This window comes from Calidris pugnax, unplaced genomic scaffold, assembly GCF_001431845.1.
Source record: "Calidris pugnax isolate Ruff unplaced genomic scaffold, ASM143184v1 scaffold440, whole genome shotgun sequence".
Classification (NCBI taxonomy): domain Eukaryota; kingdom Metazoa; phylum Chordata; class Aves; order Charadriiformes; family Scolopacidae; genus Calidris; species Calidris pugnax.
In genome coordinates, this window is record NW_015091165.1 from 28,633 (window position 1) to 96,830 (window position 68,198).

Genomic DNA, 68,198 nt, shown 5'->3' on the forward strand with positions numbered 1-68,198 from the left:
CAAGGAGGAGAATGGAGGATGTCCTGGTGTCCCCACGTAGGTGTGCAGGTCTTTCAGCAACCAGGCACTACCAGCAGGTCTCAGGTGACAGTTTCCCTTCTGGGCTGCACTCAAATCAGACAGATGATGTTGAAGCCATGCTGCTCATCAGTTCCTCAGAAGGGTCACTCAAGAGCTGCTTTGTTCTGTTCTGGGGGACACACACCACGCTGTGTGGTAATTAGGGCCTTTGGCAGGTTCTTAAAAGGTAAGGTTTTTATAGAAACCTGTTATAAGAGCTTTAAAGCCAGCTGAATTTATAGACATTTGTCCCTGTAGCTCTGTGCCCAGTAACCCCAGCCATAGAGCTCTTTCCCACCCAGTGTTACGGTGGCATGTTGATATTTGTCACTTGTTATTTACAGAGAAGGTGGTGGCATTTCAGGGGACACCAGGTCTCCTGCATTTAGCAGGCTTCGGCTAGAGGAGCAGTTCTTTCTTGCTGTACCACTTGATGGCACGCTTGCATTAGCACACTGCAGGCTGAAGGCAGGACAAATCAACAAGCAGATCCTGGCCAAAGTTGTTCCACTTAATTTGTTTGGCATCATGAATGCACCTGTTTAATTGATTAAAGGAATCTGACACTGTAGTGTTGAGTAGGAATAAGCAGGGCATACACAATAATTGCCCCAAGAAAGCCCTGTATTTTGCAATTTTAATCCCAGATATTGCCTGGATACTTTGCTACTTTTTCATTCTTTCAGTAAGTTTGGTAAGAAATTTGCCATTGCCTCACTGAGCCTTTTCTTCCAAGGGTGGCAAATTTTCCTTGCTCAGATTTTTTTTCTTCTCTCTGTCAGAAGGTTTGTAGCAAGTTTGCTCATCGCATGTGTTGCTAGACTGTAAATGGAAATTAATTTATATCCTCTGAGTAATAAAACCATAATCCAACTTTTTATCTAAGGAACATTCTCCAGTGGGCTACGTGAGGTTGATAAATGAAAATGAACTGTTATCACATACCCCATTTATCTCTAGGTGGTTATAAATACAACAGCAAATACTGCAGATGGTTACAGGCCACAGGTAGGAACAACTTGCTGGTTTGTTGGATTTTATGACTTCATGAAGAATGTATTAAAACATTTATTAGCTCTTTATATACAAAATCTTAATGGCAAATGTAAATGACTAGGATCTGAAGTTAAAATGTTTCAGAGCGGGAGCCTCACAAATAAGTGTCATGGGTAGGTAGCACCTGAGAGGTTTTGAAGCACACACCATCCTGACTTCCTCCATTACCCACTGAATTGCATTGGCAGCAATAACTGCAGCTTCAGGAAAAGTAACTGCTAAACAATGATAGCAGTAAAGCCCTACAGCCTTTCTCAATTAAATTAAGTGGAGATTTAGTCATTGAGTACTACTCCTGAAACTGGCTGAGCAGAATAAGAGCAACCGCCCGGGTGGGTTGGAGGATAGTTCAGGGCAGGAGAAAGACCACTGGCTTTGCTCTGTGACCATCCTTCTTGTGGCCCCCATCTGAGAAGTCAGTGGCCACCTCTGCCCTTTGTCTAGTGTTGGCACGGGGATAAAGGCAACAGATTGTAAATTGAATCATCATTGTAAAATGACATGATTTGCCTTTAGTGAAACCACTTTGGCTATCACCAGTCACCTCCTTATTTCCATATATCCAGCTGGGAGATGAAGGCTCATCTTCCTCAAGTTGGCTGCTTGGTGTCAGCTGGAGGAGATGCAAGGAGCCATGCAACTCAAACACCTCTTTGTGCTCTGTTTCCAGGCACCAACTTTGTTTTAAAAGCTGATTGCAGTTCAGGAAAACAAGCTTTTGTCACTTGCATTCACCCCCTCACATAAAAAGCTTCTACACACCTGGAAACGGGTAACAGCCCAGCATAATTGTACAAATTAAAAATGCTATTTTGTTTAGGAAGAATAATGCCCTTTTGAAAACTTGCTATTAGTTGAAAAAGTGATGTAATATCCATATAAGCTCTTTCAGACCAATGTCACCCCCGGACAAAGCATTTCTTCATCAATACGGTGCTAAAATTGCATCACTGCAAAAGTTCAGCAGCCTGCTTTCAAGAACTGAAGTCAGATAATGGTTATTTTTGCAAGACAAGTAGAAGCAAAGTCTGCTTGTGTCAATCAATATGAAAATGCAATTTAATTCGGAACAACAAACTCAATTTTTCTCCTAGAATCTAAGAGATCAGATATTAAGCTGAGTGTGCAGTATTTAGTTATTCGCACAACTTCACCTGGGAAAAGCATAGTTCAGATGGTTTTTGTTCTTCATAATTCCTTTCTGTTCTGCTCTACTGTTTGAAAGGAGGAGGCTTAAGAAGCTTCACAGTGGCAACAAAATCTTACTCCAATTCAGACTTTCTTTTGGTGACCAGGAGATGGAAGCAACGCTCCATCAGGCCATCTCATTAGCATCACTAAAGCACGCTCAACAAAAAGACGACGACAAAATCAGAGGTCCTTAAACCTTTCTGAAAAAAAAAAAAAAAAAGGAACTTTTCTCATCGGTTGCCTTCCCTAGAGAAGTAGCAGCACAAACTGCACAAGACCCTTCCTAAACCTGTCTTCTGCTCTTCAGAAATATGTACCCGTCCAAGTCTTTTTCAGCATCATCTTTCAGTCCCTCCCCAGGGAGGTCTCACAAAGTAACCCAAGCCTCTCCACTACAAACTAAGGGTCCTGTGCCTTCTTGTTGCCCTGCCCACGCATTCCCCAACTGCATTTTCTGGGCTCTCACACCACACCAGGACCTGCAAGGAGCATTAGGTTACCAACAGCAGAACAAGTCTTAGTACCAGTGGCGTGGACCCCTGCCCCAAAGGGTGCTCAGCCGGGCACTTATCCTGGGGGCAGGAGGAACAGGGTTTGTCCTCCTTTGAGGAGGACAAACTAGGATGCACAGGTCACCTGGCCACAACAACTTCACCCATGAAGGGCACACCACCAAACAGAGCAGGGTTGGTGGCAATAACAAGTCCCAGCAACAGGCCAACAACCATCAGACAAACAGACAGGGATAAAGCAAGTCCCAGGGCAAGCTAAGAAATCTGGCAAGCAAATGAGGTGGAGGCTGGAGGCACCAGGAGATGCTGATGAGGTTAATTAGAGCCTATTAGCACCTTCAAACCCTGCCAGCTGGCTCTCCTTCTCAGGCTGGTTTGAGTCAAGGATTGTACCACTGGTCCATGAGCCACAGCAGACACTATTGTCTCCAAAATTCAGACTGCATTTCCTCAGTTAAAAGAGTTCTTGCTTGTAATAAGTATTTCCATCAGGGTTCTGTCTCTCTCACCTCCTGACTGCTTTCTTGCCCTCACCCTTCCTGAAAGCTCCCAGCATGCAGCAAGGTCCTCCTGATGGTGACCATGGAGTCCTGTGTCCTGCCCAGGGCTGTTGCCCCGATGGCCGTGGACCGCGGTAGGAAGAATCATAGAATGGTTCAGGTTGGAAGGGACCTTAAAGATCATCAAGTTCCAACCCCCCTGCCCTGGGCAGGGACACTTCCCACCAGACCAGGTTGCTCAAAGCCCTCTCCAGCCTGGCCTTGAACCCCTCCAGGGGTGGGGCAGCCACAGCTTCTCTGGGCAACCTCTTCCCGTGTCTCACCACCCTCACAGCAAAGAATTTCTTTCTGGTATCTGATCTAAATCTCCCCTCTTCCAATTTAAAACCATTACCCCTTGTCCTGTCCCTGCACTCCCTGACAAAGAGTCCCTCCCCAGCTCTCCTGGAGCTCCCTTCAGATATTGGAAGGCTGCTCTGAGGTCTCCCTGGAACCTTCTCTTCTACAGGCTGAACAACCCCAGCTCTCTCAGCCTGTTTCCATAGGCGATGTACTCCATCCCTCTGATCACCTTCGTGGCCCTCCACTGGACCCGTTCCAACAGGTCCAAGACCTTTCTATGTTGAGGACTCCAAGAGTTGGACACAGAGCTCCAGGTGGGGTCTCACGAGCGCAGAGCAGAGGGGCAGAATCACCTCCCATGACCCGCTGGCCACACTTCTCTTGATGCAGCCCAGGATGGGGTTGTCTTTCTGGGCTGCCAGTGCATGTTGCCAGCTCACATTTTGCTTCTCATCCACGACCACTCCCAAGTCCTTCTCCTCAGAGCTGCTCTCCAGCCATTCTCCACCCAACCTGCATTTGTGCCTGGTGCAAGACCCTGCACTGAGTTCAGGGGGACGGGGCAGCCCTGTGGGGTGCAAAGCATCCCGCATTCCTGTCGAGGTCCATTGGCCTCTGCTTGCTAAACGGGTCTTGGCCAAACGAGGCTCAGCCCTTGGGCCCCACTGAGCTCCCAGGCTGCTGCAAAAAAAAGCAAAAACCCCACCGCTTCTTGCTCTGAAGATAGACCCGTACCTATTTTGGTTGCTGTCTGAGTGAAGGATGTCTTAGCCCTGCCCATATTTATTTGTAGGGCGTTTCACCAGCTGCCCCCAAGGTGATTCCACTTCCCTGGGGTGGCAAAGGACACCTCTGCGGCATGGAGAAAGACACTTGGGGTTTTCTGTCTCCCTCTGGATTAAAGGTTATTGTATTGGGGGCGGGGGGTGTGGAGATATTTTGGAGATGCTTCCTTGCTGGCGCTCAGAACAGTTTAGTCATAAATGTGTGTGTTGACAGGCTCCCGGCTGTGTGTGCTGGGGGGATTCTCACGTACGGGTCTTATGCCAGAGCAGGTATCACAGAATCACAGAATCTTCATGTTTGGAAGGGACCTTTGAGATCATCGAGTCCGACCATACACACACACAAAAAACCACACCAAAAAAACCCAACCTCACAATCTCGGGCACTAGGGCATGCCACCTCTACATGTTTCTTAAATCCCTCCAGGGATGGTGACTCCACCGCCTCCCTGGGCAGGCCCTTCCAGGGCCTGACCACCCTCTCAGCAAAGTCATTCTTCCTCACATCTCATCTAAACCTCCCCTGCCCCAACTTCAGACCATTTCCTCTGCTCCTGGCATGATTCCCTTGGGAGAAGAGGCCAACCCCCACCTCTCTACACCCTCCTGTCAGGGAGCTGTAGAGGGCAATGAGGTCTCCTCTCAGCCTCCTCTTCTCCAAACTAAACATGCCCAGTTCCCTCAGCCTCTCCTCGTGTGACTTGTTCTCCAGACCCCTCCCCAGCTTGGTGGCTCTCCTCTGGACACACTCCAGCTTCTGCTTTGTCTCTGTAGATAAAACAAGGTGCCAAGCTGCTGGGCCACCGGGCAGTCATTTGTTTATGCAAACGGTAAGATAAGTTGAGGTCTTCCACCCTTTTCCACAGGTCCCAAATTGTCTCCTTGCTTTTACTGGCTGCTCTGGTCACTCAGCCCCTGCCTGTCTGTCCCACCACTATTTACACCACGGCTCCAGGTGTTCAGAGAGGTTGGAAACCAAGTGCCATGGGGCTAGGGAGGCAGTGGGAGCCAGCGAGAGCCCCGCTGAACCCATCCCATGCAGCCCCCCGAGCTCCCAGACCTCGTCGGGGAGATGCCCGAGCCCCGGGCAGAGCGAGGAAGAAAAATGAGGTTATTGTCAGTGCCACATAGAGTGTGGTTTCATCCCCACCAACCCTGGCGGACAAACAAAGAACAAAAGGCAGCAGATGCCAAGGAGTAGGTTTGAGCCGCCCGCGGAGCCTTCCCTTTCTGGCTGGCGTGGCTGAGGAATGCTCGAAAAACCCAAGAGGCAAAGAGTGATAAGGGGCTGTTTATCTTTTTATTATAAATTTAGTATGAATGGACCAATGGAAAAGTCACAATGGAGTACCAAGAACATTTTATCAAAATTTTAGCAGCATTTAAACAGTAATAGATTCCCAACCTCCTCCGGGCACCCCTTGCCCTTCGCCTCCCACCCACGAAAACAGTAACTTTTCCCCCAAGTGTGTGCTTTTCCAAAGCCATGCAGGGGCCGTAGCGAGCCATTTCCCTCCCCCCCAATCCTGAGCTGCCATGAAAAAACGAAAACAACCAACAAACCTCATCCTAAATCCCATCTCACTCAACCTGCACCCACGCAGGACCAGGCTCTCGTCCTCAACTCCTCGGGGCTGTCAGCATGGTGGGAGGCTGGTGGGCTCTGGCATGGCATGGGATGGATGTGCTGGGGGGCAAAGGGTGGACCCCCAGCATCTCCTCCCACCCTTGCCGTGCTCCTCACACCAGCCCCTCTCGAGGGTGCCCTTCGGTACCTTCCACCAGCAAAACCAGGGCTGAGCCCATCTCCTACCCGCTGCTGCCCTTCGTGTCTGGAGGTCGGGGTGCCGTGCACCCCGCGGTCCCCGCTCCCGTTACCTGAGAGTGTGAGTTGTGGCTGGATGGACAGAGGGAAGGGGAGACCAGGGCGGCCCATTTCTCCCACCGGAATTGGAAAGCAGGACAACTGGGAAGCTGAGACTGGAAGGGGAAAGGTAGGAAGGTGAGCAGTGAGCCTACTTCAAATTCAACCCACCAAATGAAGTGGGTCTACTACCAGCTGATGCGGAGAGCTGTGGTCTGCCTAACAACAAGAACTAGCTTTTTTGTGTGTGCTTTTTGCTTTTTTTTTTTGTTTTTTGTTTTTTTTAAAGTTACATTAAGAGACATGAACAGCGCTATCCCGGCCTTGCTGGCAGGAGCTTGGTGAGAATGTTGAAGTAGAGGTTGGGAAAACACAACACATGCCCACACGTGTAGACGACAACGTAGCATCGGCGAGCTATTCCCCTGCTTCTTTGGTACTTCCTAAACTTTCTTATCCAAAATATATAATAAGGGAAATGCACCATTTTTAGAAGTTACCGTTTGTAAGTATTTAACGCAGCCATAACCAGCACGCTATGGTACACAGAGATCCGTATGATATGAACAAAAGTTATTTTATGAAAAGCACTTCTGCACATTTTATTTTGTTCCAGTATCTTAATAGCTTTTAAAAAAATTCATGTGTTACGCAGCCCTGTACCTCGCTTCTTCTTATATCAAATGGACAAGAAACATTTCCTAATCCATACTCTTCTTCAAAAGATTTTAAAAAAATTGCCACCAAAATGATACACTATGTACAAATTTTACTAAATATTAAATTCTAGGCAATTATTTTCACCCCACTGATAATATAACTTAGGTATTGTTACCTACTATATGCATATATATTTCTTTAATATATAAGAAATGGCACCACATCACCATGTCACCAATATGACACATCGTTATGTACAGCAGATAAGAAGTTAGATATGGAAGATGGATCCTCTCTGACTGGTGGAAGGCTTCTCCCCTCTGGCGGCGGCGGCAGCTCGGCCGTTTTCCCCCCCCTTTTTCCCCAGCGGAGGAGATCTCTTCAGACATAAGGCAGGATCCCGTACATCAGCAGGGCCATCACCCCGGCGCTGAACAAGCCGGCCACCGGCACAGTCACAAACCACGCCAGGAAGATGTTGCGGAAAAGGCGCCAGTCGACGGCTTTCTTGGAGCGGATCCAACCCACGGCCACCACGGAGCCCACCTTGGGAAGGCCAGGGGGGGGAAGAGAAAGGGAGAAGAGACCAAGGTGTGAGGGGTAGATGACAGCGCCCGCCACGTGCCCACGGGGCCACACCAATGCCAGTCAGCTGATACCGAGCCACGCTGAGATAAAGGAGCCCACCCCACCTCCCCGGGATGATGGTGAGGGGTCTGTTCTGGTGAGGTGGCAGGAGGGTGACACTTCCAGGGTGCTTTGACCTTTGTTTTAAAATTGATCTCCTGTTTTTCATGGGTCTCTGGCTCAGCCAAAGGAGAATAAATATGTTTGGGGGTTTTTCTCTGCCCTGTTGGTTCCTGGATCAGCCATGAGCGCAACCAAGGAAGCCCTCCACCTGCCCAGCACCTGACTCAACCTGTAGGGAAGAGGGCTAAGCGTCCACCAAGTCTGGCCAGACTGTGGACTCAGCCTTCAGGGAAGAGGGCAAGCGTCCACCAAGTCTGGCCAGACTGTAGTCTAAAGCATGAAAACACCAGGAAATTTGTTTTTAAGGCTCTGATGGAGGCTCTGATGGAGGATGTGGCACAAGGCAGGTGGGGAGGGCTAGTATGATTCATATGATTCCCATCCCACCTGCCTGTCCTCCTGCTGGTTTGGGATGTCCTGTCTCTTCGCCTGGCAACTTATAGCCTGGCAATACAGAGCTGACTCCAAACAGTGCCTATAGATTTCCATACTGCAGGCTATAAACAGGACAGCAAAGGCAATACAGGCAGCTGAGCCCACCCCATCACAGCGAGGGTAACTTGGCAGGGAGCAGACAGACAGCAGGAGGTTAGACCCAGGACGGCTGCCCTATATCCAAACTCATCAGGTCCAAGCCCTCCGAGGAAAACCAGCCCTCCTGGACCAGCCAGCCAAGCCAAGCTGAGCATCCAGAGCTAAAACCCTCCTTGTGGACAAAGAACATCAGCCTGATGCTATGGGCCACGCAAACTGCATGGACATCAAGAGGTCTGGCTTCAGGTGGGGAATGGATAAACCACCAAAATCCCCAGGGCAGCTGGGCAGGTCAGTGTTTTTGAAGACAAAACACACTGCGGCATGGACAAAGCTACAAGCTTCTCTTCCTTCAAATGTATTTTCAGTTAATAAGCTTGGGTTTAAACCCAGCATATTATTTTTTTAAGAAAGAACCAGACTGAGAAAAACATTCCCAGTGAAAAATGATGCAAAAACTTCAGAAACACGGCATTTTCCTTCTGCCCTGGAAGTGGCCCCCTGTGCCGTTATCAAAAATGTGTAAATCAGTGCAAGTCTATTCAAAAGCACACAGTAAAGCAGCAAGAAATGGGGGAGGAATATCCCGTTTTGAAGGAAAGGGAACTCCAAAACACAGCTGGGCTTGTGCTTCCTGAAATGCCATCCCTGCCTCCTCTCCCCTGCTTGTTTTCTTAAGGGGAGGATCAGTCCCTGCCTATAGATGAGAAGATGGGCTGCTTCCCACATGCGGAACCAGGAGAATGATAAATGCTGGGAGGACAGTGAAGCGGGGAGAGACACAACGGGGCTATCAAATCCTCAGCTTTTGTTCACACCTAGTTAACTTCTAACTCCTGCTTAACATTTCTTTTCAGGGAAAAGAGCTTTTTGTGGAAGACCCTAGGGAAATAAGACTCTCAAAAGCCCCTGTGAAAGAACAAGGGAAAGCTAAACTTGATATTCTAGAACTGAAAAGGCCTTGGTCTAAAGCTTGATCCAGTAAGGAAATCCGTTAGAAAAATATTTAATCTGAATACCCCTTGAGTGGACAATGGGCTATTCTGTATTTAGGAGGTATTAAGTGTAACTAGGAGGTGCCCAGGTGAGAGGAACCCCCCACTTCTGACTCTATCAAAGCATTAACCCAAGGACACAGCCTTTGGTTTCTCAGCAGCTCAGCTGTTGGGCTCTGCTGTACATCTGGCACGTTCCTTAGCATCCGTTTGTCCTGCTTGCAACAAGAAGTGTTGCTTCTCGAGTGAGCCTGCAGCCCACCCACCACGACCTCCCAGCCCTTCCCGAAATTTCAAAGGTATCAGCAATGATGGCATTGGTAATCTGTTTTGAACGTTATTAAAGTTTAGTCGATTAATAGTGATTTTGATGGACTAGAGGTTAGGAGAGTGGCTAAAATTTGGGTGTAGGAAGGCTACACCGCCTGCGGAATTTCGGATGAGGTCTACTTTGAGATTGGTTTGAAACCAGTGCAGTTTGCCTTCAGTATGCTCTGTTTAATGCATTACAGAAATGCTTTGGACTCTCTTGTTCCTGTGCAATGATGACGTACTATGATAACACATGGAGTATGATAATTCCATCATAGCAACACGGAGAATACTTTTCAAAACCCCCCCAAATCATAATAGCAAACCCCAGCTGACAGTGTGACCTCAGCAAAGTCATGGGTAAGATGCAGTATGATCAGTTGCCTACCTGGGCAGCAAAAAGGCAAGGTGATTCCCTCCCAGCAAAGCTGCTGGGCTGGAGATCTAGGACAGGGGTATGGGGTGGTGGCTGCCTCACGCAGCCCAAACCCTCTGATTTAGGACCGAATGCAATTCCTGATCCGTGAGGGCATGACAAACCTTTCTCAGAAGCTAATGCTTGTCTTCCTGCTACCAATCTCCAAGTTTGCCACCACATATGCTCCAAAAACTCAAAACTGCTGCTCAGAGCTTTCCTTCATAGTTGGTCTCCGTCCTCCATTACGGTCTATCGCTTCACCTCAAAAAGGTCTCCCTCCACCTCAGGTGTTTCACGCTGCTCCTTCTTGGCCATCGGTTGATCTAGTTGACCAACACCCCTTCGGAAAGGGCTCCCACTTCAGAAAATGCTATTCTGCTGTGGAGCAAATGTTGGGGAAAAAAAATAATTCCCACTCCCTCCACTAGGCTCACCTTGAACCCGCTTTCTTTTTGATTTCTAGGGGGAAATAGTTTTCCTCCTGATTTTTAAGAAAGTATTTCTGGCTCAATGGCTGACAGCACTCTCATCAGAGAGGCATCTTCCCAAGGAAAAAATGATATATAATGTTTGGGTTTTTTTATTCCTTCACCGAGCCTCCAAAGAAAACATCTGGTACAAGGGTTTGCTTTATCTCGTGTTGATCACTTCGGATCTTTCAACCCAGGATCTCATTTTGCTGAAACACAGAGTCAGTTATAATAATGTGAACATCCTGGAACAGTCTAATCCTATTGCGAAGGGAATCTTTCCATTAAGAACGATCCATCTAATGAGATATTGCAAACCACAGGGAGCAGACACAGACTAACCCCATTAACTGCTTTTATGGAAGTTGTTTTTTTTTTTTAAAGGAATTATTTCGCTCTGCAGTTAGAAAAGATCAAGCTTTTAACTGCATTGAGTCAATGAATACCTCCTAATGCCGCTCTCTCATTAGCTTATGGCTTCCAAGTCATTTTCTTTTTAAATTTGGTCTATTTATCTCCCCCAAAGTGCATTTTTCTCTTTTATGATGGTTGGCTAGAAGTGCTTTGGGCACGCAACCGGGCTAATCAAAGCTATATTATTCTCCCCCTTCAAATTCCTCATCACACGTTGGTTAGACCAGTCAGCTTAAAGGGAGGTGGTTTCAGGCGAGCATTTTTAGAAGTGGATCACATTGTTATTACTTTTCCCCTCCCTGCTTGAATCGGAGGCACCGGAGTTTGGCCAACGGCAGGAAATCTGAACGGCCTTTCAGAGCAGCTCAGCCTTGGCTGCTTCTCAAAGAGCTCTACAGCAGAAGAAAGACATGATTTTGCAACAGAGGAAGGCTTTCCGAAGAAACGGTTTTTCACTAGAAAAAGGCCAATTGAACCAACTTGGGGCGTTTTGCAGGATGTGTGGATTTCATTGACTCCTCTTTCACTGGAAACCAGGTCAATGTCACAGGGAAGGATGCCCGGCCTCTTGCCAGCCCGCCTGCCATGCCGTGGAGCAGTCAGCCCGGAAAACCTGCCTGCCCCAGCCCCAGCCAGAGCTTGGAAGGGCTTCAAGGTCCCCAGAGTGCAGTGGCAAATCTTACAGGATCTGCCTCTTGTGGTATCTCCCAAAGCAGAGGGGCTTTGCTACCCTGGGGTCTCTGATTGCAGAAGGGCTTCCCCATACCCTGCCAGAGGGTGAGGGACACAGCCAGCTCTGCACATCCAAGAGCTTGGGAGTCTGTAGGGAAGCAAAAAAAGATGGGATATCTGACTGGGGAATTTTCCCAGGGAACAGAATTCCAAATTTCCACTTTGTTCTGCCAGCAGTGTAAATGCCCACACGCTCCCTGCTGCCCAACGAGCTATATAAATGTCTTCTCACATGGTGTATCATATGACACAATTAAATTCTGCTCATTACCCAGCCTATATCTAGACTTCAAACTGATCTTTCTTTTTTTTTTTTAAAAAAAAAAAAAAAAAAAAAAAACCAACAACCTTACTCAAAAAATTAATGACCAGGGCCGGATTCTATATTATAATGCACAAAAGTGAGGACGAGTTGGTTTAAAAGAAGAAAGACATTAAAATATTAGCTTAATGACGCAGCAGTGGTTTTCATACGGGTGGCTCTAATACACATGTCACTGGGATCACACGAACTACGAGTCTACGTTATTTTAATATCTCTATATTAGTCCGATACGATCGCATGAGGGGGAAAGACACTCCAGACTTTTGTGCAACGACTCGTCACGCTGACTTTGCTTTAAGAGCGGCCCGTGTTGTTTGGCGATGGCGCGTCGCATACTGAAGGCAAACCTGCAGACAAGTTGGTATCTCTCTCGTATTTTGTTATGGTTTGTCCTAGTGATGTGATTTACTGATGCGATCACTGCAAACTCCAATACCTTGCAATGGGTGGAGCTTATTGGGATACCCACATTTGAGGCTACAAGTACCGTTAGCGCACACATTACTTCAATGCAAAATCCACTGTGAAGAAATAAAACAAACAAACAAAAACAAAAAAAGACAGATGGAAAAAAACCCGTAGTACAAGAGTTATATGCAGGAAATCCCATGCCATGCACTTATCAAGAAAGTGAAGTATAAATGATGGATGGTGTGCAGCCTCTGAACAAGGGAGAAACGCTGCCTGACCAGGTTCAAATGGTACCGCTGGGGGAAACCAGCTTCTTCCTTGCTTTAAAAATTGAGGTCACGTTTTTGTGAGCGAGCGCTGCTTCTCTTTCACCGCTTTTAACTTAACTGTGACGACTCCAATGTGGGGTTTTTTTTGCTTTTTTTTGGAAGCCTGATTGTTTTGCAGAGTCGCTGAGACGCGTTGAGGCGCCTCCTCCCAAACCCACCATCCTCCACCGAGCGGCTGCTTCCCCCTGGCCGTGCCATTATCCGCTGGCCCGAGCGGCAGGATTTTAAGATGAATAGTCCAGGCTGCCTTGTCTGCAGTCGCTGGGCGAAGGCATACCTTGCAGTGTGTAGTACTGACAGGAAGTCCCACATTGGAAGCTACCACAACTGTGAACGCCGAAGCCAACTCAATAGTGAATCCACTGCGGGAAGCATAAGAAAACACTTCACAATCACTCTTTGCATCAGCTGGGACTGACACCGTGCAGCGTGCCAAAGCCTTACCCGGTTTCTTCTTTTTCCACTGGGTTTTTTTTTTATCTCCAACTGGTTTTTGGTCATAGGAATAAGTTAAGAGAATAAGGAAAGGCTGAATAATGGGAACGGCACCAGCCCGTCATCTGCACGGCTCGTTGCGGCAAGGACTTCTACTACTCTACGCTGCGGTGAATCGTGCCTAATTAGTAGTTCGGTTAAGTACCAGCAGAGGTCGAGTATGGACAAAAATGACTATAATAAATACATATGGGTTTAACAGTCTGAAGCGCACCGGGAACGCCACCGTAATCTTGCCATGTCCAAATGCACCTTCTGCCGGGTTAATTAGGTCATCAGCAGAAGACTCTGTTCACGTAGACCTCTATGCCTCAGAAGCACTCAGTATTAGTTTACAGGCTTATCTTTTTTTCCTTTCTCTCTTTCTTTTTCTCGTTCTTTCTTTTTTTCATAGAATTATAGAAGGGTTAGGGTTGGAAGGGACCTTAAAGATCATCAAGTTCCAACCCCCCTGCCCTGGGCAGGGACACCTCCCACTAGACCAGGTTGCTCCAAGCCCATCCAGCCTGGCCTTGAACCCCTCCAGGGATGGGACAGCCACAGCTTCTCTGGGCAACCTCTTCCAGTGTCTCACCACCCTCACAGTGAAGAATTTCTTCCTAAGATCTAATCCAATTCTCCCCACTTTCAGTTTAAAACCATTCCCCCTTGTCCTGTCACTGCACTCCCTGACAAAGAGTCCCTCCCCAGCTCTCCTGTAGCTCCCTTCAGATATTGGAAGGCTGCTCTAAGGTCTCCCCAGAGAGACCTTCTCTTCTCCAGGCTGAACAACCCCGGCTTTTCATTCTTTCTTCCTCTCCTTTTCATCCTTTTTTTTTTCCCCTTTAATTTTTCAGCAAGATGGAGAAGTCAAAGCCGGGTTATCATCAAAATCAAACCACAGCAAATCCAACAAACCGCATCACAAACACAACACCGGAGCAGAAGTCTCTCAAGATGGCTTCACGCCCAAAGCTCACGCGACCGTAGAAGACAACCGTGCACCTACCTGGATGGTGTGATCGGAGTGAGGTCTTTACCCATGGTCTGGATGACTCTCCTGCCCCAGACCCAGAGACCGACGCAGATCCCGACACCTCCGTAGAACAGCAGCCAGACGGGAGTTGACGCTTCTTGCATCACACCACCTTGCTCGTAGATAAGCCAGAGGGCGACGAGGGGACCGATCGCGTTGCTGGAGAAAGAGAATTGACATGGCCCAAGTTATAAAAACGGAGATAATAATAGCCTTGAAAGAAGCCCCTTATTTTCTGCCTGATTTTTTTTCTCCATCACGCACGCAGCGCTGCTCTGGCTGGACCCTGATCTCACTTGGAGAGGCTGCAGCAGGAGACCCTTATCACATTGTTTTTTTCAGTTGTCACTTTGTCACCGATAACTGCAGCAAACGCTGAAAGGAATTTCTCTTTTACAAATTGTTTCCTGAAAGGTCAGAGTTGGTAATACCTCATTACGGGTGTCTCGGGACAGAACCCAGGATTTTCAGTACTGTAATGATCTCAAATTTTACCCATTCAAGAGCTCTGCATCTTTAAAATTCAAGTATTAAATTAGCTCTTTTTTTTCTTAAAGAGGGAAGTTAATGAACATAATTACCATTGCAGACAAGGAGACGCAAATATAATCTAGTCTGACAACCTGTAACGTTTGGAGATACGATCAGAAGGTGACTTAGTCCTCTTTAAAAGCGTTGTAGAGCTAGTTGGGCTGGATGGGAGAGGACTCCTTGGTGACACAGAGCTGGCGTAAGCCCTTTTCGTTACCCTGCCCCTGCTATCTAGAAAAACACTGAAAGTCAGCGACACTGAAGTCCCCATTCCTAAAACAGGTCACCCAACATCGGTGGCTGGAGCCTTCGATGAGGCTTCTGGACTGAGACTGTTTACTCTAAAAAAGCATCATCAAGTTTCCTGACGTGAGAGTTCGAACAAAAACTTCTAAAGCCGGTATCCAGTTCCTTTAAAGGCTTAAATACTAAAAAGTCGATAAGAACTTTGACTTCTCCCTTTTTTTTCTTTTGGTTTTTTTTTTTTTTCAGCTCTTCTGCTAAACTGAGCAGCGTTTATCCACGACTGAAAAAAAAGCATAAGAAACAAAGCGGCTTTTATGTTGTCGTGGTTTTGACCGAATTGACCAACCAGAACAACAGATGGCCCCTCCCTCCCCCCCTAAGGAAAAGAGAGGAGAGGAAGAGGGGGGAAAAGAAAATAAATTATGAGTTTAGAAAAAAACTAAACTACTTTAATGAAAATATAAATAAATAATGGAATAGTAAGAAGAAAAGGAAATAAAATTAAAAAAAATGTATACAGTATATACAAAACCGTATCAAGCTCCCAGGATGATGATCACATCATCAGCAGGCACAGGGGAAAGTCCCAGGCTGGACTTGGTGATGGACAGGAGCTGGATTCCAGATCGTTCCTCCAGTGAGGAATGCTCGGATCAGGATCAAAAGCAGATGGATAGACAGGGTCCTCCTTGGACGCTGGCCATTGAAGGAAGAGCATTGACCCTTTGATCCTTCAGCTTTTACACTGAGCATGGGGCAGATGGGATGGAACACCCTGTTGGTCAGGTTTGGGTCACCTCTCCTGTCCCCTCCTCCCCACAGGGGGAACCCCTCTACGCTTTTCCGTTTCTGACCCTCTAAGGGGGCAAATACCAAAATTGTGTTATGCTTATAGCAATAAGTATAAGGAAGGGCCTCTCTGCTCACCATCCCTTGGTATAATCGGGTCTTGTCACTGTGAGAGTGAACAGTTTCTGAACAACACCCTGTTCATTTCAGAGTTTAGTTCGTTAGAAGAGGCCCAGCTAAAAAAGTAAAATTACTGAACAGAAAATCAGTTCTGTTTTACCTCAAAACCAGGCCATACGTCTAAAGGATGGCGAGAAGAGCAGAGCAAACCTGTCCCCTGTCATTCCAGAAGATTGAGACCCAGCAGGAAGCTCCCCCTCTTTGTAAAGCGATAAGGAGCGTGGGTGGCAGCGAGCACCAACAGCAACGCTTGCCCTGCAGCCAAGACCAAGCTAAATTTAGCTCCTGGTCTCCCTCCAAAGCACAGGGATGGAGTGAGGGCCCAGTTTTAACGTCCAACGTCAGGCAAAGCGAGCCACCGTAACCAACAGTTAATAATTAACTCTCCCAGACCCGAGGCACTCGGGGCCGAGTGCTAATTGCCAAGAGAGGAAGGTCCTCAGCACAGCACAACTCGCACATCTAAGCAACGCAAGACCCTCCCCTTCTTTCTTCTGGTCCTTGAGAAACCAAGCTCTGAAGTCTGAGCAGCGACCCCGGAGCAAAGTAACTAGGGAGGAATTTTCCCTTGAAAACGGCAGGCAACAACATTCAAGCTGAGGGAAAACAAAAGTACTTTAAAAAATGCTCTTTGATATAAAAAGGAATGAATGATTCTTACGGATTTTGAGAAATAAATTAGTGAGGTACCATGAATAATAAAATCCAGGGGGTTTGAAGACACTGGATAGTACGATGAAGAACTAAATACCCTTCAAATAAAGAGCGATTTCCACTAGCAAAAATACTTTAAAATTCTGGTCTGATACTGGGCACAAACTGCCCAGTATCCCTATGGGCACAAATTTGAACATATGAAGTTCCACCTAAACGTAAGGAGGAACTTCTTTCCTGTGAGGGTGGCAGAGCCCTGGAAGGTGAGGTGGTGGAGTCTCCTTCTATGGAGACATTCCAAACCCCACCTGGAGACGTTCCTGTGGGACCTGTTCTGGGTGGCCCTGCTTTGGCAGGGGGTTGGACTAGATGATCTCCAGAGGTCCCTTCCAACCCCATGATCCATTTGATCCGCTGAGTTAGTGCATTGAGTGAAAGGAAGTATGTGAAAAGTCCTCCGTGCCAAAATGCAAGAATTATTTTACCTTCAAGGAAGAAGAGATTCTCAATTGAAGCATTTCTAATATTTTTAAGTCGACCTGCAACTTCATGGCCGGTGTTTTCAGGTGTAGATTACATCACTTGCACATTTAAATGCCTTACTGTGCATAGAAAGAGAATGGTAATTCGCTGTACCTTCAACTGATGAATGCAGGATGGAAAAAGGCAACTAAAACGATGAAAAAGGGGAAAACTGATCATTCCTTCTTCCAGCCCTGTATGATGTGGGGACAACCTCCCTGTTGAAACATTTGGGGCGAGCCCAGGCTCCGATTCCTGACCATTCTGAAGAGATTACGGATGAATATTTTTCAGTTCTAATGTAAATGGGAAGACAGAAAAGGCTTCCAAAACTACAGCAGCAAACTATGCTCTCTTGTACCAAAAATCCAGTTTTAATTATTTGAAAATGCTACACCTCTGTGGATCACCTAAGCTTAATCCTTGAAGAAAAGGTTATTTTCTTATTTGTGGCAACAGAAGGCAAGGCAAAACTCTGCTGACTTATGCTCAGCCTCAGAGGATCCGAATGGCTGATGCTGCCCAACAGATTAGAAGAGATTACACCGGTGCCCACAGAGGCAGCACTTCTGATACCTTCCCTGTAGGAAAAGAAAGCAGAGGAGCATTGGATCCATATATGCTTAGAAAGAAAAAAGGTAATTAACAGCATTTTCGTTTGTGGGTATCTGTACCACTGGTTATCTAGACCAGAGAGATGTTTCTCCTCTCCCTGTAAATCACATTTAATGTGACTTAAATGTTCAGCTCTGAGGGACAAGAGCATCTCTCAGCCTGAATACCTGCAAGTGGCTACCAACAGCCAGCAAACTGGCAGCGGGTCTACCACTGTCACGGCTCTTCAGAGGGCTCCTTCTGCTTCTGGGTTCATTTAGTAGGTCCAGTCCCAGGGGCTTGCAGTATCAACACTTCCAATGCCAATGGAGAACAGCTCTAGAAGAAGCCATAAAGCCTGTCCCACCACAAAACTACCAAAAGCTCAAAATGAACATGTCTAACAAATTGCAAAGATTAGGATCTTGGTGCTGCCTACATCAGCTTTGAGACATTACCACAATCATGTGCAATCAACCATCTTTGGGGCGAGGAGGAATTCATTGGTAGAAGACAACCAGTCCCACCAGAAGAGTAAGAGAGAAAAAACACATCAAAAAAAAAAAATAAAAAGACTTTGCTTTGAGACCTTCTGTGGTTATCAGATGTCTCCTGCAGCTGAGTGACTAAGCAGATGATGAAGTACAAGGATGTTGGCTGGACTGGGACGTGGCTTTCACAATATTTCCCACCGTTTCTATCTCATTGGACTCCAGACACGACTAGCCGGAAAGCAGACTCCAGATCTTCCATGCATTTGGCTAAGACTCAGTTCACAAGTCTAATTTCAAGGAGTGATTTTCTCTTACTCTCCCACGCAGCTCTTTTACTTGCCTTAACTAAGTCTCGTTTACTTGTGCTGGAGCTCCAAGCGTTATTCATGGTAGTTTAAGAGGGAAAAGAAAAAAGCCTGAGAAGGTCACCCTGGGGCCCTGAGCCCCTATCCACACCTATCTCTATGTAGAACTGCCATTAGGTTCCTCTGTAACTGAAGTGCTTCTGAGGATGTTGCTGTAATATTTAACTCTTGGGTTTAAAAGCTGAGATAAGCTACTCCTGTCCTGCTATTACTTTAGTTTCGTTTATGTAATGCATATTTTTCCACTGAGCACAAGAGGATGGCCATTACGAGTTGATTTCAGAGTGAATTTATAAAACATTATGGCATAAGTCTAACTCCTGAGTCTACCTGTTGTGAAGAACATTCTCCATGTCCAGTATTATCATCTTTACTGTGCTCTGCCAGCCCCAGTTACTTGCAGGGCAGGGGGCTTTGCAGCCGGGGAGGTGTGTAGAGACTGTTTGCCTTCCCCAGAGGTGTGATACAGAAGCACTGAATCACATGGGGTTGGAAGGGACCTCTGGAGATCATCCAGTCCGACCCCCCTGCCAAAGCAGGGCCGCCCAGAGCAGGTCCCACAGGAACGTCTCCAGGTGGGGTTAGAATGTCTCCAGAGAAGGAGACTCCACCACCTCCCTGGGCAGCCTCTGCCAAGGCTCTGCCACCCTCACAGCAAAGAAGTTCCTCCTCACGTTTAGGTGGAACTTCTGTTCAAGTTTGTGCCCATTTCCTCTTGTCCTGTCCCTGGGCACCACTGAAAAAAGACCAGCCCCATCCTCTTGACACCCTCCCTTTAAGGATTTCTAAGCATCAGTCAGATCCCTCCTCAGCCTTCTCTTCTCCAGACTAAAAAGACCCAAGTCCCTCAGCCTCTCCTCATCAGAGAGATGCTCCAGGTCCCTCATCATCTTTGTAGCCCTCTGCTGTCCCCTCTCCAGCAGTTTCCTGTCCTTCTGGAACTGGGGAGCCCAGAACTGGTCCCAGTGCTCCAGATGGGGCCTCCCCAGGGCAGAGCAGAGGGGCAGGATGACCTCCCTCCACCTGCTGGTCACACTCTTCCTGATGCCCCCCAGGATGCCATTGGCCTTCTTGGCCACAAGGGCACATTGCTGGCTCATGGGCATCCTATTGTCCACCAGGACTCCCAGGTCTTTCTCCTCAGAGCTGCTCTCCAGCAGGTCACCCCCAACCTGTCCTGGTGCAGGGGGTTATTCCTCCCCAGGTGCAGCACCCTACTCTTGTCTTTAATAAAGTTCATCAGGTTAAATGCCACGGGATTAAATGCCATCTACAGCAACGCTCGTAACTCGCGGGCGCGTGTCGGGGCGGGTTGAGCGAAGTGCTGCTGCGTGTTTCTGAAGTACTGTCTGACTCTCAGGGTGATTTCTCTAGCTCTCTCGACTCACGGGAATTGGCACGGCTCCTCTTCTTTCTGCTCGCTTCTGCCAGTTGAGAACCTGTCCCGCACCATTTATAAAGCTCTTGTGAAAGATAGCATTTGACAGTGAAGCTGAACTATAAATAGAGTTGGCTTCTCCTCTCCCCCGCGAGACAGATAGTATTACCAACAAAAAAACACCCCCACATACAGCTATCATGAGACAGGCGTAGAAATTACGGTTTCCCATGCACACACACGCACAAGCAGAGATTTTTAGGTTCCTTTGGGTCGCAAGTCCAGGCCCTTCTCTGGAGGAACAAAGACTTACTAAAAATTAAGGGGGTTTTTTTGGGTAATGGAAGGATGCCATCAGCTGAACGCTCTGTCAAACTTGTCAAAATATTTTATGAACCAGCAACATCGCTATTACCTTGCTGCTACTTATTTGAGAGGAGTGATGAGTTGCTCAAGAAAGAAAATCTGATTGTATTTGAATGCTACATCCTGAATAAGCTTTGTGTTATAATCCACAATGCACAGACTACTTGATGACCACGCTTTGATTCACAGAATCACAGAATCTTCTAGGTTGGAAGGGACCTTCATGATCACCTTGTCCAACCGTCAACCTAATTTTGACAAAAATAAACACCTGCACAACAAACAAAAAGCAGCACCATCACTAAACCAGATCTCCCAGCACTACATCAACCCATCTTTTGAACACCTCCAGGGATGGTGCCTCAACCACCTCCCTGGGCAGCCCATTCCAATGCCTAATAACCCTTTTGGTGAAAAAAAATTTCCAAATATTTTCCTAATATATTCTCTGCTATCTGAAAGAGCAGATTGTGCTTTAGCTACTTCTTCTAGTTGGGTGAAGGAAGCTTGACACATACATTATCACTGATTAAAACTGAATGACGAGCAACATAGCTGCCCGAGAAATCTATCTTAGGCTTCCAATATTGCAAATATAATTACAAAGTCCCCAGTCATTTGACTATTTCCCAAACCAGCATTTCACAAACGAACTTTCCACTGGGAGAATAAGGGGGATGAACATGCTGCAGTTGTGCCTGGAGACATCACCCGGTTGAGTGAGGGTGCGAGAAGGATACGCCCGTATGTACCAAGAGGAAAAAAAGATATGTCCCAATCTCCAGAGATCCTCCTATTGTTGACAGAGTTCTATCCTAGTTCTGACAACCAGGCAATTTTGGAAATAGCGTGACACAAAAGTGTGTCACAGCTGTGCCCTGTTGAAGTGCAACCTTTGGGCGTCTTAATGAGTCAGGAAGGCTACTTGGTTCTTCCTGCAGCTCCAACTCCCTGGTTCCTGGAGGGTTGGGTCCATCCTCCCCCTTGTCCACCACCATCAGCCTTCTCCCAGCAAGCCCTGGCTGGCACATGGGATGGGGGGAAGGACTCCCATGCCCACCAGAGCCCCCTGTTTCTCACTGCTCTTCTCTGGCTTGCCTGCGCGGCACAACAAAGATGCCACGCACCTGCACAATTAAGGGCACAAGCGAAGATTCTATAAATTGATTCTATAAATTTTGACACAGAAAGGGTTATCAAGCCTTGGAATGGGCTGCCCAGGGAAGGGGTTGAGGCACCATCTCTGGAGATGTTCAAAAGATGGGTTGACATGGTGCTGGGGGACGTGGTTTAGTGATGGTTTTTTTCTCAGAGTTAGGTTGATGGTTGGACTAGATGATCTTGAAGGTCCCTTCCAACCTAGATGATTCTATGATTCATACTTACTTGGGACACGGGCTGCACTTTCAGGATGGACTGCTATTAAAAAGGGAAGAAATCAGATTTCAGGCTGCTCTCAGCAATCGTAATGGACAGATTAGCTTTCAGAATATTCTAAATGATCTTGACTGCAGCTCTCAGGGAGGACATAGGAAATACTCATTTTGTAATCCAGCCTTATTATAGCTCCTTGAGAATCCTTATTTAAGCCAGGAGGCTGAATCCCACTAAGCTCTCCGTGTGTAGGGAGATACTGGCCGTGTTCTGGCCCCTTTCCTCCTTTAATCCCACTGCATTTACTTTAGGAAGAGGGGAAGGGGGGAGTCCCACTGCTGTTTGTGTGCCCTGACCTAAAACTCCAATGAAATCTGCAGGGAGGTGAAAGGAGAAGTTTCCTCTCCCCGTTCTCAGCCATTGGAATGGGCTGCCCAGGGAGGTGGTTGAGGCACCATCCCTGGAGGTGTTCAAAAGACAGGTTGATGTAGTGCTGGGAGATCTGGTTTAGTGATGGTGCTGCTTTTTGTTTGTTGTGTGGGTGTTTATTTTTGTCAAAATTAGGTTGACGGTTGGACAAGATGATCTTTAAAGTCCCTTCCAACCTAGAAGATTCTGTGATTCTGTGATTCTGTATTTTGGGCAAGCAGGTATTTCCTAGTTTCACTCGCGTTCCTTTGCTTAACAATGAATTCCCTATCTGGTAGCAGTTCAGTTTCCCTGAAGCCACCAAGAAAACATGGAGAAATATATAAAAAGTACTACACATTTTTACTGTATCTCTAAAATAATTGTAAGTCCTGTCTTCAGTAATGTAGTCTTTATTGTTTGGATAGTAAGAGAGCCATTCTTTGTCAGGCTTGTGCTATAAATGTACATGGCATCACCTGCAGACTCTAACATGAGTGACCCCCTTTTTCCTATAATATCTAAGGATGAATACACCATCCTGAAGTCCTCCATGTGAAATTTAATTAGAGCACATTCAAACAATTCATGCAGCAGGAACTCAGCAAAACAGAGATTTCCACCCCCCCCATGCCAGCACATCTGTGAAATGTCTTCAAGAAGGTTTCTCCTCCCTACAGCAGATTTTAATCAGCAAACCTCACGTCAACCGACAGCATCTTTCCATGGCTCATCCAGCTTCGATTGTGATCATTCAAGGAATAAGGAGCTCCAAAGTTTGCTCGAGTCAACAAAAGCATTTTCCCATGTGCTTGGATGGGCTGTGGGGCCGACGCACGATTTGCTCATGGATTTCTCATTCCCAACCCAGCAGCAAAGCAGCCATGTTGTGCTGAGCACAGGAGATAGCTATGGGCTTAGTAGTCCTCCTCAGCCACTTCCAAAAAAGCCTGCCCAACTGCCCTTATTTTTGGGTAGGTGTTAGTTCAGACATGCTTCCAGTCTTTGGAACGCACCCTACAGCTTCAGCAACTCTCCCACCACCTGCATTTACACAGGTAGGTTCTATAAATTAGACAAGGTAAGCTGCTGAGCTCCTGGTCACCACAATTCCTGCTGAACAAACCTATAACTACAGAAAATTTGACAGCAAATAAGCTCAGCCCATAGGCGCGTACAAACCCCACCAGCCAACAAAGCCTCTGGAAAGCTGGCTCTGAACAAGCATTTAGGAAGCTGGCAGTTCTCCTCGTGTCACGCTCCTGGCCCAGGTCTTTTTTTCCATCCTGCCCTTTTCATTCTCCCGTTGCCCTTGCAGTGACCTGACGTGCTCCCTTTGTGCTGGGGTGCTGAGCCAGTGGGACCTGCTCACTTGGCGCCGCTAATTAAGCTCAACAACAACAACTTTTTTTTTTTTTTTCAATTTTTTTTCTCATTTTTTTTTTTCCAGCAGTTCTGCCCCAACACATTTAGTCGGGATTTGAAATTCTTTAGATTTCATTCAGCCCATGTGCCACCATGCTGTCACAAGGCTCTCGGCCCGGCTCAGTTAGTCCCAGCCCTGGAAGGGCTCCAGCATCCTTGACACGGGCGCATATAAACTGAACAAAACAGCCACCCAAATAAGGAGTAACCATGATTCCTGTGATTTCTTTTAATGCACAGGATCCCTGCTGATGTCAGCCCCAACTGCCACCGACATCAGCTCCTACAGCAAAGGCAGGATGCATTTTAGCTATCGTTAACGATGCTAAAAAGCATAATCTTGGAAGAAACAGGGTTCTGCCTCCCCTTGTTATGAGTTAGTTCTGCAGCTGAAGCCAAAATACTGATTTAAGCCTTTCAGAGCCAGGGAAAAAGCCTGGAAAATGGAAAAAGGGAGATCTCCATCCATTTTTTTCGCCCACTGAAGTGCTATCCGAACTATACAGGGCGCTTTCTGCTGCACAAAGTGTTTCTGAGCTCCATCACGGTTCCACACCATATGCCTCATGCTTAAATATGCTCTAAAACAGGTCAATCATGTAACCACCTGCAGTTTTAAAATTGCATATTGGCTTTTAATTTTTATCTCTTTGCTCCTCTTCTGGGAGGAATACCAGCAAACAGCCTGATGGAAAATAAAGAGAAAGCATGGGAGAAGGAAAATGTAGGAGACGGGTCCAAAGAAAAAGATGTGGATAACAGAGGTGCCACCCTAAATATACGAGTGAGGAGCATTAAGACCAAATGCAGAGGAAAGCGGGATTTTAACAACAAGATTCAAGGCTGAGGAAAAAAAAAAAAAAATAGAGAAGCAGGTTGACAGCAGCACCTCAAAGGAGCAGAAGAAAAGTGAAGGAAGGAGGGAGAAGCAGCCTTCGGTGGAAGATGGATCACCAAGGCTCGTTTTCTTGCAGAAATGTGGAGAGAAAGCCATGCTACTAGCCAAGTTCTACTGCATTATTTTTAAAATAACGCACTGCTTTTTTGAGCTCTGCAGATCTTTATGCAACACGCGGAGGAGCTAAGAGCCTAGTAAGAAGTCTTCCCCTCTGCCAGACAAAGCCTGGCAAAATGTTTCTGCTACATAATCCACAGGACAGATAAAACACTGGGAATGCAGGTATCTACTTGACCTTCCTGGCACACAAAGGGGTCTTTAATTTTTATTGCTTAGCTGGAACTCAGTACAATTGCAAGGATGGGCTCCTATCCAACCCTACACCCATCACCATCTTCTTGCACTACTACCAGCTCTGACCAAACGAAGCTCATTTGTTCTTTAGTTTTGCAATTGCATTAATTGGCCTTAAGAAGAGATTTTGGAATAAGCAGCGTTTAATAAAAATGTCTGCTTGCTGGCAAATTTGGTAGGATCACTGACAGAAGCGGAGATCGGCAACTCACTAAAAAATAAGAATTTTCAGGAAAGGATATTCCCAAGGCCAGTCCAAATACAGAATTCTGGGGGAATTAGGCTGTAAGATGCAACAAATCATACCGCACAGAGTCTAAACCTTGTCCTTCATCCGGTCCAGCTCCTATCCACACCAAATCTGATTTCTGAAGTGACTGCAGCCTTACAGAGACTTCTAACAAGCTCTACTTCCCTTGCCTCCTACAGAAAAGGCGAGCGATGCTTGCATTAATGTGTGAGTCATGGAGGAGTATGGAAGAACGTATAGACATCACCTACAGGGAATAAAAGAGCAGGGGCACCTACAGTGGCAGGCTGTGACCTTCCTGCAGTGGCATTTCCCAGAGTGCATGCCATGAAATATCAGGGGTTTTTGTCCTTTTTCCTACATTCCCCTCGGCACTCGCTGCTGGCCACCTGCAGAGCAGAGGTACCAGCCTCCACGGGCCTTTGCTCCTGCCCGGTGTGCTCAGAGCAGAAGTTCTGATCAACGGAGACCATCCGAGAGGAAAGAAACTTGCGCCTCTGCCCTCTGATCCAGAGGATGAGGGGACCCTGGACTCCTTCCCAGAGCCAGATCCCTGTGGATACAAAAGGAGCAATAACAAGAGCAAGGACGAGGCGGACCGGCTGACACTCCAGAGGGCTGTGCCGCCATCCAGTGTGACCTGGACAGGCTGGCGAGGTGGGGAGAGAACGTCATGAGGTTCAACAAGGGCAAGTGTAGGGTCCTGCACCTGGGGAGGAACCCCCCCAGGCACCAATACAGGTTAGGGGTGGACCTGCTGGAAAGCACTTCTGAGGAGAAGGATCTGGGGGTCCTGGTAGATAGTAAACTCTCCATGAACCAGCAATGTGCCTTTGTGGCCAAGAGGGCCAATGGGATCCTGAACTGTGCAGGGAAGAGTGTGGCCAGGAGGTGGAAGGAGGTCATTCTGCCCCTCTGCTCTGCACTGGGGAGGCCACAACTGGAATCCTGCCTCCAGTTCTGGGCTCCCCAGTTCAAGAGAGACAGGGAACTGCTGGAGAGAGTCCAGTGTAGGGCAACAGAGATGATGGAGGGATTGGAGCATCTCCCTGATGAGGAAAGGCTGAGGAAGCTGGGGCTCTTTAGCCTGGAGAAGAGAAGGCTGAGGGGAGACCTTATTCATGCTGACAAGTGTCTAAAGGGTGGGTTGAAGGAGGATGGAGCGGGACTCTTTTCAGTGGTTCCCAGTGACAGGACGAGGGGCAACGGGCACAAGCTGGACCATGGGAAGTTCCACTCCAATCTGAGGAAGAACTTCTTTGGGGTGAGGATGGCAGAGCCCTGGAAGAGGCTGCCCAGGGAGGGTGTCCCCTTCTCTGGAGATCTTCAAGCCCCGCCTGGATGCAGTCCTGAGTAATGTAATATGGCAGGAGAGTTGGACTAGATGATCTTTAGAAGGTCCCTTCCAACTCCAACAATTCCATGAAGGTGGTTCTTCAGAAAGCCCTATTCTGAATTCCCAGAGCACTGGATGGACAGGGAGGGAAGAGACAGGTTTGCAAGTGTTTTTGAGATGAGCTGCGAGTTAAATCGGGTGGCTGACAGGAACGAGGAGCAATAACCGTTCTCCTTGCTGAGTGGGACGGAGTTTGCCCAGATGCCTGAGGAGGACTATGAAAGTCATGAACGCTGTAAAGCCCCACTGCAAACACTGAAACCGACACCAGCAGGGCACGGCTAAGGCCGTGGGAGGGTTTGGTGGGGAGGGGACTCAGTACGGCCCCAGCTCCAACCCAAATAAGGACCAAGCTGCTCCAACAAGCAGCTTCTGTGTGGATTTCTCAGGGGACTTTATCATGGACATCTCAGGGGACCTTATCCCGGTGCAGGAAAGAGGGCTACTAAATACTGAGTGGATCACTCCAGGCACAGGGAAGAGGCAGTCCAGCCAAATCCTACAGTCAAAATATGCAATGTTCCCAGGAAGGACAAAACCACCCAAACTGCCCTTCACCCACGTGCCACTGAGGTGGTGAGGTGCAACAGGGCCCTGCAGGTGAAGCAACGTTCTAAGCAGATGAGGAATGTGAGGGCAGCTGAGGAAGGTACGAAATGCTCCATCCTGAGCCTTTGTGGTTGTTCAGTCCACACACGGCAAAACAAAACAAACCAATAGAGTCAAACAACACCTTGTGGAATAAAACAGAGCTGAGCCTTTGAAGGGAGAGAGGCTGGCACATGAATGAGTGAAGAGACACTATTTCACAGGTGTCTGACCAGACAAGGAAGGGCAAAGAGATGCAGGTAAACAACTCTGAGACCAACTTTGCGGTTTTGTCAGTTGGCCGAGTCAACACGAACACGAGAGAAAGACTCAAGGAGGATGATCCTTTTCCTTTATTCCTGGGAAATGACGTTAGCGTCACGGGATTTAAGGACAGGCACAAGCCGAATGACTGAAGGATGAACTCACTGGCTTCTTCCAAACTCAAGGAGCGACTCAATGGTGAATAGCAGCTCTACATAAAACTCCAGCCGTGGAGTTCTGTGTTCCAGAGCTGTGCCAGGAGACACAAAACTTCTTAAATGAGCACTAGGAGATGAGCCATAGCCCTGTCCCCTCTCTTGCACAGGGCACGAGAACATGCCCAGGGCTCCTCAAGAGTAACTCCTTTTATTTTGGTATGTGAACTGTGGCAGCTGGAGAAGTTGTAGGACTTCAGTAGGACTTTTGATGTTATGGCTTTTAAGATTTCCTGGGCTATTTAGTCATACACTGCCTCACGTGGTCCTAAACCCCTGGAAAACGCCACACAAAAGATTCAGCAAAGGGAAGTCTACAAGGCCTGCAGCAATCCAAATGAAGACATTCTTCACACACCTCACTATGTTAGGAGAGATGAAACTAATCTAACGACAAAAATAGCCTAAACCTCTCATTTGCTGATGGTCTCCAGTTAAAATAGGCTGCAAGCTCTGCAGGGCTGGGACTGTCCCGTTTGCTTTCACAGCGGTTGGCATGCCAGGGGGCATCTCAGTGCACCAAAGCTTGCCAAAATTAAACCTGAATTAAACTAATTACTGCACAATTATTTAGCGGCGACTAAAAAAAAACAGATGTTACCATTGAGAAGGAAATAAGCCGTAGCCTGAGCAGCCCAGCTCCTGGAAAGCACCAGGGACATCAGTGTCACAAGCTTTGCAAAACCCAGCACTGGTGACCATCTGCCTGCAGAAACGAATGGGCTTTCCGACCGGCCAAAGTGGCAACCCTTGCTCCAAGCACTTAAACCGTAAAACTGCTGGCTTGTGAGATTTCATCCTCTTACCTGACATCATTACCTCCATGGGCAAAGGATCCAAAGCAGGCCGTTAAGATCTGGAGGAAGTGGAAGAGCAGGTGGACCTGAGAGGTGTCCTTCTCTTCCTTATCCTCTTCCACGGGATCAACTGGGGGCCGGTTAGGATCCGCCAGTTCCGAGCCCAACTTCATTTCCACCCCCCCTTCCTCCGCCTCGATCTCCGCCTCGGCCACGGCGTTGCAATAGCTGGAGTAGCTGTCGTAGCGAACCCGCTTCTTGGAGTAGGAGACCGTGTCGCCCACCAGCTTCTCACTGTCCTCTGGAGTGGACGTATCCGCTGCCTTAAAGGAGGAATGCACGGGCATGCCACAGATGGCAGCTGTGTAGCACGTGTAACTGTTGTTGCGCCGTAAGAGTTTGTAGTTGTTTTCTTGGGCGGGCCTCTCGTCTGTGGCCCGCTCCAGGTGGATTTTGTGGAGCAAGTCCTTGTACAGACCCGAGTCCTTGTGCACAGTGTGATAAACGTGGCCGTCGCTCCTCATCTGGCCGTCGAAGCTGAAGGTGCCGTTGGAAACGGGTGACTTCACCGAGGTGTGCGTCATCGAAAACGCCCTTCCTAAAAAAGGCAGAGATTTTGAGTTTTTATTTCCACAAAATGTAATACAGGAGTCCCCCATCCCCAGCTCCCGCTTTGGAGGATGATAGAATGGCAGCAATGTGAGAGTACAAGAAAAAGAAGATAAATTTGCAATATATGCAGGGAATAAGCCAAGACTCAATTCACTGCAAAATAAACTCTCTCATCTTCTGAGGGACAAGAGCTTTGTTCCAGCACTGGGTCTCCCCCAGACATGCTGCATGACCTGTAGGATCGGCTATTTGAAGGCAACACTTGAAGGTTAAATCCTCAGATTCGTTGAAAAAATAATTTCTAGAAAATTCCTTTCTTGTAAAATAAACTCTACTCTTTCTGAGGTTTTGCCTTATATTGAACAATAAGGATTTCAGGAAAGGTGGTTTCCTGTAATTTCACACTGAATATGAGAGGTCACGTTTCAAAAGTACCTATGTTTAAGGGACATTTGTATAACTTTTTAAAATAATAGTAAAACAAAACAAAAAAAAAAAACAAAAACAAAACCAGAAAGCAAAAAAAAAAGTTAATGATCTGCAGAAATATTTCTTCAGCTATTCCAACATTTTGTGTATCTTATTTCTATGAACATGATGATAGTGATTCCCACTGTACACATTTAACATTAGCGAATGTGTAGGACACGTGACACAGCTAAGGTGGTATTTCTGAAGAAAATATCTTTTTGGTTTCCTGACTTTCCGGATTTCCGCTGTGCAATATCCAGAATTGGTGGTAGCTATTTTTAATCTGGAAGCACATGCTCAAAGGGCTCCACGTCACGGCTTATTTGATTTTGTAAGAAGCGGTTGAATATATTAGGCATTTATTAACCAAATTGCAGGGCTGTGTAGATGTTAGCAAAGTGATAGCAAAGTCAGCAGACAGCTAAGTGTGTGCGTGTGGGGTGTGATCCCACCACACAGGAGAATAAAAAGAGCTTTATTCACACAAGCCTATTTCTTATAAATATACGTTCAGAAAACAACGCGTGAGATTTTTCTAGTGGACACGTTCCAAAGGGTCATACATTTGTCAACGAAAGCCCAAAATCTTTTCATCTCCTGTGGTAGTATGCTAATCATCTTTATGCTGAATTTAACCTTCATACATCAGCAATTTGTGTTCTCTGTATTTTTCCACTGCTTAAAAGGACAGAAACACCATTAAGGATACAAAGTAAAGCAAAAATGAAAGCCATTTTCCTATTCAGCTGTTTGTAAAATTGAACTACAGCCAAAAAGACAAATGCAATTGTTTTTAAGTCCTCTCTAGAAAATGTCACTTGTAAATGAGCATCTTTCCCAACAAGGGAAAGGGATTAGAGCTGGAAATCCCAAATAGTAACTTTACCATTTCAAACAGAGACCGACTTGCAGTTAAGAAACCCTATAGAAACAGGGAGGAGATAAACTGTCTGTCTTGTCTTAATTTCTTACCATAGGGTACACGTGGATGGTTTCCATTTGCAATAGTATCTGATGCCCCAGCAGCTTCTGTTACTGAGCCAGTAAGGGGAATCGTGCTCTCGTCGGATGCTTTGGCACCGGGAAGCTCTTTAAAGACTGGTGTTTCTTCATCTTGAATTTTATCAAGGCTTTCATCTGATATCCTTGACAGTGCAGCATCTTTCTTTAACCGGCCTAAGGAAAAAAAAAAACAGTACTGTAATTTTAAACCCAACCTATGCATCTCGCTGATTGTGTTTCTACTCTTTGCATCAATGGCAGAGATCAATGTGGATACAATAACCTGGCTCCGTTTCAGACACATTCTTTATTGATTTCTAACACCTACCTTTACTAAATTCAGCTGAGAAATTTCTAGAGCACTTTTATTTCTTCCTACAAAATTGGCCGAAGTAGGTAACTAAAGTAAAACACCGGGCTGCTTGTTTATTAATGAAATCTGAAACTTTTCTCTGAATTTTAAACACTGCATTTTTTTTGAGAGTAGCAAAGCAGAGAAGCAAAACATTGTAAAGCTAAAAGCTGGGATCAGCCCAACTTACTGTAAAGTTAAAGAAGTCACTTAAAGATAATCAGTCTGCCAGATTTTTCCTCTTTAACAGTTACTTAATAAAATGTGAAATGGATTATATTCCAGGCTTTATTTTCCTGTTTCTGCTAGACTCTAGAAGAAGAGAGGGCTGCAATTACCTGCCTAACAAGGTTTTGAATTTCTACCACCACAGGCTTTTAAGAGCAGGTTGCACAAATCCATGAGGAACAGTCAAAGCACATCCTGCCTGTGGCTGGGGACTTGACTAGGTGACCTCTCAAGGGCACTTCCAGCACTGAAATGCAATTTTTCCATGATTTTACATCACTCTCATTTCACCAAGCAACTACTTACTTTCTATTTTTCTCTTCATCCAAGGGCACACAAAAATCCAGACCAGGACGGCAAATACTAAGGACACGCCGATTGATATTAGAGCAATTGCCCACATTGGCAGCACCAGTCCCAGTACTGTGAAGACAAAGAAATAAAACCCAACTGTACCGCAAAAGAACATGACTTAATTATCTAAGGCAGTGGGAGAAGAGTCCGTTGCAGAAAACCCAGTGTTCACAATATATTCAAAACCAACATGAACGAGACGATTATTTTTAATATACATATCAGTTAGTGTAGTGTTTAAAGATCTAGTTGGCATGTTATCACTTCCAGGCTTAGCCTTCCAATTCTCTATAACCCCACCGTGACCTTATTTCTAAAGAAGTCAGGGGTAAAACCCCCACATCAGGGCTGCTAAAAGAAGTTTGCAGTGATTTTACACACTAATGCGTGTTAAAGCACGTTGCCCACCAGGGTAAGTATTTACCTGACCTTTGCTCTGGGCAATAAAGCCTGATGCTTAGCTTAATCTGAGCCATTATCTGCTTATGATAATAGCTTAAATGTAGCACTTGCGAGGTTTCAGTCCTGCAATGAGCAATCCTGTCAATAACTCATGCTCCTGTACGTATGGTATCCCCCCAACAGAGCTCCTTGCACTTGTTCAATTAAATCATCAGAGCCTTAATGAAGAAAGAGCTTGGGACTCTGATCTTTCAAACCTATAGATGCACGCCTGTTTTGAAATCTGCGTGATTAATTCATCCTTGGGAGTAAATGTTGCCAGGACAGAGGCCCTAGAGAGTAAATATATATTTCCTGAGTATCAAAAACGGAGTCCCACCTTTTTACTCCCACACTTTAGGGACCGCTAAGCTGAAACAGAAGGGACATTAAGATTCTTATTTCACTTATTTTCCTTAATGAGTCACTGCAGAGTGCCTGACCTACTTCTGCAGTGCAACTAATGAGGAAATGTTGGTTATACAGCTGATTTACTGTGAAACATCTTGGATATGTAGCCAATCAGACTGAAGAAAAAGGGATAGTTGAGTTATGTTACCCTCAAATTGGGAACTTCTCAAGCTTTTTGTTAATTTCAGTAATGCTATGTTATGAAGTAGAGTCTATGGACTGCATCTATCTAGTACATCTAGTGCGTCAGATTTTAGAGAAAACAAATTTCTACTCAAAAAGGTCATTTTCTAAGCCTGCTTTCTTAACTCAGGGGCATGTTCAGGAGCTCTCTTCAGTTGCCTGTTCCTTCTTGGCTCTGGGGCCATAATCTAATCTAAAGATAACATTTAACGACCAGAGTCTTCAACAAAGCAGTCGGGAGCACTGAACATCTTTTTTTTATGAACTCTTTTGCTGCAAGTGCGTGTTTAAATGCACACTGCTTAGATAAAGTGAAATATAAACTTACAGATACAAATATATAAGCATAAAAATGTGTGAATATAAACATACGAACACAAATATAAAAATATAACTGCAAGTTCAAATATAAACACAAATATAAACAAACACAAACATATACATGCACATACAATACACAACTACACATAAATATAAATAAAATCCTGAAAGTGACATGTATCATTTTTTTTAACTGAGTTACAATGAGAACAGAGCACCCAAGAAAGAAGATGCACTCAACGCAGGAAAAGGCTCAGGGCTTCTTATCATCGGAGAGAAATGAAGAAGTAAATTTAATTAATAGGCTCCGTGCCTGCCAGAGCAGTGACTCTGCTGGTTTCAATGGAGCTATAGCCTCAGACTGAGTGTTAACAGCTTGCTCTTACTGTCCACCCTGAACCTTCTCTCCTTGATGCAAATACCTGGAAACACTTTGAGAGCTCAACACGTGCTCAGATTTACGAAGCCAAAGCTGGCAGCTCAGTATTTCCCCTTCCTCTAAAAAGGGATCCTTCTTGTAGCTGTGGTCCTCCCCACTGACCGGAGCGATCAGGAGGGAGGCACAAAAACACACGCACAAACAGGAGCCTGTGGGGAGGTGTATGATTTCCTCTTGCCCACGTTGACTCCTGATGGAGGAGATGACCGTGATAGTGTCAACAGCCACCTGACAGCAGGCTGGCAGAGCATCCTTACACGCTGTTGGTGGGAAGCCTCCCTCCCATCCCACCCGCTGCCGACGACCAACTCACCTGGTGCCCCCGTGTACATGATGGAAAACACATTAATAGCTATGGTAGCAGCATAGAAGACTGGAAGTGCACGGAGACCGTTGGGCACAGGGTCTTCCTGCAGAGAAATTGGGGGGAAAAAAGGAAACATTAGTTGGATTTTCCACTAGATTCACATCAGCATGAACCATCGTGATGATAGGATTGTTTAGTTTGAGGAAGAGGAGGCTGAGGGGAGACCTCATCACTCTCTACAATTACTTGAAAGGATATTGTAGAGAGGTTGGTGCTTCTCACAGGTAATTAGTGATAGAACGAGAGGGAATGGCTTCAAGCTCCAACAGGGTAGGTTTAGACTGGACATGAGGAAACAATTCTTCACAGAAGGAGTGGTCAGACACTGGAATAGGCTGCCCGGGGAGGTGGTGGAGTCACCATCCCTGGATGTGTTTAAGAGCCGTTTAGATGTGGTGTTGGGGGATATGGTGTAGGGGAGAACTTTGTAGAGTGGGGTTGATGGTTGGACTCGATGATCCCAAGGGTCTCTTCCAACCTGAATGATTCTATGATTCTATGAAAACACGTGCTCCCAAGTCAGCGCCAGGCAGGTGGAGCTTCTGGGTGGACAGTGTGGAAAGTGTGTAACACCCGAATCCACAACGCTGGTCCCAGCAAGCACCAGCATTCTGGGGAAGCTTGACACCATTAATGGGAAGCAGGGAGACAGGCTGTGCTTTCAGGTTGGCTGCAGACCTGCTGGGTGACCTGGGGGCAGGTGTCTTTCTGTCAGTGTTTTGTTACCTGTCTTGTCTCCGGAGGTGAGGAGTCCCTTCCACTCAGCACAACTGAATGCATGCACACAAAACAAGTCACCACCTGCTTATGCCAGAAGCTCTACAGATCTTACTACTTGGTGAATGGCAGCCAGAAGACCATTTCCTCACCATGAACTTCTGCCTCTTGAATGCGTAAGCATGTGGCTTTTATACCAGAGTTCATGTGATTTTGATGACTAATTTCTTAAGTTGTTAGATTTTAAATGCAATAGAGGAACTTTTCCTCATCCTTTATGCAACTTGAGCAATTTTAAATTCAAAGCTGAGTCTGATCAAATTTATCATCTGCTTTTATCGCTGACATTTATTTACATCAGAAATAAAGAATGATGAAGCTGAGGTTACAGGTGGTGTTATTTATAGCAAAAGAATTAATCCCTCATCTATTTAAGTTCCCTGTATAACTGCTAATATAGTGTTCCTTATTTTAGGTCATTGTCATGCGCTGCACTCCCCCATTTTAGCAAGTTGAATGGTGTGAGAGAAATGGAAAGAGCAGATAAAAGCGTTCCTAGTTTCCAGTTCATGGTGGGTGGGCAGGCAAATTGTCTTCTGCACTGGAGATATACGGACTGATGCTACCTCAGAGCTGCCACTTTTGACTGAGGCCACTAAAACCCATCAATTCAGGTTTCCTGATAATCTAGGAAATATGCAAATACCCATCTTCTAATGTCTAATGCGCTAGAAAACCAAAGCTTAAAATTTCACAACTATGAAATACCAATTAGAGTATCTCCAAGGGAGGACTGATCTCTTTGAATAAGAGTCAGAACAGCTACCATGAGGCTAAGTCAATGCCAACAAATTTCTACTAATACAGAAGCAATCTCAATGTACCATCCCTTAATACTGTATATGCTGTTTGATTAATTATCACATAGCACCTTCTAAGCCTCAAATACTTATCAAATTATTTACCCTGAGCTTTCAGAACTAAGAGCAAGTACAGTTCCAACTGCCATAAAAAAAATAAAAATGACTTGTCTCCTGTCCAAAAAGCAAGACACAAACTTTCAACTCTGGAAACGCAAGAACTCAAATGGGAGGCTAGAACGCAGCCTTCATACCAAACACTCGCTATAAATAGTGAAAATTCTTTACCTTGTTTAAAATGAAGAATCTAATCAGCACAAAGAGGACTCCAGACATCAAGCCAGATAACAGGGGGGATATAAACCAAGAGGCAACTGTGTTGAAGAAAAGAAAGAACGAAACATGAGACAAGCAGTATTCTTGCATAATAGTTAAGTAAGTAGTGAATGAGCAATAAATTTAAAGCAGTTCTTGTATGACTGGAATGATTGTCCTGTATGTTTACTTACAACCGGCGCAACTCATGAAAGTCAAAGTAATGCTGGGCACAATTAGAAACATCAGCCAAAGCATTTCCTGGTAACTTTGCAAGTCAGCAATCACATTCATCAGGAAAGTTTCATGTAGTTTGATGCAGAGTGGACCAAGAAAGCCCTGTAGCTTCCCTAATCACCATGACCATGAACGTTGCAAGCAAGTGGGAAGAAACTGCATCTAGCAGGACACCGTGCTACTCGCAGGGTAAAAGTCTCCATTTCCAAAATGCCATAGAAGCATCAACTGCAATGAATAACGCATGTACATTTTTTGCAGGCCAGATTTCCAAGTGTCCAGGACTGATTTAACTGAAGTAGGTGGCAAAACTCCCACTGATTTCAATAAAACCAGATTAGGGCAGCGCTCTGGAAATCTCATCCAGAGTGATTTATTGTTTGTGGCATGGTAAACAGATTCATTCTGCTGTCATTGCAAACTCGCTTCTAACTTCTGACAGAGTTTAAAAAAAACACACAGCGCTCCAACTTCTCCTGAAGCTCCATTTTATTTCCCTGCCTTCAGCATCAAACCCTTTTAATACAGGGTTTAGGCTGCTACTCAGGTTACAAGGCTTCCAAAACAATACTGAAAACTCCTTCGCATCCCTGCTTGGCTGTGCTGATCTTGGCAGTGGGTGGCTGCGAGTTAAACATGTGCTGTGTGCCCAGCTTTCGCCTCCCTGAAGCTGGTGGGTAGAGAAACATGAGTGTGGGCATTCACATGATGGCTAGCGTTGTTTGAGAGCAAGAACGAGGTGGTACGAGGTGCCACAAAAAGAATTAGAAGAGGAGGAATGTCACCTTGAAGCGTGTCTCTGAGGGACAACGTCTCCTCAGCTTACCACTGAAGAAGTGCAACTTGTGTCTTACGCCTTTCTCCACTGGAGACACAGTGCAGCCCTTAATCACAGAATCACACGGGGTTGGAAGGGCTCTCTGGAGATCATCTAGTCCACCCCCCTGCCAAAGCAGGTCCCCCCAGAGTAGGTCCCACAGGAACATCTCCAGGCGGGTTTGGAATGTCTCCAGAGAAGGAGACTCCACCATCTCCCTGGGCAGCCTCTGCCAGGGCTCTGCCACCCTCACAGCAAAGAAGTTCCTCCTCATGGTTGGGTAAAACTTCTTCTATTCAAGTTTGTGCCCATTTCCTCTTGTCCTGCCCCTGGGCACCACTGAAAAAAGACCAGCTCCATCCTCTTGACACCCTCCCTTTAAGGATTTCTAAGCATCAGTCAGATCCCCCCTCAGCCTTCTCTTCTCCAGCCTAAAAAGACCCAAGTCCCTCAGCCTTTCCTCATCAGAGAGATGCTCCAGGCCCCTCATCATCTTTGTAGACTCTGCTGTCTCCTCTCCAGCAGTTCCCTGTCCTTCTGGAACTGGGGAGCCCAGAACTGGTCCCAGTGCTCCAGATGGGGCCTCCCCAGGGCAGAGCAGAGGGGCAGGATGACCTCCCTCCACCTGCTGCTCACCCTCTTCCTGATGCCCCCCAGGATGCCATTGGCCTTCTTGGCCACAAGGGCCCATTGCTGGCTCATGGGCATCCTGTTGTCCACCAGGACTTTCTCCTCAGAGCTGCTCTCCAGCAGGTCACCCCCAACCTGTCCTGGTGCAGGGGGTTATTCCTCCCTACAAAGCAGATTTTTTGGGAATTTTTTTGCAGGCAGTGCACACTCTTTTCACACATCAAAGGAAACAGCACTTACCAATCTTGACAAGCTGCATCCACTGGACTCCCTGGGTGCCAATTGCCACCAGCGAAAATCCAATCGTAGCACCTACGATGCAATGGGTCCCCGATATCGGGAGTTTCAAGAATGATGCAATTAGCTGCCAAACAGCAGAACCTAGAAAAGAACGCAACCGGATGGTAAAAACAACAGCAGTAACAATAACATTATGCAGAAAATTCTTCAGCTTGTACCCACATTCTTTTACAAGCTCTGCCTACACCCCACATGCACGACAGAGATCTCCTAAAGAGAGCTTTGTTCCTCTTCTGTCTCTAAAAGCAGACATTAAGGCAGTTCAGTAGCAGCTTTGAACGCTGAATCTTACTTATGGATCTTTTATTACTAATAGCTCTTCATACTGCACAACGGTTCTGCTTTTTCTTTTTTTTTTTCCTTTTGAAGGCTTTCAGTATTTACAGCCCGTCTGAGTCAATACACATACTGCTGCCAGTCTGCATCAAGCTTAGAAAACCTCATTCTTGAGAGATGGACCTGAAAGCCTCCAAATGTGAGGAGGCATCCACCGTTTCGCTAAAGAACCACCCATGCTCCTAAATTTAGATGCCAGCAGAGAAAGGCTCAAATTGAAGGGGTAGGGAGTTTTATGCCTCAGAGTCCTCCGTAGGAAAAATGGACTGAGAAGGGAATAAATACTCCCTGACTGCCTTTATTTGCAGGGCTGGAAAAATTCAGAACTGCAAAAAAAGGTTCTACAGCATAAGGAAATAAGATCCCCTAACTAAAGGATAGTGGCTAATGGTCTATAAAGTAAATGCAATGCCTTTTACGGCCCAAGGCGGCCGTAAGGCCCAAGGCCCTCAAGGCCGTAAGGGCCCAAGGCCCTCAAGGCCGTAAGGGCCCAAGGCCCAAGACGGCCCAAGGAAGGGAAGAGTGCAGGTTAAAAAATAATAAAAATAATTTTAAAAAAGGTAAAAAAAAGTCCCCAAGCACCAGAAAGGATGCCTTGTATTTGTTTTAAGTCTGAACTTTCAGTAGTTAGGTCAGACCACAGTAGGCCACCAGGCCCTTGAGCATGAAGCTTCATGCTCTGACTCATCTGCATGTTGCAAGGACCCAGGTTCCCTGCTCCCCTTGCAGTGGCGCCAACCTCAGGACACCAAAATCATTTTGGCAGTGGCTCAAGGTTTCTGTGGATCTCACCTAATATTGGAGAATTCTTAGGAAGATGTCTTCTTCACCTGAAGACTTCATAGCCTTAAGGCTAAATCTTCAGGTTAAGAGGCCCCAATAGTTGCAATCAAACTGTCCTAAGAGATGCTGCATTTTCTGGCTCATGCCACCTCTCTTAACAGATCTCCAGAGGACATTGGTGATCAAGCAAGGTCGCTGAACATACACTGTTACTCAAAGTGCCAGCCTCCATCCTCAATTCCAGCAGGAGAGGATGGTTTGAACGTCTTGAAATGGAGCCATCTACAAATGGTGATTTGCTGGCATCCTATGTGGCTACGTTTGGAAGTCAACCAATTTGTAAAACTGATCTCTCCTGGGGTGCTATCCCAAAACAACTGGACCTCTCCTACTGCTATTGGAAATGCTGGATCAAACAAGGAACACCTGCTCTTTTAGTTTCTGGCATCTCTTCCCATGTTCTAAAATAAAAATAAATACACTTTGAAACCTTTGACATGAACTTAGAGACCAGCAAGTGGAAGTGAGGTGAAAGAGGAAACAGAATGTAACATCTGTAAAGAGCCAAGTAAACAGATAAGTCAGCCACAGATACGTCATTACAAAATAGTGTAAAACACAGGAAAAAAAGGCAACCAAGCTGCAGCTGCACTGCAAAGGTGTAGCGAGAGGTGGGTTTTTTGTTGGGGGGGAACTGTTTCTTATTTAATCAACTTCATCATGAAAATAAACAGGAGAGCAAGAGGAAAATGATGGAGGACTGACGGATGCTCTGAGAAGGACAAGGTGTGGTCTAAAGAAGTTTAAAGAAGCACATTAAGGAGCAGAAGAAAACACAAATCAAGCCAGAGCAGGACTTTCCTCTGGGGCCTGCAATGTCTTAACTACCTACATCAAAGCTTTAACTCCTCTTTAACATAAAATGTGTGTTCCCAATTTCTATGCTTGCAAAACTAATCTAGGAAGCAGAAGGCTCACTAGGCCTGTCACAGAGTCCCAAATTCACAGAATCACAGACTGGTTAGAGTTGGAAGGGACCTTAGAGATCATCAAGTTCCAACCCCCCTGCCCTGGGCAGGGACACCTCCCACCACACCAGGTTGCTCAAAGCCCCATCCAACCTGGTCTTGAACCCCTCCAGGATGGGGCAGCCACAGCTTCTCTGGGCAACCTGTTCCAGTGCTTCACCACCCTCACAGGAAAGAATTTCTTCCTAGTATTTAACCTAAATCTATCCTCTTTCAGTTTAAAACCATTACCCCTTATCCTGAAAAAAAGTCCCTCCCTATCTTTCCTATCAGCTCCCTTCAGATATTGGAAGGCTGCCATGAGGGCTCCCCAGAGCCTGCTCTTCTCCAGGCTGAACAACCCCAACTCTCTCAGCCTGTCCTCATAGCAGAGGTGATCCAGCCCTTAGATCATTTTCATGGCCTTCCTCTGGACCCGTTCCAACAGGTCCATGTCCTTCTTATGTTGAGGGCCCCAGAGCTGGATGCAGTACTCCAGGTGGAGTCTCACCAGTAGACAATCATCTCTCTCGACTTTCTGGCCACACTTCTTTTGATGCAGTCCCAGGATGGGGTTGCCTTTCTGGGCTGGGAGCACGCACTGCTCATGTTGAGCTTCTCATCAGCCAGTTTAGATTCTTCACGCCTGCAGACACTGTGGCCACCCACCCTTTCCTCCTGGTTGCCATCTCCTAAAGAGAGAGGGTTGGCTGCAAACCACCCTGACCAAGAGTCACCTGCGCTGGCGTTTGGGTCAGGGTGCACTCCATGCTCCACTGCTGGTGAAGGCACCGTGTCCATTCTCCTGAGGGTCCAGTGCTGTGTGCCAGCCGTGAGCCCCCGTGGAGCACCGTGCCACCTGCAAGACTGGGTTAGTACTTTGCTTTGCTAATCCTGGTTGGGATGTCCTCTCTCTCGGTGGCATCTTCTAGGTTGCACCAGCTGCTGACTTGAGGTCCCACCAGGACCACTAGAACAACACTCGGGCAATTCCTGACAATAACCTGACAATTAGTTAACGCTTGGGAAGTCCTACAATTCACCCCTAAGAGCAACAGTCCCTAACTTCCTAACAAACAACATCTTAATACCCTACAAATTATTACAAAATTTTTTAACATTTTAATCCCACTGCTCCCTGATGCTTTCTCTCTTAGGAGAGAAAGTCGCCCCGAAAAGTCACCATCTGCTGTTTGCTGCAAGCATCAAAGGATCTTCCAGCAACATCTGGAAAGAGAATACAGAGATACAGTGACTTTTGGTCTCTCCCAGACTGTTGACTCATTTAAGCCTCATCGAAATTCAGAAGCTAAGTCCATTTGCAAAAACACGATCATGAGGCACGAGAGAACAGGGGAAGGAAAGGCAGAGCGAAAACAGAAAGAGGAGAAGAAAACATCTGGGAGGGCTCCAAGAAAACACAGGAAAAAAAAATAATATCACACATCCAGAGAAAAGCTGGAAATGGATTTGAGAGACAAAAAAAAAAAGAAAAAGAAATCTGCAGTTTGTGATTAATTCTGAGATTTAAAACGTGGAATTTCTTCTTAATGTCCTTACTGGAGGAAGGGAATGCAACTGGTCATGAAGTTCACAGAGGCTTATGTAAATGTGCATGCAAATAAGTTGTTTTCTTTGAGCTTCTGACCGGTTGCCTCCACGGGGGGTATCTGAGACTTAAAACTTTGCCCGGCCAGGATCAGGATGCCTTAAATAGATGCAGAAAAATGAAAAGGACCCTTCCCTTCCATGAGGACCGTGATCATCAAGAATGTGAAGGTCAGAAGCTGCAGGTCACTTAGATTTCGGGCAGCACAGGCTGATCCCAGGCACACGCCCGTGGGAAATGATAAAGCTATCTCCGGAAGCAGAAGGCTAAATGATGCAAGTGGAAGTGGTGCTATCAAGCCACCCTACAGCTTGAGGGAAAGACCAGAAACCTGCGGCTGACCTTGCAAGATATCGGCAAAGAGGAACTGATGGGGGTGCCCCAAGAACATTTGATGTGGTTTAAGTTGGCAGCCTCACAGAAGGACGGTTTGGGGAAGCAGCTGTGGTCCCAGCAGTGACTTCTCGCTGGTCAACCCTTCTTCCCCTTGGGCAGGCAAAGGTGGCCAACCCTCAGGAGGCTCAGGAGCACCAAAAGCCCAAGGGAATCACCTCCCTTGCTCTAAGCACACAAAGCATCTCGGACAAGTCCAAAAAACCAGCACTCAACGTCCATCTTGAGCCATTAAAATTAAGAAAAAAAAGCAAAAATTTTTCTGCTTCCCCAAAGAAATGGGAAAATAACTGCACGTGGAAGACCTCTGCACCCATTCACCTATCTCATGGGCAAGTTCTGCCTGAAAACCGTGGGGAGGTTAGAGGGGGTAGGTGGAAATAACATTTAGGTTAAGTTTAAGGAGGTTTTGGGAAGAAAATCTTGGAGTGGAGGATCCCTTTCAGCCGGAGGACACCGCGACACTGGTTTCAATCCCATGGCCACCGACCTGCCAGGCTCGAAGAAGCGGTGGTGCCACGGGTGGGCTTGGCCCCCTGCCTGGGCTGCCTCTCCCATGGTGAAAGGGTTTCCTTCCTGCCGTCCTCCTGCTCTTTGAAAGCAGGTTTGCCATTGATTCCTGAGGGAGCCCTCCAAAAGCCCGCAGCAAAGCCTCTTGCATATAAACAAAGAGTAAATACCGCGGCTTAATGTTACTTACCTCGGAATATGCTATTTGTTCTAAACGGAGATTAATTTAACTGCAAGCGAACAGCACGCGGAGCAGACTCTAAGGTAGGCTGCACTGCCGTCGTTTCGAGTCAGAAAAATTTTAAAAAAGACCTTAAATGTGTGGTGTGACCATCTATCTTTACTGCTCCTTTTAATTTTGCCCTGGACAAGGGTGAAGCGTGTGATTAACTGCACTCACAATCAGTTTAAGCACACACGTTTGGATTTTCCGTAATTTTTTTAAAATGATTTAGGTAATTCCTTCTCCTGTGCATTCATTGCAAACTGCCGTTTCTGTAGGGTCTCCTGTACAGTCACAAATGCTGTGCTTACAAGTTTTCCATCTACCATCATAAAAATCTCCAAAAGAATTTTTTTAATACCCTAGGAATATGATTCATTATGGTTTTGTTTTTTTTTTTAATTCTATTAGTTAAATGACTGAACCATTTTAAAAATGTAAATGATCAGAAGCATTTAAAAAACACAGGAGAGATTGAAAATGGAATCCAGGCCCCTGCACTCACACAAAACCAGGTGTGCGAATCCAGGAGATGCAAAGATGTAATAAGCAACAAATCACACCAAACAGGATGGCAAATACACGTTTGGAATAGGAAATTATTACTTACCGACCATTGCACTCACTTCTCCTGCCATCAGCAGCGGGACGGTGTTGTTGTAGAGGTTAACATCAATGATACCTTTCCGAATCGTCTCTCCTACTTTTGCTCCCAGTAATACTGAGCCAGTGGTTTCAAAAACTGAAGCCAAAATGCAAGCCTGGCGTAAAGTAACGACGCCAGAGCCCACAGCCGTGCCGAAAGAATTTGCAACATCATTTGCACCAACCGAAAAGGCTAAAATAAAAGCTATGATAAAACCCACAATGACCATCCACAGGTACTCATCCATCGCCATCTTTCCCCAAACCGTAGATGAGCTTCCCCTTTGCAAATAGTTAATAGTCAAGGCTGGAGGGCACCGTAACGGATTTGGAAAGCAGATTTCTTGTAAACAATGAGTTCTCTCTGGAAAGTGCTGGGTAGTGTTAGAATGTGAAGAAACTGCTAACTGCTGATTTTCAAACTACTATAAATACTGTTCATTTGGCTGCCGTCGGTCAGCAGTGAAACACATTCCATATTTTGCTCCCAAACTGGTACAACTGCGACGTTCTGTCCTGCAACAGAAGAAAAAAAAAAAAGGGGGGGGAAAAAAAAAAATTAAAAAAAAATTAAAAAAAGGAATACCCAGCAGAGCCCATAACAATGCGTGGTTTCAGAAGTAAACAGATGATTTAAATCCACTAATGGGGTCCTACCTCAGCATGTGACTGTTCTAATCATAAAGCAATTCAGAAAAGGTTAAAATTAGGTCACCTCCAAAGCAATATGTTTCTTGCAATATCACTGACCGAGAAAAGCTTTTGAGCAACTTGAAAGGATTTAGAAAGGTTGGGGGTTTTGCTTGTTTTGAATTTCCCAAGCGGTGCCATGAGCCCTCCTTCTAGGAGGAGGATCCCTCTTGGCTCTTTGCACCTAGTGAATATGAGACATATAGAATATATAGACCACACCATACAGCCTGATACCCAGCTGATGTATATAATCTATATCCACCAACCTCAGCAGAGCCCTCACATTTTATCTGCCAGAGCAAGGGATGCACTCCTTCGAAAAAGGATTTTATCTCTATGTCTGTCTGGGAAACACCACTGAAAATACCCTGAAGAGCATTAATATTCATCTATTGCTGTTATCACAGCTTCTCAGTTACTGCAACAGCACAATAATCATGATATTCCCACATATCCCTGCAGATCTAGGGAAGGCTATTAAAAAAGTTCTTGAGCTCTCTGCTCTTTCCTACAGATGGTTACCAATTACTAACAGGTTTATCATATTCAAACCATTGTTACAGATATCTTTTTAGCGTTTCTTTTGATGGTTCCAGTTTTATGATCGCCTTTTGAATGACATCCTAATTAGTTTTTAATTACTCTAATCTGAAAAAAAAGAAAGAGTGAGGTCTGGAAATGGAACCAAAAAGTGGACAGAGAAAAAGGGACTTCAAAAAATAAAACCTTCACCATCCAAAAGATGGTTGAGGAGATCGATGAGGCCCACCCTGATTGTCAAAAGCTAGAAGCAAATTAGCCCAAAGCACGTGCCTCTTCTGCTGGCTGCTTCTCTTCTGCTCGCAGCCACCATGAAGACATCCCATGCCACCATCTGCTTGCCTATCCATGCTGCTGGGCTCTAGAAAAGTGCCATTTTGGACATGGCAAGGGCTCCAATGAACGTTTAGCAGCAAATATCCATCAGCCAGCTCCACACATTTTAAGAAGCATTTCAAGAGACCCGGGGATATCAGATGAAAAGCCCCAAGCCCACCTCCTGCTCTCTATCAGTTTCCCTGCAGTTGCTTCAGTCTCATGCCCATGGGTTTCAAGACCATGCTAAATTTCTCTCGATGAACCCAATGCAACGTAGGTTCTGCAGTAGCAGGAAGGGTCTCTGAAACTTCTGAAATAATGGCAAAACTAAAAAAATAAAAGAGATTTAACATATTCCTAAGATGCTAGATCCTTGAGAAGAACCATCAGGAAAACACATCTATACAAAAGTGTTTCTCAGAAAACCCTGAGGTTGATGTCAAGGACTGATGCTTTCTCTAAAGATACATATTCATGAGGAAAAAAGTCCCTATTTCTTTCTCCAGGCTCCAAACTGGTTGAACATCTGTCATTCCAGTGTTTTCCAGACATGAAGCAGACATCAATCCTTGAATGCCTTACACTTTAAAATAACATCTCGGAAGGTCTTAGTGGCTAAAAACATTTGTATAAGGATTTTTACACTATGAGATAACATGTGAAAATGAAGCACCAGTGCATTTTTGATGTTTGAAGACGTGTTGCTGTTTATAATTCATGAGCACTCAGCCCATTGAGTGGAAAAGGATATGACAGAGCCAGAAAAGACTAACAATATTTACAATTAGAAGAAACAAGTAGACTTAGCACTTGTTTGCCTGTGAAGGAAGACAAAACTCCGTTAAATCCAATCATTAAAGAATTTCTACTATGTATATCAGATTTTTGCTAGGAGATGAGGTGCTGGACTAGGACTTCCTTGATCCTGGAGATTAATGATTAAATTCTTCACCTGGAATGGATTTACACGATACCTTTGCCAAGTTAGCCCCTGTGCCTCAGTTTCCTCTCCCAAAAATGGGAAAAGTTGACCGAGATCCGTGCATGCACACACAGACACTACGAGACCCGTTCCCTTCGGCGCCGCAAGACGATAGCACACCCTCATCCCCACCAGAGATCTGCCTTCTGTCCACTTACCAACCAATCTACCAATTTCCTGCGGTGACTCAATTTGTGGGATGAGGAAGAGAGCAAGGGGAATTGTGACATTCCCCCACCGCAAGGGAATTCATGGAACAACGTTTGCCAAATCTGGCTCCTCCAGCCACAGCAAGTTCCCGCAGCTTCCAAAATAAACCACCAAGTCACAAGGTTGCCTTTATTAGCTTCTCAGGGAGGAGGGGGAGAAGAACTCCAGAGGGTCCCAAAGAAACTAAGACTTCCAAACTCCCAAAACTCCTTGTGAAGGCCAAAAAGTCTCCCCAAGTTTGTCAGGAAGGCTGTTGGCAAAGGTCTCGGAGGGGCAGCTACACAATCTCCCTCCCTGTGAAACGGGATACACAGCCTCAGGAGAAAAGGATGTCTTCAAGTAAGAAGTCACTCCTCCTATCATTTTATGCAAGGTGATAGTTCGACGTGGAGCTTCCTCCAAAACTTTGGGAGGCTCAACTTGACCTCTCATTGCATTTGCACAAAGGGAGGGAGCATAGCGACAGCCAAGCCTCATCTTTAACGAGATGAAAACCAAAAAAGAAGAGGGAATAAACACACACGTTCCAAAAATTAACGTGCAGGCAGCATGTGAAAGGCTAGGTGTTACTACTTCCAACCTTAAATAACTGCAACAGATGCTAAACGTTTAAAGAAGAAACAGAAAGGGGGAAAAAAAAAAAAAAAAAAAAAAAGGCACAACTCTGCTGAGAAAGTTTTCAGAAATGCAAAATATCCTGCAAAGTAGGCCAGTGACTAAATACAGACTAAATCTTGTAGCATGCTTCTTTCTAGAGCCCAAAATACATCGGGCATGCTCAGACACGCTGAGCTATGCCCCTCATCACCTAATCTAACCCAAGAGCCTGTGGTATTTCATGTTGTTACTGGGACGAAAAAGAAACTGGAAAAAAATACTGCCATACAGTAGGGACTGGAAGCCACCAGCCCCTTTCTCTTCCTGCACTCATTTATATTTCATCGCATGCCAAATGCAATTCAACCTGACCTGCCCGACACTATGAAACCCTCCTGTTTACCTGTGGGAGATTAATCTCATTCCTCCGTTCTTGATGGGTTTATTTTCCAGAGTACAGGTCACCCATGAGGGGAAATATTCCGTGCTGCAAACTCACCCCCCTGGGCATCAACAGGGCAGAGGAACCATGTTAGCACCGGGGGGCTGCAGGACCTGAGGCTGGAGTCTGCATCTCTGGTGGCTGTTAGGGCAAAGGAGATGAACATTTCCACGTGTGGAAAAAAAAATCTCCATGCGTGGAGATGAAATTTCAAGTTGTAAGAAGTTAATTTGGCATCAAGGCAAGGTTTATCGCTAATGCAGTTCTCTTAGTAGAGTATCACACTTAGGAGGTCTGAGATGAAGCTTTTTAAGCGGACTTAGAAACTTACAGAACTCACCCCTCCAGTGAGAAAAGTCTGATTTTTGGAAATGCTAAGCACGTCCCTCTGCCTCACTGGCAGATGATCCAGACACCCCCCTCGGACTTCATTTTGTTGCTAGCTAAACATCTTCTTGTAAGTCTGTCAACACAAAGTGCTATTTTTTTCCCTAAGGGAGAGCTGGAAACAAAACTTAGGTAAGGAAGCACCTTGATTCATGCAGAATGACAAGTGAGTCCTCAGGAAAAAGTCAGGATCTCCTGATAACCAGGAGATCATTTTAGGACACATTTATATACAGACATTTACTAAGACAGCTCTTCTGGAAACTATTTGAAGTAGACTTCTGAGCCTAAGACAAGTTTTTAGGGAAAAAAATAATAGGAAATTTGAAACACAAAGTTATCAGTTGTTTTTTGTTTGGTTTTTTTTCCAAACGAATTGCTGCTAAAGAGAACGCAGAAACATCTAACAACAGGGCTGAACAGTTAAATGAAAGTTCAGGACCAAGTTCAAAGTCTCAGGAAGCCATCAGAGTGTGTTACCCACCAGCAACCCAACTGAGTGACATAAAGGAAACATAAAGGACATAAATGTCCTTTTACCTTCTCTTCCCAGAAAATAAGGGAAAAACCTATTGCAACTGTGAAACATTGAAAGGTATATAAATCATACCATGTGCAGCTTATATGCTATATAGATCATATGATATGCAGCTCTTCTGCCTTTAGAAGTTGCCCCGTTCTGCTGTTGGAAACTTCCTCCTACTCCGGAGGGGACAGACTCTGTAAAGCCCTGGTTTTAACTGTTTTGTCGTTGCCCAAGTACGAGCAAAAAATCAAGATAACTCTCACAAGCACTCTACTCTTCATTACGACATGACAGACGGGGGAGGACGACTTCTCTTCCCCTGCAGCCTTGAAAAACGCAGACATCTCAGGACAGACAGTGGCACTGAATTTGCACTGACAGGCAGGTTCACTTCTCATTACCAGCGTCTGAAAAGTCTGTCCCAAATGCTTCCCAGACGGCAGCTTCTAGGAGGTTATTCCATACCTCTCTAATTTCTGTTATCTTGTTCTTTTATATAAAACAAACCCGCCAAGCTTCCCACCTCTGTATATAAACTCATACCGGATACGGCGTTCACAGTCTATTGGTACTAAACACAGCACGGCATAGAAACCAAGCCTGATTTATAACCAAAACTGCTAACATTGTTCACATGGATAGTCCTTATCGTTTCCAGTTCCTCCTCAGGCCACAAGGCTTGCAAACTATCTCCTTGAAATTACTAATCCCATGCTCACGATACGAAAGGTGGTATTAATTCAAGTGGTTCAAGGCTAAAGAACATCCCTATATGGCTCTAAATTACATGCACAGGGCTTGTCACAAGGCCAAGCGTGATGCAAGTTTAGTGCTCCAGTACACAGAAAACACCCTCAACTCACTTTTTTAAAAAAAACATCCGTTATGGCATCCGCAGAAAGCGGGTTTTTGTATCCACCGGTTCCTATTTTAACACGTTCGCGGTGTGTTTAAGCCTACATTGAGTTATTGCTCGATATGGAAACCAGACTGAAGTTGATCACTTTCCAAGGACTCCCATCCAGTTTAACCCCTCCAAACTTCCAGGGGATGCTTCCTTTCCTTAGCCCCTACCAACCTCTGGGTCCCACCACCGAAAGGTCAAAAATGCACATTAAATATTTAGCAGGAGATCCTGTTGCTGAAAACATTGGCTGAAAAACACAGACAGCAGTCATGCTTAAACAGCAATTCTATGTATGTTTAAACAGCAATTCTACAAACAAGTAAGAGAGTAGCAACAAGTCCTTGCGCATTTCCTGATAAATATCTTTTTCTCTAATTAAAGGACAATTTGATCCTTCAGTACACTGAACAAAGTCTTTCTCACAAGCAAGTGGTTTTCATAATTCAACACTAGGGATTTTTAAGATCCATTCAGAGAAAACAAAGTGTTCGGGGTTATGGGAAAACGTTTTATAAAAAAGAAAACCGTGCAGGGAAATCTTTTAAAACTCACCCAGGGTTTAAAAGTTGTTTCAAAAGAAAAAGGAGCTAAGTTCTTCCAGCGACTTGCCCTCCTGATTGTAAATACAGGCTGAGGTCTAAAATAGACATCCTATCATTCAGCACAGTCACATCTGAACATGCAAACTTCCAGAAGGGTAGAAAGAGGGCTGTAACTTACACCAGGAGGTCCGGGGAGAAAATTCACTCCGGCACAGGAGAGCACACAAGACAAGACCGAAGAAGCATCAGTGCGAGTCCAGGCTCTTATTCAGTAGGTGAAAATCTGCCTCCTCTTAAGCAAAGAATTCTGCCGGGGGTGGGCACTGATAAAACACAACACTGCGTCACGACTGCACCAGCGAGACAAACCAATCCAATGAAGCTCATATTAAAAGCAACAAAACGGTCCTCTTTTTTTTTTTTTTTTTTTTCCCCCCCCCAACCATAGGCCCAAACGAGAAAGGAAACCTCATTTTTTTTGATGGCCAGCTGGGCATTTTGGTGAAATCAGGCAATCTCGGAGGAGCCTCGGGTCTCCTGTTGGCAAGCACGCCGAAATGCGTGCTTAATTCAAGCGCACGTGACGGTAGGGGTACCTCTTTTTTTTTTTTTTTTTTTCCCTCCTCCAACCATAGGCACAGACGAGAAAGGAAACCTCATTTTTTTTGATGGCCAGCTGGGCATTTTGGTGAAATCAGGCAATCTCGGAGGAGCCTCGGGTCTCCTGTTGGCAAGCACGCCGAAATGCGTGCTTAATTCAAGCGCACGTGACGGTAGGGGTACGTACACCCAATTTGGGAAAAGATGTTGCAGGCTTTTTACTTTCTCCATGTCAGCAGAGGTCTCACAGGCTACACAGACCGGGGAAAGTTAAAGATGTGCACGGGTTTTGGCTGGAACGCCGCCTAAGCAAGCAACTTGGCTTTCAACAGTTCAACCTAAATTACCCAATCCAAATTCCTTCGACCGCTTTCCTTCAAGTGGGAAAGATTTTCGCATGTATGTCAAGGCAAAAATAATGCCTGCCTAAAAAGCACTCGGCTGAGCTTTACATAAAATACTTGCTTTGATACTACAGAAAGCCATCAAGCCATTTTATTCAGCAAAAAGGAATGTAAATCCAAACTGCATTGTCACAGTTTAAAAATCTGACGGATGCAAATTTATTTGGACCTGTTTCCGGTTTATAAATAAATGATTTTTAAATTCAACTTTTAGGTTTTACTCCATTCTGAGTCACTTAAAGCCATTGCATCTTATTTCCAACATAATAAACTTCAATGGGTACATTTTCTGCATCCTGGACAGTGGAGAAAAATTGAATCATTGATTTAGATTTGTAAACACAGACTTGGAAACGTAATTCTTACCTCATCTATTTTTTTCAAGCCTGAATAAAGGATATTTCTTAACAAGGAGGCAAAAGTTTTCTAAATTGGGTGAACTCGGCCGCAGACAATATTCAAGGGTAATTTGGTAAATCTGAAAAGTGCTTTTCATTTCTTAAGAAAACTCACACGGATTAGTAAGCCTATATCATCTTCTGCAAAGAATTAGGGCAAAACTCCAGCTAGAAATCTGCAATGCAGAAATGACATTAAAAATCCCCAATAAAAAAAGAATTATAAGTATCAGGCCGTGATTCTTTTTAAAAAATGTTGACTCTTTATTTAAGGTCAAAGCCCAACTGCTATTAAGCTCACAATATTGCTGCTAACTTTGTGAAAATCTACATCTCTTAAGCCTGGTTGCAAAGTCTTCCCTTTTCCTTCTGCTATAGCTGGCACACAGGCTCCCTAGGTTTAGAAAAGTGAGAGAGGTTGATACTTTCCCATTGGTTTTCCCTTCTGTACCAAAATAACGTATTCTAACAAGAAGATATTAACCTTTTCCCGCAGATCTAAACAAATCTTAATACTTTTTTTGTGGTGGTGTTTTACAAGTAGTGTCAATCGATTCAAATGAGAGCGATCCTAATCATAAACATGCAGTCAGCCTGTATTTATAGGGCTGGAATCCAAGGTTTTAAGGAAGCGAACAAAAACACACAGAAACTTTCCTGCAGCACGTATTTAACTTTATAAAGTAAAAACAACAACAACAAAAAAAAGAATGCAAAATATTATTTCATGCTGTCTTTATAGCTGACAAGTTGTTGATGTCTGGCTTGGTAAAGCTCGAACCTCAACATAAGTAAGCACTTAAACCCATCCTAGTTCTCCTTAAAGGACCATTCACCCAGCCTAGAGGAACCACCACCAGCCTGCAGATGCAGGTAAGAAGACCATCGAAAGGACACGTTATTTGGGAGTTATCCACATAGATTTCAAAAGCCCAAAGTTGCCAGCCTGACCTGTGGGAATCATCTCGGATCCAGGAGAACAAGGGACTGGAACCATTTGAGTGCTGCTTCCCATGAGCCAGTCCGACCACAGCAGTGGTTTCTTGTTGACCTAAGCTTCAGAGCTTGGTCTACACACGAAGCAAAGGATATAATAAACAGCACAGAGAAAAGGAAATATCTTCAAAGGTTTGTTTTTTTTCTTTTCTGCTAAATCAGCATTGCGAACCTCAGGGACAGAAGAATTCAAGCCAAGATAGGTTGACCATTAGAAAGAGTTACAATTTCGGATACCACTAAAGAAGCAGGCAAAGGAAAATTTATACGACCACAAAATAAATGATGAGGATCGGCTTTTGGCAATGGCAGCACCAGTTTGGTTCCCATCAAATCAAATCAAATATTTGTAGAAATGATATATATTAAAATCTTGATCAGATACCATACTTTTTTAATTGTAATTTATTCTAGTAAATCCACAGTTGAGAGATCCCTGTTTGATTCAACAAACCCATGCTAGGCAGATTTATATTCTGGTTTAAACAATGTCATAGGACATGCAGATTTAAATAATTAATTTTAAACCCCCATTGTTTTGCATTTCCACATCAGCTATTTTCTGAAAGATGCCCAGGTTCTCATTTACCAGTAACCACTAGAACAACATTAATTTGCAACTTTCAGATCAAATGCAACTGGCCTTTTTGCCATTCACATGGGAAGGCTACATATTTAAGCAATTATACTTATTTTAAAATACGTACATTTTGAGTATAAAAAAAAATGGGCGATGATTATACTTTTCTGACATTAAAACCTGTAAGAATTGGAACCTGAATAACTGTAAACTGTGTTTGGTCAGAAATGGAAATACCATAAAAACATCTGAAAGCTGCAGAACGTTGCTCCAGTTACATGGTCCCAACTTAAATAAGGTTACTGACCAGCAACGGGAGCTTTTGGGCTTTCACACACCTGCTGGTCCTCAAAAATTGGGAGCCATAAGCAGCCAGAACCAGGGACTATTTGTTTCCCTTATCAGTATTTGTGCCCCTGGCCCTGCCTGGGAACCCTTATTTCCCCTCAATCTACAAACCAAAATAAAATTAATGAGGAGGAATGAAAATGGGTTGCAGAGGACTGCCCAGGCATCACACAGTATCTCAAAGAAATCCAGCTCTCGCAATACTCTTCTTTCTGGTTTTGAAGACCCCCGTGACCACCTACACCGTGGGGCACTTGAAGGACACCATACGCTGATCATTACCTGGCAATCAGCCTTGAGCTCCTCAAGGCTCATGGAGATTTAACCCAGCTCTGCCCAACACAGCACCACTGCTGGTTGCTTCAGCAACTCCATTGTGCCCAACTGTTCAAACTGGAAAGATCCAGCTCCAACCAAGAAAAGGACATCTGCTTTTGCATACTGGGTAGCAAGCTCCAACACATTCTGTTACCTATCAGGATAATCTCCGAATAGAGAGAGAGGTACCCATGCTTCACAAGGGTAGAACAAGTGAGGTAGGTACCTTCACAAGGTAGAACATGCTTGTTCTTCACAGCAAGAACAACCATCTCAGGGGACTCTCTGGAAAATCTAAGGAGGTAGACATAAAATTAAGAAGTCACTTGGCATTCAGGCATGGAACAACTCCTCTGCTCTAAGGAAGCAAACCATTTGCATGGGCTTTCTTGATGGCTCTGAACTCCATCATGCTGTCATCTGAACCTCTTTTTCCAGCAAGCCCCTGGGCTTTCAAAGAGGACATCCCACCCCATCTAGGAGACATCCACTCCTGATGGTCCAGGTGAATTGGCTGTGCTTGCATAGGCATGTAGGAAGAGCTGCCATGCTACAGAGCATGACTCTGCTTGAGATCCCACTCATCTATTGAGCAAGCGAGCCCTGGGAAAATGAAAAGGAGGAACCCACAACGGGAATCGTCGGAGCCAAGGCTGGTGCAAGAGGATGACACAGGCTCCGGGTGTCGTATGGCCTGGGAGAGGCAGGCTGGCTCCAACTCCTGCCACAGCACAAACCCACACCGAGCCAGGAGTTCAAAGGCAGCAAACCCATGCTGAAGGAGCAAGGCTTTGGCCAACGCCGATTTAAGCACTGCCCCAGTTAATGCTGGGGACCAGACTCATATCGACCATGATTCTGGCTGATTCACTGGAGAATGGGCAGACTACACCCATACTGAGCCCAAGGAAAGGGGTGAACTGCTGCTCTCAGCCTCCCTGAGCTCAACCCACTCTTTCCCCTCCCCAGCCCCATCGCCGAAGAAAGCGATCAGCAGGGGCAAAGAACTTCTAAAAGCCCCAGCTACTGCTGACAACTCAAGAAGCATTATTCTGAATTACTAGCAGACCTACACTGACTTCACACAGAATACAAAAACTGCCCATGAAACACCCCCGTGGCAATCCGAAAACACGCGTTTTGCAAATTCAGAGGCTTATGCAAAGATCTCCTTGGTAAGAAGCCAGAGCGCGGTTGCCAAAAAAGTCAACAATGTGAATTTTTCAGATAAAGGAAACCTGACGCCTCCAGCCCCAGATTGCCTGCCATCTCCGTTTTGGTTGGGGCTTCAGAGAATAACCGCTGCGGAGTCTTTTCCCATCCAGCCAGAAGAGATGGGCCAGGGCTCCCCTGAGTCCGATGACTCCCCTATCTTCAAAAGGAGCTGGAGTGAGAGGGTTGTGATCAACGTGCCAAACCACACTGCCTGGCTCTCACTGACAACCTCCAAAAATCAGTGCGGCCAGCAGGACAGAGGACCAAGCGCTGCTGAAACAAGCTAGCTGAATGCCAAAAAGAGGAAAGGACCAGGGGTATAACCAAAGACAGGAGGGACAATGACACTCAGAGGTGCTGACCAGGGCTATGCGGGGAAGTGGGAGTAGATGAGGCCAATACATTGTGGCAATGGAAATTCTGCCTTTTTTTTTTTTTTTTTCTTTTTTTTCCTACAAGCATTGCAGTAATAAAGATATAAAGGTGGAAAGAGAGATGAAAGCTGTGACCTTGGCTTCATGTCATAGGAATAGGAGCCAAATATTACGCCAGGAAGCTGCTGACTCTGCCTAATACTGTCTGGAGACCACGCGAAGAATGACACCTGCCTACTAATAGACCCTCTTCTCCCCCAAAATCCAACAGCTGCTGATCTCTGTTCTTCAGAGTCCATGTAATGGTCCACACCTATCTCCTTTGCTGCTGGAGACAGGAGGAGCAGAAGGGTGAAGCAAGAAATCTGGAGTTCCACCTACATGGCAGAGTTAACATGACAGCTTCTTCACTGTAGGCCGACGATGCTGCTGGAGCAAATAGGTGGCCAACAAACTTGTGACATTGGCTAGGAATTAAATCATCACCAATGCGACACACCAACGAATGTCCCTGGACAGGTATTCAACTCAGCAAACACCTCTAAGAGGACTTCCTAAGGGCACGTGGCCCTGTGAAGCAGGTCAAGAAAACCTAGGCTTTACCCTCTACAAAGTAAAAACGGTGCTCTCCACTTTAATGCTTCTCCTCTGTGAGAATGAGCACTGAAATTCATAGGAAAAGCGGACCCACAAACCAGCTTAATATGGTGAGCTTGGTCAGGGACCAAGAACTTTTGGTCAGGGATCAGGAACTTGGTCAGGGACCAAGAACTTTTGGTCAGGCATCAAGAACTTGGTCAGGGATCAAGAGTTTCAAGAACTCTCTCCCTTAGATGAGCTACTGCCCACACAGACATGGCTCCATGATTTTTTATCTGGGTTTCTTCTAGCCTGGGAGCAAACATGAGCGTTTGTGCTTCAGCAGTCCAGTGCCTACGTCCAGGTGGAGCACAAAGAGTCTTCCTAAAGGAATGGGCAGGATAACGGGACACATGTTGCTTCCAGTGAACTGATGAGCGTATTCGTCTGCAGCAAGAGCTGGAACAGCTAGAATTTCTCTGCCTGCTGACACAGAGGCTATAAAGAGAAGAGAAAGCCATTAAGGTAGCAGAAGGTATTTCTTCGAGTACGTGGCACCAGCAAACAGCCCCCGGGCCTGATGTGCCTCACCCTCTTAAAAAGGTGTTTATAGCTGAGCTGTGCTGGTGATAGTGGTGCATCACGGCACCCCGGGGGTTGCCCAGAGGAAGGAATGGATGTGGCCAAGAGGTCAGGAATAGCAACGGGAATTAATTCCATGAGGAACTCTCCCCTCTTCCCTGCCTTTCTGGAGAAGGGTGAGAATCAGAGCTAGCAGTGCCAGGATCCTGCTACGGCCACCACAGCTTCAACGGAGATTTCTCTAGACTACGTGTTTCCCTGGAAGAAGATGACCTGCCCAACAACGGGAATGGCACAGCGTTCATCCAGACCTCTCCGCTCCATACAAGCGCCAAGAGAAGAGCCACACCACTCCAAGGCAGAGTGCAACTTCCCAGAAAGCTGAAGTATCGGAAGAAATCACGCAAAAAAGGACAAAAAGACCTAAAAAATAAAATAAAATAAAATTAAGTCTACAGCAGCCATGTATGACTAACATGCCAGAAGAAGAGAGTCCTCTGGAGCATGGAAGCACACGTAGACCCCATTTCTTGCAAGACCTGGAAGGGACCACAGTCTACCCCTGTCATACTGGTAAGGAAAAATCACTCAGTGTTATCCATAAGACAAACGATTAAGTGAATCATCATGTAAAGAACATTGAATGCTCAGGAAAAAAAAACATATATACTTTTAAAGAAGTAAACAAGGAATCCGTAATTAATAAACATCTGGTTGTTTCCAGCCACAAAGACCTTCAGAAGTCATAGAAGTCGTTTCCTCTTCTATCTCTTCTACATGTAAATTAAAAAGGGAAAAATCAATTATGCCAGTTTTTCAACTGTCAATCAGTTCCTCAGCCTTGAATTAACCAGATGTTGAATTAAATCCAATGAATAAAATAATGTGAAGAAAACAGTTGCTCTGAAGCGGACGAATACATTACTACCCAAGTAGGCTTAATATTTCAATTAACACTGTCTCCAAGCATTTAACCAATCATCTCCTGCAATTCAATTTTGTTTTCTTTAAATCTCTGGCAGACGTGAACTCCTTTGAGTCACTGCATTTCATATAAATAACTAAGCAGATTACAGTAAATTTGGGCTATATTACAAGTTTGTTTCTTTCAAATCCAAAGTACCAGGGTTTTAAAATAAACATAATCCTTTCCAGTTTTAAAAATTTCTCAACCGAGCAAAAACTATTTTCCATTCTCCAAAGTAAACCAGAACATAGACCACATTATTCATGAATGTACATTCAACCTGGGATACCCTGGTGTTGCCAATCTAACAAGAAATTCAGGTGTGCAGAAAACCATTCTGTATCTGCCTTAAAATACAAGCATCAGTTACTGACAAACATATTTAAAATATGAAAAAAAAAAAACCCCAAAACTCACAAACTGACCCACTGGCTACTCTACTAATCCTGGGATTTTGTTTTGCCTGGGATTCTCTACGGTTTATTCAGAAAACATAAAGTAATTGGACAAACTCAGAGGCATAGTTCTCCATCAAGAAAGTCTTCCAAATAAACACGCAAAAACTCACACCGAGAGTGCCTCACGGGTCGATCTAAAGAAAGCAAATATAATGAAAGGAGTTATGCTGGAAGAAACACTAGGTGAAGGTCCAAAACCCACAAACTGACCCACTGGCTACTCTACTAATCCTGGGATTTTGTTTTGCCTGGGATTCTCTACGGTTTATTCAGAAAACATAAAGTAATTGGACAAACTCAGAGGCATAGTTCTCCATCAAGAAAGTCTTCCAAATAAACACGCAAAAACTCACACCGAGAGTGCCTCACGGGTCGATCTAAAGAAAGCAAATATAATGAAAGGAGTTATGCTGGAAGAAACACTAGGTGAAGGTAGAGCCAGAGGTAATGTGAAGAAAACAGAAATGTGCAGATTTACTTGTTTCAGTCAACAACAGTAACTAATGTTTATTGATTTCAGTTTCAGCAGCTAAAAATCCATGAAAACATTTTTATATGATACAGACAATACTATCCCATATTCAAATTTCTATCAAAGTAATAACACAGGCCAGGATTTTCTAACATTGTGATTTACTTATCAATTAGTACAGTAATACCTATTTTAAAATATAAATACCACTAAGCGCAAATAGCTTTTGTATCCAAATATAATTTAGCTGTCCAATTATATGGAAATATCTAAGTAAAGAGACTGAAAAAATATAACTGTTAGCTACAAAAATAGCTGGACACATTCTCAGCCACTGTCTCTCAACTGTTCCCTTTATATCCACTCTAAAAGTACTTCCAACACACTAATCATATCTATTCGGAAGAAACTAAAATTATATGATTTCAAACTATTTTCATTAGAAAAACAGTCCTTCAACAACTGCTTTTACTCTTCCAACTAATTATATACTCTTAAAGGCCAAATATTCGGTCAGTATGCAAAAATAACTACCCTTTTATTAGGGGTAAAACACCAGATAAGAGTTCCTAAGAAAAATAAAGATGCTCTTTGCCTCTACCAGCAACACTGTCCAATATAGGAAATTATATTTAATGTTAAAATTTTAAATACATCGATGTCAAAGTCTTAGTGACTCCGTATCAGAGACTTACTACAAGTAAGTCTGTTCACAGCATCGTAACTTGCTGGACTGCACAGCTAGTATTTCCTTGGAGATACTTCACCTGACAGCCAAGATGTTCAAAAAAAGACTACCTTTCTAAAAACAAGAAATACTAACTCAATACTAATTAATCTGCACCTAAAACCCCACAGCCCTGCCAAGAAGTCTTACCTACCTGGAATATTTTTGTGACCAACAGTCAAATAAAAAAAGATTGACCTGATTGATATTTGATCCAGACATTTGCCTAAGGATAGCGTAAGAACACTCAAATTAGAGGGCTAGCACTACTTTTTTTTTTCTCTTTTACCTTTGCACCTGTCACACTTTTTATGCAAAGGCTGTTTATTAAATGCAAGCCAAACCCCTGATTTTGTGTTTTGTAGCGCTCACGGTCTGATCCATATGGTCTTTTCCATGTTCATTGTACTTCTCTCCGAAAAATAAAAATTGATTTCAAGTACAAAGCTATCTAATCCACAAATAAAAACTACAGCGATGTTCTGCTCTCCCTAAAACAAGTTTGAAGCCATGATTATATTAAAGACACAGATGTGCGGGGATTTGTCAACTTCCAAACAGATATGCAAACAAAGCATTACAATCCAGGGGCGCAGGTAAATGAATAAGCAAGCAAACTACGTGACGTTTGCGCAGCGTCCTCTCAAATCCTGCAATCCCTTCTAGAAAGTCTGGGGTCTACATCTCCCTCTTCTTTACTCATGTTCTTCTCACATGGCTTGGTCTCAGAAACTTTCCATGCCTGTAACGGAAACTTGAGCCAACTTCTTAAATGTATGATTTCTTCATCTCCACTCATCATCCACTTCTGTTTCTGAGAAGCTCCTCATCATGACACCTGTATCTCAAGAAGCAAAACAGGAAACATCACAGGGATGAAGCAAGGAAAGATGAATAATAATATGCCTCTGTGTCTTTAATAAAATCCCAACTTTCATTCAAGTTCCTTTTAGGAAATCAGAGTTCCTTTCACAAAAGCAAAGTTTCACCAAACTCGGTAGGTAAGCACCGCATGCTGAAATTGGGGTAAACCAATGAAATCTCCCAATCTGCACCTCCGTTCCTGACCCGAGGAGCAGGAGGAATCCTGTACCGGCTAGCCTTGCACACAGTGCCAAACATCACGGGGCACCAAGCTTGCAGAACTAGTCTGAAACCACTGACCCATCTACTAACTTATCTGCTACCCAAAACAATGCAAGTTATCTTTACCCAAGAACCCTTGGTCCAAGTAATTGGAGCTCTAGACCACACCTGAGATGAAGAATGAAGATGTAAACCTCTCCTCTGCGTTTCCCACTGCTCCTTAACCTGGGCAACTTCCACAGTACACTTGCGTTTTTACACACTTGCTCAGGTACCAGAGGAGATGCTTCCTTGGCACTTACAGCAGTTTAACTACAAGGTGACGAGGCCAAAGGTACGTTCAATGCATCTTTGTCCCCAAAATTGTATCATAAAATTTGGGGTTGGGGCAGAGAGGACTTGCCTGTCTGGTTCTGCCATCCAAAACTCAGGACCAAGCGGACCCAAAGCCAACAGCAACACCGTTCAGAGTCTAACAACAAAAAGGGCAGAGGGGTGACTCAACCCCAAAACGGAGACACGGCCACCTTGCCTCCAAACAAGCAGCCCAAACCATTTGCCTGCCTCAGGACTTTGCCCGAAGGCTGATGGAGGGGGCGCAGGAGAAGTGGTCTCTGCAGCCTCCCCAGCCATGAAGCCTTCAGGGCAGATAAGCAGGCACCAAAGCCAGCCAGCTCTCAGCGGGGCAGAAGCACGAAAGCAATTTTCTCTCTCCTTTTTAGGGCGAAGGCCACCTTTAAATAAAACATTAGCACCAAAAACTCTTCCTTAGCAGAGGCAGAGCAGATCCTACCTCTTATCAGCCACCATCTCAAATTCTCAGAATTCCACCTCCCATCTGAAATCCTCCTTTCTTCTGCACGAGCCCTTGAGAGCGGCGTGCTCCATACAAGGGGCACATTTCACTGGGAGAGACAGCACAGTCCTTCGCCAACTCCTCCGTTCCGGCTCTCTTACGCTACAAACCAGGGACGGCTGTAGGCACAGAGTCCCCTCCCAGCACAAAAAGTCCTGGCTTTGGTTCTTGCACGTTGCAGGAAAGAAGATAATTGAGCCTTGGACAGTCAAAGCAAGAAACCCTCTGACAAGGCTCTGGGTATTGCAGGAACAATAGCTGTTAAGTAACCGGACAGAAATGGATTTGCCGTGCGGGGATTGTATGTCAAAGAAAAATACATATTCCCTCAATTCTAAACATCTTGAAGATGTCCTTGCCCTCAAAAGTGTGTTGGAGGCAAACGGTCCTGGAAGCCCGTGCCTCAGTGACCATGCCTGCTATTGAGAAACATGCTATCACCTACTCAGGAAAGGCAACTATCACAGATTTTAAGAGCTTACAGAGCACAAAAGCCCAGGCAGTCAACCCCACGTGTCCCACCAGCAGGTCATCCAGAACATGTCCAGATACCATCCAATTGCTTTAGACCACACTGATCCTTAATCTTATATCACGACGATCAGTGTATCCAAGAGGCAGACACTACCATTTCACTGTTCCATACTCATCGTAACTCCATATTCTCTCTGAGCATCAGAAATTAACTGTGAACAAGTAATTCAATTTATTATTGACATCCTCACTCATTAATCAGATGTCTACACTCAGCACACGCACCACACAGAATACAAGACATCCAGACTGCTCACTGTTGCGTGCAGAAAGAGAACTGCAGAAAAAGATTAATAATTATCAAAAAGATCTGACGCTGGCTGTCACCTGAAACAACCAAGGAATTTTCTGTTTTCTTTTGAAGAGACAATTTACTGGCAGGCTGGTACTCCTAACTTTGATCTTCATAGCAGCCAACGCTGGCAGAAGAATTTTGTAGCTCGGTAACAAAACACAGCAACCTCCCGGACTGTTAACTCAATTACAGTGTTTTGGCACAGAAGCCTTCCCCTTATACCTTGGGGAAAGTCTTAAGATTAAACAGTGCGTGTTTTAAAGGCACATGTGCCTCAATTATTTGGTGTAACTGCTTATGCACCTAATTGCTTTGAGAGAAAAAGTATTCCATGGCAACTTGCTTGGAAGACTGGTATTTTCCACCACGTAACCACACCGACCACGCACAGAAACTTAAATTACAAGACCAGTTTCAGCCTAATCTGATGGAAAAGGACAGAGATTTCACAGGTGCTCAATTCCTACAACAGAGTGGCAGAATAAATAATCGAGGCAGCGCCTCCCCCGCCCCGAGCAACACGCCTGGTTCACAAACATCAGAGAGACATCACCTTTTGATTAAATACACCCAAGAGCTACAAGGTGGTAAGAGTCTGCTCAGGCACCTTGATGTTGGGAAAATCAGGGGGGCTAACGGTACTGCTGCGTGACCAAAAGAAGGGATGATGTTTAAGGTGCCACCCAAACTGAGAAAGCTGGAGGAAACACTCATCTTCCCTCATTCAGCTGCTCACAGAGCTACTTTTCAACCTAAGGAGCCACACAGCTTGTGCTCCCCATCACGGCTCCATCTTTACTTGGTCAACGGTTGTCCCCTTTCGCCGACGAGAAAACTGGAAAAGTAGACACACGCCTCAGTACAGGTGGCCTCAGAAAAAAAAAGAAACGTTTCTCAAACCCTTTCAACAAGATCCTCTCCAGGCAGGGTAAGCTAAGCACCGCCACGAGAGATCAGATGGCTGGTCCATCTCTTTGAGAATCCTGCCTCCTGTGATCGGGACCAGACGCTTCAGAAGGTGGAACAGGTCAGGTAGTGAACAATGATGTCATTCACCCAAAGGGGAAATTCCTTCCTGACCTCATCAATTAGCGTGAAGGTTTATACGCTTAATCTATTTTTAATCCTATTTACTGCAACCCTGGACATTGTCAGTATATATATATAAACGTCTAGGTCTGCTTGGAATCCGACTAAACTTCTGGCCTCGGTAATATCACGTGGTGTAATTACGCCAGGTTTCAAATGTACTGATTTTCAATTTCATTTAAACACGCTTTTGTCCGTGCGCTACGGGAACCGGCACCGCTATTAAACCACCTCTCTTCCCCTTCTGGGGGCTCCAGCCTGGCTTGCACCCTAAGCTCCCACACCATACTGTGCTCTTACGGAGCAGGAACATAATCCCGAGGGCCTTTAAGGCAACGACTCGGCAACAGTTATCCAGCAACACTTCTATACGCTGATGAAGTTCTGAGGATCTGCTGGAAGCTGGCGGCTCCACCAGAATCTCACCAGGTCCTACCAGGTCTTGCAAGCTCACTTTTCTGGTGGTTTCCACTCCAGAGCTGCCACCCTTACAAGCAAACTGGTTTGCCCTGTGTTGTGCCCTTTGAACAGGCAAGAAGCATACCATGCTTTGCAAGGTCATGCAGGAACCTCTCCCCCTCTGCAAAGAATTCCCCTCCCATCTCCATGCCCGCATAAGGAACAACCAGTGTCCAACCAAGCAAAACCAACCCCATTTTACTCTCAGCTGATGTTCCCGAGGGCTGCAGGTTCCTCTGTGCCATAACATTAGCCTATATTGGTACTTATGGATGAACTCATGACGTATTCATCATGATTATTATGCCAAGTACTTACTAAAGCTTCACTGCAATTAGTGACTGTTGTTTCTGCTCTCACAACGCTCGCAAGAGGCGTGAGGGACAAAGCCGCACCTCCATTCAACAAGTTTGGTGTAAATCAAATAATAATGATATATGCAAGCAGTAGACAACGATTCGGGACTCTTAAAGCAAACTTGAAATTCATTCAACAAGTTTGGTGAAAATCAAATAATAAATAATGATATATGCAAGCAGTAGACAAGGATAGGGGACTCTTAAAGCAAACTTGAGGTTCTAGATCCTCTTGTCTTCCCTGCTTCCAGTAACTATTTGGGCTGCATTCTCTTCTCCCAGCCTCTGGAGTTAAAACATGGGAGCCCTGGCAACAGGTTCTTAATCCCAAAGATTAGTTCTGAGAGTAGCTCTGGCTGATATCTCATGGGAAGATGGCCCCCCAAGGAGATGACAGAGTTTTTACAGCATCCATGAGAAACACCACACAGCCATCACTGTTTTACCGCAAGTGTTTAGATTATGGGCTTGGAACTGGTAAATTATGGCAAGAGAATACTTCTTTGCCTCAACCAAAAAGAAAATTACACTATTTCATCCCTCTTCATCTTCAGGCAAGCAACCGGTCGAGAGAAAACTCCTGTCCCAGCCTATGGTCCATAAACAAACGGAGCTCTTTAATGATCAAAATAACACTAACAGAACCGGTAACAGCCACCACTTTGCCAACTGTTAGCTCTTTAAGCAATACAACTACAGGCAACATTTTTTTTTTTCCTCGATTGGAGTATCATATACTCATCGGAGTCAATAAAATCACAGGTCTCATAATGGCAGTTAAATTGTCCCATTGCATAGTTCCCGGTGATCCCCCCCGTGCTGTTTAATAGTTGCGCAGCAGCCCTAGAAACTCTGTGTCCGGAGCAATGACCTTAATACTTTCTTCCTAAGAGGCCACATACACTTTCCTGTTCTTCTGTCTCACACGAGTAAAGACGACTCTACAATGCTCTTAGGCAACGCTCAAAGAGCGGTCCAAGCCACAAGTTTCAGAGCACTGCCATACCAGCATCTCCAGGACCTCTAATCAGCCATCAAGTGGTTTGCCTTTGGCATTTCAGGATTTGCTGAGGTTGAAAGAGAAGACAGTAATGACAGAGGACAGTTCTCCCATCAGCAGTGGCAAAAGTAATCTTGGAGGTCTCGAGTGCAAGGCTTTCACCGCTTTGGGGTCGTTATTGAATATGAAGTCCAAAAGATGTGATATTTTCTGTTTTTCACTCGCAAAAGAAGAGTTTGGATAAGGAGATCTTTCAACGGACTCAAAGGTATTTTTGGCTGCTAGAATTCTCAATCTGTTGTGCTAAAATTAGCTTTAAATAAATGTGCAATACAAGCAGTACATACTTTGCCTAAGAAAAAATCCGCTGGCCACTCACAGATCATGTGAACTTGGTTATTTAGTCGAGCTAAGAACACCAATTATTCCAAGCCTTATCTGACTGTAGATTTGGATCTGTTTAGCAATGGCACTGCCACATACCGAAACGCACGAGGAGCCACAGCTCGTTACCAAAGCGAGGGAAAGTTCCTGCAGACAGTGGTTGCTGCCATTTAACCACACAGTCATGAAGAAAAGAGAGAAGGTTGAAAAAGCCTGTGCCTCTGCCTCTTCCCTTCCGACCCTCCCTCTGAAAAGAAAAAGCAGTCCACCCTTCCTTCCATATTACAGTATAAAGAAATTGGATGCCTTCAGCTATCACTCCCTGATATATATCCACCAACCAAAGCTGTGGAAGATTATATTCTTAGGTTTGTTTTTTTTTTTCCCCTTCAAGTGTTTCATCAATCAGTAACAGGGTTCCCTAAGTCCTGCTCTGTTTTTACAACCGGTGTCACCGACGTTGGTCCTAATATTGCTCATCGGAGCGTACACCACAATCTGAGCAAATTAGAGTCGTTCAAACACAGCGAGTCCTCGGTGCTGGGTAAAGTTCACAGCAGCTGTTCAAGTCCCAGAAAGACATCTGAGAGGAGCGCCATAAATAACGAGATCACATGGAGTCTCCCATTGCACAACCAACATACATCTTTCCTGCTCAGGAATTTATGCTTCACACCCTACGCTGTCAGTCAGGAGCGTATTACAAGCTATGCTTTCAGGATGATCCAGAGGATATTTTGGAAAGTAATACAGCCCTCCTGCCGGCCCAGTCTTCTCAAAATACTCCTTCTATTCCATTACAAAAAAAAAAAAAAAAAAAAAAGACAATGTTTCTATAATCTTGTCCAAACTGCTGTCTTTCTCAGGAGCAAGCTATAGATCCACGCGTGCCTCTATACATCACAGATGTCTAAAAACCAGTTCCAGCAAGTCTGACAGCCTGGCGGAAGCTGGAGGGGACTACTCCTTCGCAGACTCAGGATCTAAGTTCTTCTTCAGAAATTAAAATGTAAGGCATTTTCTCAGACTCTGATTTCGGCAAATCCCCGATTTGAGCAGCAAGATTTTTAAGATCATTAATGCATTTTACTGCTAGATTAAAATTAAACCCAGTTCTCCTAAAACGTCTTATTCCTAGGCCTCTATGAGGGGAGAATCAATTTTCAAAGCAGTGCCTAGCTGTAACTGAGAAAGAAGATCTAAGGTTATTCTATAAAATTGATTCTTTTTTTTCTTTTTCTGGAGTTTTGCCACAAATTGCCTTCGAGGGCTTGGTTCAGAAATTCCAAATTCAGTTTATTGTTTTTCTCATTGAGAACTAACTCCTTTTAGCAATTCTGTTAATCTTGGAGTTCAGAGTTATTTTTATAAAAGTAACGCCCAGAGTTCAGCTATTCCATAAAAAGATCAGGAATTATTTTTATTAAAGTAACACCCAAGGCTTAGGCATTCCTAGCAAAAATCAGGCAAAGCACCTTCATTCTTAAAAAGGTCCTTAGCCTTTCCCTTGTAAGCACAGATTTCACAGAGACAACCGAGCACTGAGAATCTTATCAGCCTCTTTTTTTTTTTTTTTCCCCCAGAGTTGGAAAAGAAAGTTATTAAGGCAGGATTTCTCCTGCCTAAAAAAATCCTCAGCCTTTCGCTCTTAACACAACGTGTTGTTTTTTTTTTCCTCCTCCCTTCTTGTCTTCTGTTACAGAAGAAGCAGGACCGATTTCCACTCCCCAACATCCAGATTTCTCACGAGACATCTGCGCTGGCTGTGGGGTGTTCTGCCAGCAGTCGGTATCTTGGGTCATACTCGGTACCTGTCCCTTAGCCAGCAGGGAGTCCTGCCGACCCAGGTGATACCCATTTCTCAAGGAGCTTGTTAGACTACAAGAAACTCGTTCTTAGCCCTTAACTCTTATGCCACAACAGAAAAGAGGCTGCAAAGTAAAGGATCTTACCTCCTTTCTCAGGGGCCGGAGGCACTGAAACCTTCTGCTCTTCGGTGGCAGCCCTGTCTTGAGGACGAGAACAAGTGCTGCCCTTTTGTTTGAGCGACTACATTAATACACTAGGTGACATCACCCAGGTTCCTCACCGTGACTAAAATACAGTTGAAGTGTTCGGAGGGGAAAGGGAACGCCTTTTGATCGCTGCTTCCGACTCGGAGGGCAAGCGACGGCAACCGAGGAGCGTGCTTTGTCAGCAAGCCTCCCCCAAACACTATTGCTCTTCAGGCATAACAGGCCAAAGACATCACGGAGTTAATAACACCTTTTTTCCAACAAGGTGCCTCTTCCCCATTGAAAGAAGGCACGTAGCGACAATTTTCAATCTCTTTAATGAAGAAATTAGGGCTGGGGCAAAAACCTTTTCAGTTCCTTGGAAAGAGAGGCTAAGTTGCAACATACCCACCTTTCTCTCTGCAGCGTGTATAATTTCGGCTTGCTCAACAGCAGTGGCACTCCTGAGCTCAGGAGGACTTTAAAAGGAGCGATTATGCTCACGAAAGTAAGCTAACGTGAATAAACTGCCCAGGCAACAGGGAGACATTCCAGAGCCCTGTGCTGTTCACCAGGCTTTTGGCCAACCCTGCTTAATCATATATGCAAAACCCAAATTACAGACAGATTCATCATAGGTTAGAATATTCTCAATGAATAATTTCGCGCTGTGCCGAAGAAGCTTCCCAGCGAACCGCCCTCGGACAAAGGCACTGGGATCTTCTCCCCATTCTCAGAGTTCCTGCTGGCGCCAGCAGTACCAGGGGCACAGCAAAGGCTTCCCCTGAAGGTCTTGATGGACCAGGAGGCAGTTTTGGAAGGGAAGTCTTGAGAGCATGTTTAGCACCGCTCACATGTCACACTGCTGAAATTCATAACTCTTCTGGCTGTAACACAGCACGGCAGCTGCTACAGGCTACGTTCTCATCTGGGATGGGCTGGCACATGCCAGTTCAGACTATCCAGGGAAGGAACACCGGACTGAAACTCCAAATGCTCACGGCACGGGGGAAGATATTTTCACAAGGCGGCCCACAGAGTTGACAACTTCAGCTTTCAACACACTCATAGCTTAGAAATATATTTGAGACCCTCCCGAGCCTTGTCACAGAATTTATAAAGCTCTGTCCCAAAAGCTTTGACCTTTCGTGCTGCACTGAGCAAAAAAACCTAGACAGTCACATTTTAGTTACGAGGAGAGAGGTAACTTTTCCACCACTTAGCAGAAGACTATACTTTTCACATAAGATTACAGGAGTCACGGTTGTAACTTTAGCTGAAAACTGCATTTACAAAGATCTGACTGTCCAGCAGCTCCCACGGACGCAACAGAGCGGTCAGGTTCTCAACAACATCCGAGTTATAATTGAGAGCAACTCGTTAACGCTTGTCTGCGGTATCACAGAGATGCAATGCTTTAATCGCTTGGAAAGCCTTCCCTCACTCGCTTTGTGTGACGAGACACCACCCAATCTACATATCATAACAGCTTTTTAAACAGCATTGAGAAAGCTGGTAAGATTTGCCTCTGTACAGCATTCGCAAAAATAAACGCGACTAAAGATAACTTTGGCACAATTTTTTTTTAAAGGTCACAAGCTTTTCCCCGTCCAAGACGTCTAATAATTCAGCATGAACAGAGTTCCACAAGAGTTTGAGAATCCGTTCCTACGCAATGCCTACGAGCCTGACTGCTGGGAATGAACATGAAAAAAAAAAAAAACAGAGCTACTGTCTCTACCCTACCTGCCTTTGCTTTCAGGCATAGAATCATAGAATGGTTTGGGTTGGAAGGGACCTTAGAGATCATCGAGTTCCAACACCCCTGCCATGGGCAGGGACACCTCCCACTAGAGCAGGTTGAATCACAGAATCATAGAATTGTCTAGGTTGGAAGAGACCCTTGGGATCATGGAGTCCAACCATCAACCCCACTCTACAAAGTTCTCCCCTACACCATATCCCCCAACACCACATCGAAACCACTCTTAAACACATCCAGGGATGGTGACTCCACCACCTCCCTGGGCAGCCTATTCCAGTCTCTGACCACTCTTGCTGTGAAAAACTCTTTCCTAATGTCCAGCCTAAACCTCCCCTGTTGGAGCTTGAAGCCATTCCCTCTTGTTCTGTCATTAATTACCTGTGAGAAGAGACCAGCC

At 45.2% G+C, this 68,198-nt stretch overlaps 1 protein-coding gene and 1 long non-coding RNA gene across 4 annotated transcripts; both read right to left on the minus strand.

Moving 5' to 3' along the window:
- Positions 1-5,727: 5,727 nt before the first annotated feature.
- SLC20A2 (solute carrier family 20 (phosphate transporter), member 2) lies at positions 5,728-49,270 on the minus strand. Of its 2 annotated transcripts, none has more exons than XM_014959334.1 (11): positions 49,144-49,270; positions 42,787-43,337; positions 37,256-37,396; positions 35,305-35,390; positions 33,386-33,482; positions 31,230-31,346; positions 30,314-30,517; positions 28,268-28,856; positions 14,144-14,329; positions 12,357-12,441; positions 5,728-7,516 (listed from the first exon to the last, which is right to left on the minus strand). In XM_014959334.1, exons 2-11 carry the CDS (start codon positions 43,073-43,075, stop codon positions 7,352-7,354), a joined length of 1,959 nt encoding a protein of 652 aa, XP_014814820.1. In that variant the 5' UTR covers positions 43,076-43,337; positions 49,144-49,270; the 3' UTR covers positions 5,728-7,351. The 2 variants fall into 2 exon arrangements, with proteins under 2 accessions (XP_014814820.1, XP_014814819.1); XM_014959333.1 differs by lacking the exon at positions 12,357-12,441 and adding an exon at positions 12,938-13,022.
- A 7,992-nt stretch (positions 49,271-57,262) lies between these two features.
- On the minus strand, positions 57,263-66,129 carry LOC106898219. Of its 2 annotated transcripts, none has more exons than XR_001413900.1 (2): positions 65,995-66,129; positions 57,263-58,821 (listed from the first exon to the last, which is right to left on the minus strand). It is a non-coding gene; the product is annotated as an uncharacterized LOC106898219 (long non-coding RNA). The 2 variants fall into 2 exon arrangements; XR_001413899.1 differs by lacking the exon at positions 65,995-66,129 and adding an exon at positions 59,863-60,555.
- Positions 66,130-68,198: the final 2,069 nt, after the last annotated feature.

Coding starts and splice junctions, on each gene's coding strand:
- SLC20A2 (XM_014959334.1), bottom strand. CDS start 43,075: ATGGCGATGGATGAGTACCTGTGGATGGTCATTGTGGGTTTTATCATA. Junction 14,330..28,267: donor CATGGAGGTAATGATGTCAG/GTAAGAGGATGA, acceptor CTCTTTCTCCAG/CAACGCGATCGGTCCCCTCG. Junction 12,442..14,143: donor ACTCCGATCACACCATCCAG/GTAGGTGCACGG, acceptor ATTTCTTCACAG/TGGATTTTGCATTGAAGTAA.